The sequence below is a fragment of the Colius striatus genome, chromosome 1 (genome assembly GCF_028858725.1).
Source record: "Colius striatus isolate bColStr4 chromosome 1, bColStr4.1.hap1, whole genome shotgun sequence".
NCBI classification, from domain to species: Eukaryota; Metazoa; Chordata; class Aves; order Coliiformes; family Coliidae; genus Colius; species Colius striatus.
The window spans coordinates 125,388,098-125,439,468 of NC_084759.1; the positions used below are offsets into that span (position 1 = coordinate 125,388,098).

A 51,371-nucleotide genomic window follows, 5' to 3' on the forward strand; every position below is an offset into this window, starting at 1 on the left:
TACCAAGACAAACTGTATAGTTTATTTACACTTTAAGAAAATCCTCTTCCTAACAACATCTTGTGCCTTAGCCAGCCGCTACCTGGCAATTTGGACACAAAATAAAGGAATTTGACAGAGGAACATCCCACAAGTTAGCTGAGTCTGGGAGCAGCCTGACGAGGTACCAACAGCCGTACCAATCGGACAGCTGCTCCAAAGGTGTAGCCGAGCCCAGCACACAGTCCTCTCAGCAGCCCAGTGCCAACAGCTCACTTCTAATGCCCACATCCGTGCAGATGGTCCCTCCTGCAGCAAGCAGCCAAAGCTACTGACTTGAACTCAAATCCACACCCCCAAAAGACTTCAAAAAGGAAAAAAAGGAAGAGAGGGAACGTTGCTTGGATGGTTGAGGCCGAACAACGGGCTATTTGGCATGTTTATTGGCAGTTCTTCAGTCCTAATGCAAACAGAAGGCCCCGACTTTGCTCTCCCCTTCCACAGCTGAGGCACACAGGGATGGAAAATGTTCACTGTGGTTTACGCATATGGTGCTCTTTTTATCATGAGAAGCTACATATGTTTGACTTCCTCTTTTGGGGGCACAAAGTTATTTTTGAGTTACGCAGGAAAAAACCCCAAGTTGCATGGATTTTTCTCAAAAGGCTACTTAGGTCTCTGCCGCTTCCTCATCTTCCAGAGCATCTACATGTTTATATTGTTTCCAGGCCTTTAAATTACACTTTTTGAGAATTACTCCTAGTTGCTTCCCAGGCCCCACTTCATAGGTATAAGGAAACTCTGTTCCTTGCTTTCTTTCATATACAGAATGCATGGTCTGTTCCCACATAACAGGTGAAACCACCTGCTTCACTAACAGCTTCCGAATGTGCTTTGAGTGCATGTACTTTTTGCCGTCAACATTGGAATAGACACAGACCAGTGGTTTCTCAATCTCAATCGATTTTAGGACTTCAGCCAATGGCTCTACTGCTGGTTCCATAAGTCTGGTATGAAAAGCCCCACTGACTGGAAGCATTTTTGTACGTGTAAAATAATATTTTCGGGCATTCTCCTGCAAAAACTCCAAAGCCTATAAAAGAGAGAGAAAAGTGAGAGTCTTGCACAAAAAAGGTTTACTCAGTCACCCCATAAGAACTCCTTTACTAGGCTTATCATGACAAAGGGGAATATTCCTCTCCCTACCCGACACCTGAGCATGCAGCACTGGAAAAAAAAACCCAACCCAATCGGTACAAAACTTCCACGGAGAAGTGCAAAGTAAAACTGTTAAAAAAAGGAAGTGTTAAATCCAATCAAAGAGACAGTTATTCCGTAGCAGTACCTGTAAGTGTCCTGCAATGACTCTGCTGTCTGGAAACAAATAGTTTGAAATCTCGCAAACAGGATTTTCTATACCCAGCGATTCACAGTGTTTACGGGCTTCCAAGCAGGCAAATTTGTAATTTGCCTCTCGCCGACCGACAACCGATAGCATTCCGCTGGGGACGGCTTCTGACGCCTTTTGCATGGCTTCGGCGCGCACTTTCACCGCGTACAGCGCTAAGGGGAAAAACAGGAGACCGCTCGGTGAACGCCAGCCGCGGGAACACGCGGACACAGGCGCCCTGCAGCTGCGCGCAAGAAAGGGCGCCCGTCTACTCGCATGAAATGTCAATGCTTTTAATGCTGGATTACACACGTCAAAGTCAACAGTGAAAGTAGGAAGTAAAATTTATCCTCTAATTAAAGAAAAAAAAAAGCGCGGGAGGGAAACGGTGGTACGCGGCAATGCTTTGGGAAAAGGGGCAGGGGTGGGAGATCCTACTAGGGGGCTCGGCACGTTCCCCGTGCACCTTCGGCAAAGCCCAGGGCTCCAGCGAAGACCAGCGCCGCGAACTCCCCCACGCTGTACCCCGCCGCCGCCACGCAGCTCTCCACCACCTGCACGGAGACAGATGCGAGGCCAAACATCAGACGGCTCCCTCAGAAGTCCCCGGCGCGCCCCGTTCCCGTCAACCCCCCCCGAGCCGGGGCCATGCGGAAGCCGCCTCGCAGCCGCCCGGCGGGGCCGCGGCCCGAGGCGGGTCGAGGAGGCCGCGGCGTCCGGAGCCTGCTGCCCGCTCGGCCCCGCTCCCCGCCGCGGCGCGCTCCTCACTTTAGGCTGCTGGTGGTTGAGCTTCTCCACGGCGGCCAGGGAGGCGACGAACACGGCGGGCTGGCAGTGCCGGGTGCGGTCCAGCTCGTCCTGCGGCCCCTCCAGGCACAGGGAGAGCAGGTCGTAGCCCAGCACCTTCTCGGCCAGGCGGTACATGTCCCGCACGCCGGGGTACTGCAGCGACTCCCGGCCCATCCCCACGAACTGGCTGCCCTGCCCGGGGAAGAGCAGCACCGTGCCCTCCAGGGGGGACCGCCGCGGCCGCCTCGCCGCCGCCGCCGCCACGCCCGGCTCCTCGGCCTCCACCGAGCTCTGCAGTAGGTCGTTCAGGGTCGCTGCCCGGTCCCCGCCGCCAAGGTGGGAGCTGCCCCACCGCCGCGGTGCGCCGCGGAGGCCGCCGCGCCCGCTGCAGCCACCAAGCCGCCATGTCGCCGCGGCCCAGCTACCCATGGCCGCCGCCCGGCCGCCTACGCCTACGCCGCCGCGCCCCGCGTTGCCACGGGAACCGGGCGGGCCCCGCCGGGCGTCGGGACGGGGAAGAAGGGAGGGAGGGAGGGAGGAAGAGAAATCGGCCGCTCTCTGTGTCCGCCGCTTTAGGCCCAGCCTCAGCCACGCCGTGCTGTCGCCGCTCCTCCCCCCCGGCAGCGGAGGGAGGCTCCTCCCCGGGTCAGGAGGGGCCCAGGCGGGCCCGGGGGCGGGAGCAGCCGCCAGCTGTCAGAGGAGGCGCGACGGGCGGCAGCGCGGGAACAGAGGTAACGCCGGGGCTGCTGTGCGGCCCCCGCCCGCGCGACGGACAGGACGGGACGCGGCGGGACAGCCCGCGGGGACGACGCAGCTCCGCAGCAGGGCCCGGCACAGCCGCCGGAGGGGCCGCCGCGGCCGGCTCCCGGTCCGCAGCTCCTGCTGGCGCCGCCCGTCCTCGCCTTTCCCTGGGCAGCTCCCGCCTGGGCCCTGACGGCTCCCGGAGCGGTGCCGCCCCCGGGGGGCCGTCGGGCGGAGCGCGGGCTGGCGGGGCAGGTTGAGGAAGGCGTCCCGCGGAGAGCGCCAGGCAGCCGGGGACAGCCCATGTGGCCTGGCCAGCGGGTCGCTCTCGGGCAGGACGGGGAGCGGCGGCGGGCGCCGGCTGGACATCCTGCTGCGGGGCCGGGCCGGGCCGGTACCGCAGCTCACGGTCTGAGAGGATTTAGTCGGGCAAACACTGACTGGTTTTCCCGTGGTTCACAGCTGTCTGGCAGTTCTCGTCGAGGCAGGGTGACAGCGCAGCGGATACCACCCCCCTCCCCTCCCCGTTCCCCCGATCCCGTAGTGCCGCCGTCTGACACAACGCGCCCCTGCTCCGAGCGCTCCAGGGGAGGTTGTTTCAGGCTGCTCTTTAACTTAAAGGTGTTTTCTTTCAGTGTCACCGTCATTTGCTTTTAATTAGACGTTTCTTCGAAGGCGAAAGAAGGGGCTTGGTTGTGGGGTTTTTTTTTCCTTAATTGCCAAGTAATGCTGATAGATCATTACAAAAAGCTCCGATTTGAGCGTTCAGTGGCAGGATTATTAAAAAAAAAAAAAGAAAAGAAAAAAAAAAACAAACCAAAAAAAAGGTGAAAGTTGCCATAGCTGAGTTGCAGTTGTGCAACAGCAGGCTGTACATCACTTAAGGTTGTGAAACGGGGTGGAGTAGTGAGTCAGACTTCAGAGAAGCAGCTCAAAGAAAGAGGTTATATTGATATAACTTGGGAGAATGAAAATGGATCAGAATAGCAGGAAGTTCAGTTGACTTTTGTATTTAGGCCAGTTCAAAATTTTGCGTTAGGGTGGGCAGATTTCACTCACTTTTCTGATGTCTAGTCTATGCTGCTCTGTAAGAGGATTTCCTCCATTTTTGTCAACCTCCAGGTAAATCACCCGGGAAAGCCAGTGAGCTCAAATATATGGGCAGTAATATAGGCTATATATGATTATGTGCTGCTCCATAGCTGCCCCTCTATGCAACGCGAACTATAATGCCTCTTGTGCTAAGCAGAGAGGACACTGGGTGGCAAGTTCCCAGCTGGGCCCACTTGAGGTGGTGCATCAGAACTTTCAAGAGGCCACCACATCAGACTTCGCCCTATCAGACACCCTTCAAGCCCTGGGAAGAGTCAGACCTTCACATGTGACGCTTTCAGAGGGGAAGCCCCAGGGCAGAGCCCAGTTCCTGCCCACCCCTACAGCAGCCCCCTTAGTCAGGCTGTGCACCTTATCTCTACCTGTTGAGCTTTGGTTTGCTGTAAAGGGTGCAGAACACTTGTAAATGATTGCACTTCAGACACTGGTGGTGAAGTCCCACAAATGTCCCACTGTTACTAAATCATTCCTTGGATGATGTGGTTGCTAGTTTACCCTGGTTGAGGGAATACCTGGCAGGCTGAAGGGAGTCAGGCCTAGGCAGCACTTAAACTAGAAATACCCAAGAGAAACTCTAAATTTTAAACCCAGATATTTTTAACTGTGCCCCGTTCTGGGCTCCTCAAGAGCGACAGGGAACTTCTGGAGAGAGTCCAGCGCAGGGCCAGCAAGATGATCAGGGGACTGGAGCATCTCTCTTATGAGGAAAGACTGCGGGATCTGGGAGTGTTTGGCCTAGAGAAAACTAGAGGGGATCTCATTAACGCTTACAAGTACTTAAGGGGTGAGACAACAGTTTTTTCAGTTGTCTCCAGTGATAGGACTAGGGATAATGGATATAAACTGTTAATACAAAAAGTTCTACTTAAACACAAGGAAAAATTTTACTGTGAGATTGATGGAGTGTTGGAACAAACTGCCCAGAGAAGCTGTGGATCCTCCTTCTCTGGGGGTTTCCAAACCTGCCTGGACGTGTTCCTTTGTGACCTATAGAGGTGAACCTGCTTTGGCAGGGGTTTGAACTAGATGATTTCTAGAGGTCCCTTCCAATCCCTGCCATTCTGCGATTCTATATGGATGATGCTTTCTGAGGGGGTGGACAAAGAAGAAAAACTTACAGCAAGAAGTTGGGCAACCGTTCAGGAGAAAGTTAGTAAAAGGGGTGTTTGGTTTTTAAAGTGCACTGTGTGCAGAGAATTTTATGCAGACATACATAGGGAGAATTAGAAGAAATTGAGCAGTAAATGGCAAATTACCACCTGGGAAGATTACGTTTCAGTTCCTGGTATGTGGATCTTCAATAAATCATAGGTTTATTTCAATAACTTGTTTTCTGCCATTTTAAAAAAAGTGTAGCCTGGGCAGTGAGATTTGTTGTCTCTAACCCTGGTGAGCATACCTCATCTTACACCCTTAAAGATATACCACAATTTTTATCTTTAGCTATAAATATGTATGATGAACATACACTGTACACTCACTTGTTAGGTATTTATATTGTATTTATATAATATATATTGGTTTAAGTTTCTGTGTTACTTGGGATTAGGTAACAAAGATAAGACTGTTTTTTTTTGTGGCAGCCATATTCTGTGTCACAGACTGGGATATAACTTCGTTTTCAGCATTGTGGTTTCCCAAGAGTTAAAGCCACAACAGATATAAGTAGTTTAGTAAATGAGGTATGCACCTCTTAATTCCTCAAATGGCTATCATGGGAAGAAGCCATTTTCCCCAGGGAAAATTTTCATATTGCCTCCCAGACGTGGGTGGGACCTTATCTAACCTCCAAAAAATACACTGTAGAGAATGAGAGGGAGAGCGTGTCCTGGGGACCCTCCCTTCAGTAATATGGTACTCACAGCTTTGTCAATGTGGGGATGAGGAACCCGCCATGGGTGATTTAGCCCTCCTGAAAGATTGTCCTTCACGTTATTAATTCATTGGCTGCATTTAAGCACAACGTGACTGGGTAGCCAGCACCACGTAGCACAAGAAAGGGATTACTGAGAGATTTATCAGCACAGGGATAGAAGAAAATGCCATTAAAGTGCCTTTTTGTCTCCTTCCTGCTGCCTGAGCTCTGTCTGGGGGTGCCCAGGGAAGGAAACCCATTTGCCTTTCAGAGACCAGCTCAAAGCAAACAAGTCTTTTAGTTCATTTTTCATCAAGTTGAAGCAAACCAGCTCCTCTGTCTTGATGCATCTAGGCCCACCCATAGCACACTCCATCCCTTTTTTTTGAATGTGCAGTGGAATTTTTTTTTTTTTCCAGAAAGGACACAGAAAGCTTCTGTTTGTTTTTCTGCATATTACACCACCAGAGAGAAACAACCTGCAAAAAGATAGAAGCCTATTAGGCAGCAGGTATGGGGTTTTTCCCTCCCCTTTATTTTCTCTGTTACTTTATGTATGTGGAACTAGCTTTGGGCAAATCAGATGTTTTGGATACCTAGAAAAATTATTTTAACGTGTTTGTAAAACAAACCGGCCTGCCACAGTACTCTCACTGCAGTACTGAAGCTGCCTGAAGTCAGACTAGGGTTCAACAGAAAATGGGCAGGATGATGTAGAAAGTATTGCAGGGCAGAGATAAAAAGTGGAAACAGAAATAAACAAGTGTGTGGAGGAAGAAAAGACTTCCAACTGTGGTCATTCTTAGAGGCAGATATCTGCTGGGCGTGCTGCAGATATCATCCGCAGACATATGGGTTTCTGCAGGATGAAAATTAGGGTGCAAGAATATTGTGCAAGCAGATCTCACCCTGGAGCACACCTGGAGTAGGATTGGGAAAGTAGTAATTATTTCTAGGTTGTGTAATACAGACGCAGCCAGAGGGGCTGTGTTGGGGAGCCTTTGCTGTGTAAACCATCACCAGTAATTTCAGGATTATCAGCTATAGACTGAAAGGACTTCAGGGCTGATAATCCTTTATATACTCCATGATTACATTACTTTTCAGAGGTGTCCTGGGTGTTGTATAAAGGTTGCACAGATCTGGTGCAGCACAGCTAACCAAATGCACTGACTCTCCAGAGCATCCTCAGCTCGCTCTTGCTCCTGACCAAAAACCAATATCAGCATTTCCCAGCCACACTGGAGCTGCACAGATGACCAGCACTTGACAGTATACGTAGAGAAGTAATCCAAGTGTTCTCTCTATAGGCAAAGCAAGAGTGACAAAATTAATGAGGTCTTAGTAACTTTACATTTTTAGCTTAACCTCTAGGAATTACTTATCTGAAGACACCCAAAGAGAATGGTGCTTGGAGCTTGGAATTGTACACAACAATTCCTTCCTATCGCAGTGAGAGCAGAGCTGTCAGTAGTGGGGACAAGAGGTGTATGCTATAGCTGACAGCCTGCTCCCTCAGGAGAGGAACAATACAGCTCTGGGTGTGGGACAAACTGTTAACTCCTTTGCTCCATTTCAGATGCTCCCTGGTAAATAGCAAGTACAATCCCTTAGGCAGGAAGTATGACAGCAGTGGGCTACGCAGATTTTTCCTCCCTCCCTTCCTTGTTGTTCATCTTCCACCCAAGATCTAATTGATACAGACTGGCACATTGCTCTCCCACTTCTTCCCAACCTTACTTTGGTATTCTTCCCTGCTTAGTTTTTCTTTCACTTGTTCATTCTTTTGTTCTGCGTTTGACTGTTGTACCACTATCTGCTGCTTTTTTTGTGGGCAGTTCCTATTCATGGGCTTCCCATGACTCTCCCTTAAGCTGTGCCCACAGAACAGCAGCCTACACGCCCTTTTCTTGTTTACTCCTTACAGACTTCCAAACCCTACATGCTTTACCAGTCCCTCCATGCTCTCTGTTTTATCCTTCAGAGTTCTGCTTTGCTTCTGTCGCCACCAGGATTCTTTTGGAGCCTGTGCAGTCTGGCTTGTGGACCCCTGAGTACAAGGGCCAAAAACCCTAATGCAAGAGAGCTCTCTTGCTGGCCAAGCAAATACCTGTTCTCCAAACAGAAATCCACCATACCAGCAGAGTTGTGACAACCCCACATCATCCGTGCATCACTTCAAATAGTTTTGAGCACATCTGTTACAAGTGGGGTTTCCTCTCCTCCACTCCCTGCCTCCTCATCCCTGCAGTCATAACTATGGCAGTGAAAACGTTTAAACACAAGCTAAGACAACAGCCAAGTCAATAGAGCGCTGTTCTTTGACAAGCCTCTGAAATGATGGTTGCTCTAAAGCTTTATTTTCTCTCCTGAGGTTTATGCAGTTGCTCTTTCCCTAGTGCTGCCGTCCCTCTGACGATTCCTTCCTGCTGTTTCTGGCTCTTGCGTAACAGATGAGCAGGAGTTGGGCGTGTTTGCCCATTGTATATTTGAAAAAATAACACATTTCAGTTCTGCCCTTTTCTATCGTACTTCTAATCTGTTTACACTTTAGCCACCTAAACACAGCTCTTCTGTAGCATTTGGCTTTTGGCCAGAAAATCTGCAATGAAGCTTTTTCCTGCTTGCTTCTTTTCCCTGCTGCCTGTGCTCCAGCTGAAGAAGCGTGGCCTACCAGAGCAAGGCATTACTTGGTCTTAATTCTGTAGGCAAATTGAACCCAGTACACTTCGTGGGCAGCAAAGATTGCTGCAACTGGTTGAACACATCATGAAGAAGCCATGGGTGTGATCTACTGAGATCTCCTTCCCTGTTTAGCAAAACATTATTTAAATACTTCTCCTTGTCCTGCCTGATGTTTATTTTCCCAGGAAGCTTCTCAAGTGTCTGCCACTAATTCACATCGCTCTTCCTGGCCCTTGAGCATCTTCAGCATCCTTTTGAGGCTGAAAATGCAACACCACGTGCAATAATTCTGCTTGAGCAGAGAAAGCACACACTTTTTTGGCTCTCAAGTATGCCATTCAGTTGAGTGAAGGGATCTTTTGGTAATACAGAAATATACACTTGGTGCCTTTCCACCCCCCTGCCCATCCCAGTGGAGTTTGTGTAATATCAAACAGCTTTATGCCACTGGCATACTTCAGGGTGAGAATATTTACATAGGTAAAACTCAGTAATCTTGCTGCACAAAGCCAAGAGGGCAGTAAAGGCCTCAGCACCCATCCCCACCACATGTAAACAATAGGTTCCTTTATGGGGCAAGATCCACTCCTTTCAGCTGCAGGCTGTCTCAGTGAGAGGATGAGACTATGGTTCAGATCCCCCACATGTATGTATTTCTAAAATCAGCTGAAACTTGAGTATTTTTTGTGGTTTTGTTTACAAATTGCTCTGCTAATCACCGTGTTTGGGTTTGTTTCAGGATCAATGGAAGTACCATCCTGGGCCCCAGCAGTGGGTTTCACCCTCCTGCCCCATGCAGGAGGATATTTAGGAAGAAATATAACCAAAAGGGAAATTCCATCTTGGTATATATATTTACAGAAGCCATCCTGGTGTCCACCTAACTGGGTGTTTGCTCCTGTTTGGGGAACTCTCTACACATCTATGGGGTACGTTTTTCATGTCATATTAAGAGTTGCTTATTATGTAATGTTGGAGCAGAGGACTATTATTGTATCTCTGGCTGTATGTTTGTAAGAAAGAGTGTCGAGCTGTTAACAGGTAAAAACATGTTTTGTGAGTTGTGTGTGGGTTTGATAGACATTTTGCATGCACAACTATCCACATCAAAAACAGGAGTTTGAAAAGTTGCCATTAACATGCTCTCTGTATTCATTCTGAGAGGAATTGCTGCCAAGCTGCTAGTGATAGAGCAAGGCAGCACTGGGATTTCTTCTACATATGTCATTCAGTACTTTTAAGAAAATAAGAAGAAAGGTGGGGGGAGCAGGATTGGGATAGTTCTGTTCCAACAGGGCTCAATTAAAAGAAAACAAAACCAAAATAGACATGGCCTTTCAAATAAAACTTTCAGGCTGTTAAACTGTAAATGTTTGAAGCTATCTACTGCCTCCTTATTCAACTAGTTTAAGATACTTGACAGCACAACAATTACTGTCAAATGAACAAGGAATCACAAGGCCAAATACCATTCCCACAGAAACCCTAACCATTTAATAATATTGTATTTTGGCAGCTGTTACTTTTAAGAAGATGTAGCAAAAATATTTATGGAGGTAGGTTGTCTCAGGAGATTGTTTGGGCAGTTTTGATACTCTTCATAGGCTGCTCTAGAAGCTGTCCACCCAACATGATGTGCCTTTAAATTAACTCTGGTGAACTGTGCCATGAAAGAGAAGTGGCATTCTGCTCCTAGAGCCTCAACAGAGGTCAATGCAGCTCTGAGCATGAAGCGGTGCCTTCTGTCTCTTCTGTACTTAAATCCTTAAGAAATAGCTACATACCAAAATTATTTTTTCTTTTTCCTAGCTATCAAATACACGTTGTTACTAATCCAATAGTAATAGTTTTTAGGCTGCAGTATGCCTTTTACGGCTTACCTGTCCCATTTCTTCTATCATGACAATACATTTAAAGTGATTTCTAGTCTGTATGTAGCACTGGCTTAACTGTATAAAGTTTCAGAGAGACTATATCTTTTTCAGGTTAACATTGCATAGTGATCCTGCAGGTAATCCTAAAAATCACATCACCTGTTGCAAAATACAGCAACCATGCAATATGTGGAACTGTATCTGAATGCTAAATTATCTCTCACATTCTCTCATTTTGGTTTCATTTTCTTTCCAGAAAAGCTTTATAATTTTACAGCTTCATGTACTGTCATTCCTTTCCTGTCAATATCCTCTTTTCTTTCCCCTTAGGGAGCATACTTTTAAAAATTGCTCTCTATTCCTCTAGTTCCAGCAGTTAGCATTTTAATCAGAATGTTACTGTCATGGGTGTCAGGAGAGTGGAGCCAGGCTTTTCTCACTGATGTCCAATGATAGGACAAGGGGCAACAGGTAAAAGCTGGAACATAAGAATTCCAAACAAAACATAAGGAAAAAACTTCTTCACTGTGAGGGTGATGGAGCGCTGGAACGGGCTGCCCAGCTGGGCTGTGGAGTCTCCTTCTCTGGAGACATTCAAGACTCACCTGGAGAAGTTCCTGTGTGACCTACTCGACGTGGCCCTGCTCTGGCAGGGGAGTTGGACTGGATGATCTTCCGAGGTCCCTTCCAGTCCTTAACATTCTGTGATTGTCACGTGAATGAAAAAAATGCCTTTTATCAGAGACAAGAGCTGAGTGGCTTTCCCATGAAGAGTTTACTGCACAGTTTGTCACTCTATTTCTGGATTCCTCGTGATAAACCTCGATACCAAGTTAAATATTTTAAAAATCCAAATTGTGACAGCTTATGACTCACTTCGATAATACCACAGTCAGTATATTGAGGCAAGTGGTCCTGGGTTATGTACTGCACGTCTAGATCAGTGAAAAGATCATGTTTATTGTGAATAGCACTGGCTTAACTATATAGTCTCAGAGACACTAAAGCCCAAGTTACTACTGCGTAGTCATCCTGCAGGTAATCTTAAATACTACAGTCTTTAAAGGCCAGTACTATATGCAGGCCTTCTGTAATCCATCATGTGCACACAGTCCTTGAATTACCAAGACATCTCATTCCTTTAGAATTTCTTAAATATGTTAAAAGTAAGAAGTAACTAAAACCAAGATTTAATAAGCTTACCTGCCTGTCCCAACATTTAGTTTCCTAGCAGATTTGTATGTCATGGTCTTGATCGGATGTCAAACTTGGATGCGTGAACAGCTCTTAGTCCACACTGTGCCTCTGTAACAGATTTGGGTCCTGATGCCTTTTAAAAAGATAAACTACTAAGTTTTTAATACTTACCCCACTCATAGCTCCCTTTAACACTCTCTGCAATCAAAGTGTCAAGATATCAAAGCCCCATTGTTTAGTCCTTACGAAAGCAACAGCCAGGAAACAAGCTCGGGTCACTAACATGGTTAAACAGCAAAAAAAAAAAAAATCAAAATCCTTCTTGTATGACTTACAAACTCCTTGCAGCTACTCCTGTGGATGTCTGTCTGCTCCTAAAAAAATGCCTAAAAGTTGGCAAGAGCAAAAGCAGTAGTTCTAGGTGATGAATGCTGCCTTTTCTCATCAGAGTCCTTCAATGCAAAAATAAACCTTAAATTAGTAAGTCTCCCAAATCCTGAGAATTCCTGTTTAGCAACTGACATCCTGGGATCCCTCCAATGAACTGTTCTTCCGTGGCATTAAGAAGATCTGTTCAAAATATTAAAAACATTTTTGAAGATTTTTCAGTAGCCAGGATCTCACAAAAAGAAAGGTTGCTGGATACTCCTTGTGGTTAATTCTTCCCCTAGAAGTCCTAAAATCTTTGTTCTCTTCGTCTTTGTCTCATCCACTCCTCTCTTCTGAAATGTGCTCATGTGAAATGTGCTCTAACATCATCCATACCCATATTCGCCTGTGCTTTGAGATGCCATTCATTTTGTCCATTCCCGCCTCCATTCCTACTTCTATATTTCATCCATCTTAAAAGACACTGCTTATTTTTTAAATTTATTTTAAAGCACCATCACCCAGTACCAAAATTAACAGTTTCTTCATGATTTAGAGGCTGAGGGAGGGATCTGGACAGACTGGATCTGTGGGCATGAGGCTCAATATGCCGAGTGCCGTGTCCTGCACTTGAGCCACAACAACCCCCAGCAGCGTTACAGGCTTGGGGAGGAGTGGCTGGAAAGCTGCCAGGCAGAGTGTTGGTTGACAGCTGGCTGAACACGAGCCAGCAGTGTGCTCAGGTGGTCAATGGCACCCTGGTTTGTATCAGAAATAGTGTGACCAGCAGGGCCAAGAAAGTGACTATTGCCCTGTACTTGGTGCTGGTGAGGCCACACCTTAAATAGTGTTCAGTTCTGGCCCTTCACTGGGCTCCTGACTAGAAGGAGGACATGGAGGTGCTGAAGCGTGTCCAGACATGGGTAACAAAGCTGGTGAAGGGTCTAGAGAACAGGTTTTATGAGAAGCCGTTGAGGCAGCTGGGGCTGTTGAGTCTGGAGGAGGCTGAGGGGAGACCTTATCACTCCCTAGACTACCTGAAAGGAGGTTGTAGGGAGGTGGGAGTCAGTCTTTTCTCTCCAGTAATGAATGACAAGACAAAAGGAAAATGGGCTCAAGTTGCACCAAAGGAGGTTTAGATTGGAGATTAGGAAGAACTTTTCCCCCAAGACAGTTGTTACACACTGGCCTAGGCTGCCCAGGGAGGTGGTGGAGTCACCATGCCTGGAGATATTTAAGAGACGCATAGATTAGATGCTGAGGGACATGGGTTAGTGGTTGGACTTTATGACCTTAAAGGTCTTTTCCAGCTGAAATGATTCTGTGATTCTCTGACTTACCTTTTACACTTGCATCTCAAACTTGCTTCCATTTCAACATGTCATTCTCCATTAAGGTGGAAATGTAGCAGATCCTCTGCTTCTATACACCTGTGAGAACTTTGGCAGGACAGGGAATTTTCTTCTCTTCATATTGCTGCCCACAGCAGGTGATCAACCCTGTCCTGTCACTTACTCTGACAAGTAGTGCCTGGACATCTACTTTTCCAAACAAATCTGGGTCGCCCTGAAGTGACTTAATTTCATCAAGAATGGGTAGTTGTTAACAAAAATACCGGCTTACACTTTCTATTTGCTCTCTCCAGATATGGCTCCTATCTGGTGTGGAAGGAATTGGGAGGCTTCAATGAAAAGTCAGTGGTTCCCCTGGGTCTGTACGCAGGGCAGCTGGCATTAAACTGGGCATGGACTCCTGTGTTTTTTGGAGCTCACAAAATGGGATGGGTAAGTGAAAAAGTTAAGTTTGCTGCTCACAGGTTTCTGGTGTCACTTGCAAGGTGCTAACGTGAAAATTTTGCATCATAATCTTTTCTCTCTGACAATGAGCCTGGGGTCAGAATATGGCTTGCAGAAGTCATCTGAAATTCTCTTTAATGCAGGCTGGCAGCCACCTGAGAGAATTTACACATCTACACCATCCTTAAATGTTTAGTTTCCAAGATCTTTCTGCCACCCTTTGAAAAGAGCTTTGTGTGACTAGAAAATGTAAATGTTTATGCCTCACTGGAATTCCTAGATATCTCTGGCAAACAGCAGTGATTAAGAAGCTTATCATAACATTACTCAGGTAATCAGCACCTGTTTTAGGCACAAAGTAATTTTCTGCACCCTGGAGAGAAACAACTTGCCTCAAAATGAAATATCTGCCTGGGTCTCTAAATAGACATCCAATGCTGTAACAGCAGAAGACCTTGCAGTCTACAGTTGATTAATTAAACACTGCATCTCTTCAGGCAGCATCTGTGCCACAAAAAGACCCCCTAAATTTATTCAGCAAAGTGACTTGATCAAAGTCTCTCTGGTTTTGTATTTGATGGAACAGTTCCTCCTGCCAAAAACAAAAGGGTATGAGAAAGAGGGATTTTATTCTCCCTCTCCTGCTCTCAGCTGCAGTGCCCTTTCTTGTGACTAGTTGCATTGTTTTGAGTCAAACTGACTCATAATTCAGCAAAAATCTTTTTTTTTTTCTGTCTGAGAAGGAATTAGAGCTAGGTGGACAGAGCCAGACAAAGATGACCTAGGCAAGAAAACGTAACAAGTAAAACCAACACTAACCCCCTTCTTGTGTTTCAGGGGTTGGTGACTCTTGTGCTTACAACTGGTATGGCAACAGCTACAACTGCTTCCTGGTTCAACATCAACAAGACAGCAGCTTATTTGATGATTCCTTATTTAGCTTGGCTAACCATGGCTTCTACACTGAATTACCGTATCTGGAAGGACAATGGCAATAAGAAACAACCTGAATAAGGAGTTTTCAGCCAAAAGAGTTCTTTTTTCCCCCCACAAGAGTTTTCTACATAGAGACATGACAGTTTTATGTTTTAGCTGAAGTACTTATGCCATTAGTTTATACTAATTACAGGTTGACAAAGCAATATTTGTTTAAAACAAGTACACCGTTACCAGGCAAGTCATAAAGGAGTGCCCACCTAACTGGGTTTTACAGCAAACTAAAAAGGTAGTGCTGACTGAGAAGTAGGAGCTTTGTATATCACAGCATTATAGTTTATATTATAACAGCATTTTAACTATTGCCAGGAATAAGCACAAACTCCCAACTTCATTATGTTCCAAGGAAGAAATCCAGCCAGACACTACCACAGCTTACAGAAAGCTGCTCCCAACAGTGACAGGCCTGACTGCAGTGTGACTAAACAGTGACAGGCATGATTTTGGCCTGAATTTTTCATGTTTACCACTCGACATGGTGCCTTTAGTGCTATGAAGTGTTCCACTACAGCTGCCAGATATTTATCTTCTGGTCTTTATTACTCTGGAAGTGTTTTTAAGATGAGCTCTTTCTTGCCTTTTGTGCCTTACCACTTTGAATCGTTGTGCAATCCAGTGTCAGCTAAATGCATTAAACTACATGGAAATTTGACAACCTTGTTCTTCTTTGTTTTAAATGGTTTTGAGAAGAAAAATACTAAAGGCAGCAGGATGCTATACCATCAGAGATAGCCCCTTCATCTCTTCTCACCCCTGCAATGGGCAAGGCGAACCAGGGAATTCAGAGCACCGGGGCAGAAACTGAGTGGAGCCAAATATTAAGCAATCCCCTGCACACACCTCTGAGGCACCACGAGCAGCACTGGCCAAGCAGCGCTGATGTACTCCACTAACCCTTGGCAGTGGAGCTGTCAGCCAGGCCACAGGAGGGCTGTGGCCCAGCAGGGCAGCCTGCTGCAATCAGTCTCCTGCCTGTACCTTCTCACTGCAGCTGCTTGCATACAAATGTTTCTCCTCTTCAGAGTTAAGAGTAGCTCACAGTAAGATCTGGGATGCTTAATGCAACCACTTCCTGCAAGATAAAACCATCTCATTCACATAAGAGCACAACAGACTATTTCTGCCCACAAATCGTGGTCTCGCTGCCAAAATCTTAGTACTTTTTAAAAAAAAAGCCATCACTTTTCCCTTTGTGATGAGGGCAAACCTTCCCCTTTACTCCAGATCCAAAGGCACTTTGTTAAATGTTTTCAGGTACTCCACAGGCAGAAAGGGCCTTTTGCTCTCCCATGAGTGACAAATACATCTGCTGAGCAGCACTGCATGTCCCCTTAGGTCCAGTCTCAAGCACTCATTACTATATTCTATATCCTAGACAAACTTTTTCCCCTGCAACCCAAACAGCCACACATCTGTGTTAAGCACTTCACCATGTTTTTTTAATCACATTTAAGTAAGGAGTCCAAAACAGTTTTGGCTTACGAGCAAGAGACAGACAGGGCTGCCACACCACTCCTGGCTGTGTGATACAGCTTGTCCTCTGCCCCACCTGTGCAGTGACTGAATTTCCAGAAGACACAGAGGGTTTATCTTCTCCAGCCTGTGTTCCAATCAGCAGGAAGTAGTAGGTTTCTGCAGACCAGCCTGAAAAGAGCCTAAAATATCCCTCTCCCATTCCCATCACGAGAGGTAACATGTTGCTTATTTGCAAAGCTTGAAGCAAGGCTCAAAACGTTTGCAGAGTTTTATAACTGTACCTCACTCAAGCAGATCCCAATTGCTGCAACTGGTTTTTAAAAAAAAAAAAAATACCCATGTGCTCTGTATTTCATGATGGGCAGCAGAATTTTTGCAGCTTGTACATACAAACAAAACAAGTACAGCCTAAAACTGCTACATTTCAGCCAGTTAACTCTGTTGTCAGAATGGGGGAAGAGATTAAGAATGATTAATTGCAAACTGACACCCCACTCTCAGATACCTCTTAGGCGCTAAACTATGAACTCCAAAGATTGCTTGGGCTTCTAGCAGAGTCACCCAGGTCACTTTCATTTCTTCAGGCTTCTTCTCAGGGCTCTTCTTTCCTGTGCTGCTGTAGACATTGCATCCTTCTCACTTCCTGCCTGAGCCCTTGACAAAAAAAATCTAATTTCTTTAAGGGGCAGACTCAAGATGACAGCCAGCAGTAGACTTCCAAAATGTTGTGGGGGTTTTTTGCCTTTTCTAAAGTAAGGAAAATGAGAAGAGCGGTGAAATCTTTCATCTCATCACCCTAGTAGTTCATTGCACTGAAATACCGTATTCCCATTAGAACATTTTAGCTCTTTGAATAACAAGGGTTAGCTAGGAAAGAGATATACAAACTCCCACATGATTTAGTAAATTCTAGTTTTAATATTGACGGGAGGAACATGTGTAAGGTTTCCCTGCAAGCAAGCAAACAGGCTACCTGAAAAACAAGTCAATTGCTCCAGTTACTGTCCTATTTTGAGGTCTCCCATATTCAATAAACAAGATATTTGGTCAAAGTCATTTCTAGAACTAAGCAAGACAAAGAAAATGCAGACAAAATTATCAATATAGTATATGCTATATGCATGTATTTTCTGATGGGAACTCTTTTTTTCCCCCCCCCAGGTTATCAGTATAGGAAAATAGTTGCACCAGCAGCTCATAGAACTGAAATACAAATCTTGCTGTTACACATATCTGAGTAGGAAATTAGTAAGAGTCAAGCCTCCTGTGGCTAGACAATGCGCGTCACATGGCAGCTGTCTGCTTCATCCAGAAATAGAGTGCTGAAGACATCATTAAAAAAGGTAGGGTGGTATTTGCAGGCTCTGTCACAGTCAGGATTAAAGTTCACCTCCAGGATCTGAGGCTGCATAATTCTTTTCCCTGTAAAGAGGAACACAGACATTGCCTCTTAATACAAGCTCTATAGAAATTCTGAATCACTAACGTCTCTTTAAGCCAGAGATTCTAGGAAATGACTGGAAAACCCATTTTTATGACTTCAGTGGGCAAATCAATAGCGTGTTCTCATTTCTGAGCATTTGGGATTTTTTGGAGGGAGAGAGGTCCGTTCTACCATCATTAACCAGAGGACAATTATCTAAGAGATTCTGCAATTGCTGTGCTAATCTAAGGCCTCATTTAGAATAAGAATTTGCAGCATTTCAGTAGGCTCTCCCCAATACAGATGTCTTGCTTGACAGTCTGAAACATCTTCCAGAAACCTCTGCTTCTCCTTTCGTGTTTCAGTACAAACCTTCCTTTCTTAAAGCTCCTAGGTATCTACTTTTATAACTCTAGCAGTCCTGTTCCTTTATGCTCCAGCCACTGCCACTTGCCAGTTCATCTCACTCCTAGAAGGAAGTTGGGAAGTTTGATTCTTTCTTAAAACTTCATCAGTACAGCTGGAAATCAAATGCATTCTGTGCAAAGAGAAACGGAGGATTTTACTTCCCGTTTGGTGTGGAGCTCCAACTTTGTTCCACAGGTAACCATACTTTGCCCTGGACAGGAGCAGCTAGACTGTGTGTCCAGAGCCCATCTCCTGCATCACAGCCACGGCTCATGCCCAAAAGGCTCAGGACTTGTGCAGCTCCTGTTCACTCAGGGCTGTAACATGAGTTGGTCCTTTTACTACAATAGTTTTCCTCAAGCTAGTAACGTTAACAAGTTGCTTTGTGTGTCTCATTCAAGACAAATCCGAGACAAGTGAAAGGGCATGTGATGTGTACACAGCAGACTCCAATTCAAATCCTTGCTCCACCGGATCTGAGCAAAGGTTCAGTTCTACATCTCCATCTCCCGTTTCTCAATTGTTTCCCTCCATGGAAGCAATTCAACATCTATGGAATTGGTCACCACAGCAGTGGGCAAAGGGCACCTACTCAACATAAACCATCTAATCATTCCTATGGCAAATCTGGGCATAAGCAATTAATTTCTCCCTCATCTCAGGGACCACAAGGACACGAGAAAAGGTACACTCAGTTCTGCTGACAGTCCTTTTTGTGTTGGTGCCTCTGCTGATTTTCTGCCCAAGAAACTCATATCTGGGTCGAGCATGCTTACATGAAATTTTTTATCTTCTTGGGGAGACAATAAAAGAATTTGCCCTGTTTGGCAAATTTTGCTACCAGTCCTCCTCAAATGGCTGGAAGAAAGGCTCCAGGTTGTCAGCCATGCTGTGGCACAAACATCAAGCAGCTTCACATATGTGTTCTTACAGAGACTTGGCAATGAGTGACAGTCCTGAGGACATATGTGGTCCCTTCCTTGCTTTAATAACTGGGCATTGAAGACACTGGTTTAAGCCTAGAAGCCAGTGACAGTAAGATGTCTCTTTAAGGCTTTCATGGTGAGACAGGTATTTCACCAGTTCGTCATTCTGTCACCATAAATGGGAAAGAAAACTTGCTGCTGCTGTCAGAGTGAACAGACTGCTGTAGAGTAGGGGTTTTCTGTGCGTGTGTGGTGGTATGGTTGGTTGTTTTAAATAGAGAATGGCAGTAGCAGGGGCAGCAGGGCACCAGCTAAGCACGGTTAATAGCTCCCCCATCCTTCCTGTCAAACAGAATGGCAGTTGCTAACCTCACAGATCTGCAACTCCAGATAAGCTTTGATATCAGTTGGAGGCACAGAGCCCAAAGCTCTCACTTGCCTAAAGAACAGTAAAGAGTTCAGACAGAAGAAAGAATTTCTGAAAAGGTTCACAAATATAAAGAATTCAACATTCAAAGAAGTGAGCTTCTCACCATCTCTGCTGGTGTCCCATTTCAGCATCAAGTCAATGGCATATATTGCTCTTGATGATGGGTAGTCGCAAATGCCGAGAGGTGCGGGTTTAGCTGAAGCGACTTGGAACAATTCAGCAAATGCCTTAAAAATATTTGCCTAGGAACAGAAAAAGGTCTCTGAATGAGAAGGGAGGTTCCATAAAAGCAGTAAATGCATTTTTAGTTACTTAATTCACACAGCTTTTTAAATAATTTGTGTAAGTTACACTAGCCAACAGATGAAAACCCACACAGTATCAGCTTCAAAATGTGCATTTCAACCTAAAGACACCACAGCAGAAGCCCCAGGCACCCAGCAGTATCCACAGGCTTTCCCATGGACCACATCAGCAGCATGGAAATCTGGAAACAGGGCATTTAATATTGAACTAACCTCCTTCTCAGTTGTTATATATAGTATTGTACTTCTGAGGAGAGGAAAAAGAAAACCTGGGAGAGTTCTGTGAACACCAGCAGTACAACTGTCAAGTTCTGACTTTTCCCTGCCTAATAAGTTGTATTCTAGCTTCATTTTGTCCTGCAACGATAAGTCTTCCACCTGCCTACAGCTCTTTAAAAAGGCTGGTGGGGACATAGAGATTTTAAGAATATTCACACTAGATGTCCGTTTGTCAAAATACCAAGGTAGTAAGCAAAAGAAAACAGAAAAAACCCCTCAGATAGGTGGGAATTTTAGCACCGAGTTTATGACTGCAATGAACCATTAATTCCTTCTGCAAATGGAAAGATGGTGCAATGCTTCCTATTCTGCACACAGTACAACTGTGGGTAACCTACAGTACATATTTTGACATCTCTTTTCACCCCTTGTAGTCACTTCCAGATTACTTCAAACCTAATACTGCAAAACCTGTCACAGTCTTGAATAGCTTTGATTGGATATGAGGTTCTAGTAAAAACTGATGTAAATTAATTTATGGAAATCAACCCTGAGTTGGGTAATTTATTCACTTTTGAAAGCATCCACACATTTAAATGCTCAGCTATGGTTCATTCTGCATATTCTAGCTCCTGATGAGAAGAGTGAAACCATTCTGTCTTGTCCATGTTTCTGAACCATCTCTTCACAAGCGTCTCTTTCAGGCATGAATTACAGGCAACAACAACAATAGAATCAATGAGAAGACTCTTATTTGCCTTCCTGCATGTTTTATGTAAATATAGCATTTGGCGCTTTCTATTTGCAGATAGAAGACACCCTAGTATTTAGGGAACCATCTGTTTCCTTGGGAAAAATCATCAACGCAATGACCAGGGATAGGGCTCTGGCCAGCTCACTGACATGGAGAAGCTGGGTCAGCAGCTGCAAATTCTGCATCACAGTTTCAGAGGCAGGATTTGATGTAGAATCATAGAATTGTTTCAGCTGGAAGAGACCTTTAGGATAGAGTCCAGCCTTTGTACCAGCCCTATCAACCACTAAACAAGGGCTGTAACAAACAAGGGCTCTACCTTACTAGCTCAGAGGAAGAAGGGTCTTTAAGAAAAAAAGAGGGGAAAGCAGCCTAATTTGTTTTTTTAAATATGCCACCGTATACAAGTGCAGCCTCTGCACCATCCAATATTGTAGCTAACCCTTCAAGCACAGTATGCCTGGGACTGACAGGGCCAGTGCTTATTTGGAGCAGCCACTTGGGCAGAGCTGGGCACATCCTTATCTTGTGGGTGAGCACTATCTGGTGCACTGCATAGCAAGCTAACCTGAAAGTGTACAGAGAGACCTTTAGGTCTCTTAACAGCTCTGCTAAAAACAGCCAAACCAAAACCTGTGATGCCACTCCACTGAGATTACTGTATAATTTCCCATTTATTTTAGTTTCCTACTTGTTCTGGCACCAACTTATCTTGTGAAGCTTCTTAGAACAAAGGAAGCAAGAGTCTTAATACCACAGTGGTTGGACTTTTTCAGCATGAGAGTTAATATTCTGCTGAAAAGTAGTGAAGGCAAGCTTTGAGAACTTTTCCAGTTGTGAGCAACATCTAGTGATCAGCAGACTTCATATAGAATCATAGAATGGTAAGGGTTGGAAGGGACCTTTAATATCCTGGACTTCCTCGCCTTTTTACACAAAATACTAAATCTTCACAACCACAGCCTTAGGTTATTGGCAATCTTCTGCAAACAAGATGGAACTTGCAAGAAGAGAATATCCTGGACCCAGGATCCTGAGGGTAATCAGGACTGGCTTTATTACTGGGTCCAATGTAAAAAAATTCCCATAGTGTTAATCATGAAATAAAATTTTCAAATGCTGATAACAAAATGTTTGAGAGCGTATTACACTGAGTTAAGAAATGCATCTAAAGTAAAGGTTAACATTTGATGTTCTTTGTGGAACTGATACACATGAAGCTGTCTTACAAGGAAAAATATTGGAACAGCCCTACACTTTTGGAAAAGCTAGTCTGCTGAGCAAAAAAAGATCCATGAACATTCACATAAGAAAGATGAATTACTGACTTACTTGTACCGTTGTCCAAGGATATTCAGGATATTGTTTTTCAAACAGAGGAATAAATTCTTCACAGTGTACCTAAAACAGTTTAGCAACAAAGAGTGTTTTGGTTGGGAATGACTGTGAAATCAAGTGACAAGAGACTTATCAAGTATTTTTTGCCATTCATACAAACTTTGGTAGAGAACTAGGAAACTAGATGCTTCCTGAATCCCTTCCTTGTTACGGTATTTATTGTTATAAATGCAATGATTAGCTGCCATTTTAATCATTCTTTTACCGGTCTCTATTAATGTGGGTTACATCCAGGATGTAGGTTTGCATTACCTTACATAGTCACAGATGATGAGAGGGGAAGAGGGAAAAGTATCTAGGAAGGTATTTGTTTAAGATTTGGGTACTCTCAAGACCCTAACTGCTTGTTTAGGTGCATGTGAAACAGGTTCTGCAGCAACAGACAGAAGATTTTTTGAACAACATAAAAGTGAGGGAGTGTTTGAGCTGTTTGCTTACCTGTTTTAATGTTACACCAGGAGCGTAATTCATGACAGTGAAATGCTTCTCATAGTCATCCAAGTCATCAAGTGAAAACGCCCTACAGAATAAAACAGTTCCTTAGTTTCCAAGGCATCAGATTGAATTCCAAGCCCTTCCATGCTGATGAGAAGGCAATTACCGGTTTGAAAAGCGCAGCCAGAACACATCATAGACGTACAGCCTCAGGGGGTTTACTGCCCGCAGCAGCACCACATAACGGATGTCAAATTTAACCATCCCCACGTCTTCTCGGTGAAACAACACTGGATTCTCAATGTATTTGCACACTACCTACAACAAAGCAAAAAGAACCACACCCCACACACACAGTAAATATAATGGAACTGAAAGGAAAGCAAAGGGCACTGGATCTTGCCGATTTAAGGTGTCCTTGCATGCATTTCAGATTTTCTTTAGGAATGAGTACCAAAAGACAATGTTGTTAAACAAGTAAGTACTTGTATCAAACTTAGACATCGGGGTGGGGAAAGTGGGAGGCCAGAACGTATTCATTTTTAAAACAAAAAAAAAAACCCAAAACCCCACACAATTAATTTTATTTACAGTTTATTTGTTGTTTGATCTAGAAATATGGAGCAATTCTTTGTGCGTTTCTGCATTCCAGAAAATCCACGTAGTCTGCACACCAAAAGACATAAAGCTGAAGTGACACTCTCAGGTCTGACTGCATATTGCAGGCTCCCTATAAAAAGCTCCATGGTTCATTTGTTGTAGGCAGAGATGGTACTCTGTCACTGAGCAGAGCTGTAGATCAGCAACAATGACCAACCAGGGGCAGATGCAATAACATTCCAAAATTGATGGCTAACACTAACTATGGCTAATGTGTGTTCACCTGCCAGTCTGGGGATTAGCCTTAAAGCAGCACCCCACTGGAGCATTCCTCACTGGCAGGGCAAGTTTTATTTTTTAAACAAGAAAACACCAGGCTCTGAGTTCATTGCTGCAACAAACGGAACTGACCAGTTTGACTCTGAATCAACTCTGAACTGATCGAAACTGTATGCTGTTAGGCCAGCATCCGAATTCTGATGAGAATAGCTTCCTTCTTTGTATTTTCAGACCTGTGTTGGTTTCTTTTTTTTCAGCTCTCCCCTTTACACCACATTCAACCCCATGCTTTCTCACCTTCGGGCTGCTTTCCCTGTGCCTGATAATATTGTTGAGGTTGTTGGTGATGTGGGTATCCAGGCTTCTGGCCAAGTTCCATGGTTTGCATATCCAGTGATTGTCTTCTCCTCTGACAGGGAGAGAGAGAGAGAGAAGCCAACATTATCTAAGTGCACACCTTGTTCATCTGTTCAAACATAAACTTGAGCTGATCTGTGTACTCCCCTGAACAAACATTTTACAAAGCTGTGGGCTACAGTGCAAGAACTAAGAACTTTTGACTGACAGCTAGGAGCAGTAGGCCTGAGGCATAAGGCAGAGAAAAGGTAGCATTAGCTTTCACTGATCCTTTCAGTTAGGGCCTAGTGTGCTCACACTGTTTATTTCCTTCTGCCTCCGAGTTCTTCAAAGGAGAAAAGCAATCCATGAACAGGACAGTATCATCATAAACATGCACAGGTCACAGTGTGGAAATCATTCTGCCAGGAGTCTGAGAGCATTCTGGCAGGAGATTGTGCAGTTTTGAGGTGTTCTTAGGGAACCAACTTGAAATCATTCAACTTCAGCGACAAAACTGATCTCTTTGGGAACAAATCACACAGGGTCTCAACAGTTCACATCGTAAGGAAATGAAACCACACCACCATCTTCTAACTTTCTAGTACTTAGTCACATCAAGAGGCAAAATTATTTGAAAGATACTTGAGGAAAACAGGCAACATGCTGTTCTTTCAGTGCTTCTTTCAGAGCCAGTGCAGTGATGCTCGATGTCTTCCTTTCCTCAATCTGTTAGAGCATCTGAGAAACTTCTTGAGCTCCGTGACTGAACAGTATAAACTGAGCTGCAGTTAGCAGTGTTCACTTAAAAAGGGTCTGTTTTGTTTAACTGAAAGTTTCTGTCCCCTTCCTTCTATTCCTTACATACACATTGTGTACCACCACATATTAATGGTTGATATTAAAAGGAATTAAACCACCACACAGTAGGGATACTTGGAAGAAGCACTTTCTCCCAGTCATGACACTCAGTAACAGAATACATGGAGCAAAGAATGGCCAAACAAAATGTCTGACAGGTGGCACCATAAGCAAGCAAAGCAGCAGCCTTTCAACCCCGAATACTGCCGGGCAGGCCTAAGAGGTTATTTCACTATAAGCACCTAATGCCCTCTTTCTTTCTTACATAAACAAAACTTGAGTTGCCATCCACCCCAAGGCAGCTGCAGAAGCAAAAAGAATGTGGATTTTAAACCCCAAAGACTCACAACAGCTTTAGGCTAGCACATTAGAACTCAACTTTACTTTCACAACCTTACAGAATCCAAGTATTCAACATTTTCCCCCCTCTGGCTTAAGAGCAAAAAATAACTGCTACTGATCCCCTGGAAAACACACCAATATTTGTTGCACACACATTTTGATCCTTTGTATGTCTGTTAAATACAAGAGATAAGATCTTGATTAGACAAAAGCAACAGCCTTCAAACCTGTATTCAACTCATGGCAAAGTTTCTGTGTTTCAGAATGCATTAACTATTCTTAAGGAAAATATCTACAAAGCTCGCACTTTCCAGGTCAAAGTCACCCGAATGTCAATGCAGCAAGAGCAAACTCACGGTGGTGTAACAGCTGCCAAGCCCAAAATACAGACTACTGGTCTTTTAGGAAAGTGGGATCAAGAAAGAAGCACATGTAAAGCAGCAGAAACGTAAGCCACCTTCTGTCACGTTGCTGGAAGTAGCTGATGAACTGAGGGAGTTCTTTCTGGAGGTTAAAAGTACGAGGCAACCATCTTGGCCCATCTGGTCCTCCGGCTCTTCTAGAAATGGATGCCAGGCAGTCTTTGACAGTCAGGAGGTTCTCACATGGGAACTGATTGAGCATCACCTCAGGCCTTTCCTCACTTAGCTTCCTAAAAACAGAGATGTTAGGTGAAGGAGAAAGGCTAGAGAAGCCTTTGGGAACACAGGTTTTTATAGCAAAAAAAATAATTTGTATTATCAGAGGAACAATTGCAACCTATAATCTTTGAAGTGTGAGAAGTTGTAGAGGATGTCTGCTTCTCCCTCGTCGTCTGTGAACACAAACCGAGGATGTGTCAGGTTGTTGAGGACTTGCTGAATGTCTGTGAAAACCCTGGAAGAAGAAAAAGGCATATGAAGAAAAACATCAGTTTGTTTTCTGACACTGATCAACTCGTGCTTGAACGGAAAAATGTTTTAAGCTTAGCTTTCTACAGGAGTTATGCTTTACCAATACATGCTGTGATGTGACCTCTTCTTAACCCACTGAAACATTTTAAATTGAAGTGAGACAGATTTAAAAATAATTCTATTTTGAGACAAGTCTCAAAGATAGTGTCACTCCTACATCTTCATAAAAATAGCAATTCAGAAGATAATGACAGTCTGCCAGAGAAGCACTAACGTGAATTCAGTGTTCTACATGGAAGGTCCTTGAGCACGAGAGACCTCATACCTTGTTGCTGGAAGAGCTCTAAAAAAAACCAAGCAAAACAAAACCACCTGCTGCCATCTAGGAGAGACAAATTCTTAGGAAATCTTGTCAGTGTAACTCAGCAGCTTCAGAAGACTCTTTTCATTTCTTCAGAACTTCACAGAGTTATTTCCGATCAAAACGTATGAAAGTATATTAAGTATGTGCAGGAAGTACACACAGCTTTTATTTTTAATACAAATCCCCTCTCAAGCCCATAGGAAAAAACCCCAAATCCACCAAAATCCAAGCCAAATCTGATATGTATTACTGAACAAAAAATGAGGCAAGATGTTCCATATCTTAGGAAATTCCCCTCTCAAAACCAGTGACTTGGCTGTCTAAAATGCTAAAAACCAGCAGACAGCAACATAGGTTAGTGTGGTGATTTTTCAGTTTAAAGCATGGTCACTTAATTCAGAATTCAGCATGATGACTCAAAAACAAGACTGACACAGAAAACAGTTCTCATGTTTCTCATTGAAACAGACTTAGCAACCACTATTTTTTTCCATGAGAAACTGACATAACTCTTCCTCCTCTCCAGACATACTCCTAACAATTGTATAGCTTTCCTCTGCTCCTCTGGTACTAACCAATTGGATGATATATTCCCCTGAGAAAGACTTGTCTGAAATAATGAACTGTAAAAGTTGCCCAGTCACAAGGGGAAGTACATCATTTAAAAATAAAGTATACGAGATGTTTTGCATAGCTCCATGTGTCACATACTACAATGGTTGTACCATTTATGCTGGAGCCCTAGACTAAAAGAGACAACTTCATTATAGGTGAAGGGAGTGAGCCTGGCATCCCTGTCAAATGAAGTTGCCAATCTTTCTCTGCTGTTGCAACAGAGCAAATTTAGAATCTTTGTATGGCTCCATTAGCACTTCTTTCTGAAATATGTGGCTGTCCCTTGAAAGTCTGCACACTAGAGGAGAGTAAAATACTAAATCTGGATGTACTCGATCCAGTACAAGTTTTGCCAAGAGCAACTTTTAGTCCTTGCTGAAGCATCCAATATCCCTAACACAAATATGCAAGCAAGAACACAGGCAACACAAGAAATAAGAGAACTGAAGTTGCTACGGTTGTTACAGAGCCAGATCAGTCTCTTACAAACATGCCCTACAACTCAAGTTATTGTCCCACAAAAACACTGGTCCTGTGTATCTGGATCCAAATCTTGCTAATAAGTCTTAGTAGCAAGGAGATTATCAGATCTAAACAATGGACCTGAGCTGTTTGTTAAATCTATTCAATAAATGCAGTAACAGGTTTGCTCCAACCCCCCTTCTTGTGATTGAACCCCTTTAACATGGTACAAAAACATTTTCACAGAATGGTAGGGGTTTAGAGATCTTTAGAGATCACCTAGTCCAAACTCCTGCTAAAGCAAGTCCACCTAGGTCAGGTCACACAGGAACATACCAGTGCTCTGTCACCCTCACAGTGAAATAGTTTTTCCTTAAATTTAAACGGAAAAAGTGTTCCAGCTTTTTTCATTACCACTTGTCCCGTCACTGGATACAACCGAAAAAAGTGATGCCCCAACCTCCTGACATCCACCATTTAGATATTTGCAAATACTAATGAGATCCCCTCTCAGTTTTCTCCAAATTAAACAGCCCCAGGTCCCACAGCCTTTCCTGGTAAGAAAGATACTCCAGTCCTCTGATCATCTTGGTGTCCCGGTGCTGGACTCTCTCCGGAAGTTCTCTGTCCCTCTTGAGCTCAGGAGCCCAGAACTGGACACAGAACTCCTGATGAGGCCTCAAGAGGGCAGAGTAGAGAGGGAAGAGAACCTCCCTTGACCTGCTGGCCACACTCTTCTTGATGCATCCCAGGATGCCATTGGCCTTCTTGGCCACAAGGGCACATTGCTGGCTCATGGTTAGTTTATTGCCAACCAAGACTCCCAGGTCTCTCTCTGCAGAGCTGCGCTCCAGCAGGTCAATCCCCAGCCTGTACTGGTGCATGGGGTTGTCCCTCCCCTCCGCACTTGCCCTTGTTGAACCTTGTGAGGTTCCTGAGGTTCCTCTCCACCAACACACCGCACAAATTTTTGTGTTAGAGTGTTGGAATGCAGCACCCTGCTTCCCCTCCAGGCTACGTGGGAGGTATTTGATTTCCATCTCAGGAAAAAGGGTAACACAGCCAAGTACAGTGTTTGTTACACTCATTCTGAAAAGCAACACAGTTGGGTAAAACTTATCTAATACTATGTATTTGGAATACTGCCATGGTTAGGGTTGGGCTAAGGCTGTAAATCATTTGCTTAGTTATCTGCAAAAACAGTCCAGTTCCAGATGCTTTCTGCAGGGCAGAAGTGAAACCTTGCGTGCTAGCTGGAGCTATGAAGAATCACAAACAGGACTCTTTTGCATGCAAAGTACCAGAGACCTTAAATGCACTTACAGGTAAGTTCGAAAAAAAGGTGTTTAATGAAATTTGTGGCAGTAACTCAGTAGGGGATCTTTGGGAATGGAAAGAGTAATGCTTCCACCCCCTCCAGCTGCAGCTACAGCAAATACCTTTGAAATCTCTGGTTTATTAGCTGATGGAATAATTGTCATGAGAACCAATCAGGGTAACAAGGAGGCTGAACACCCAAGGTATTAAAATGGATTAATCTGTGCTTAAGGCCAAACAAAACCATAGTGACAAACTCCCTCATTTGAGTCATAAAAAAGCAAGGTATGGAAAATGCTGTTGTGGTTACAGGCATTTAGCCTTGCACAGCATGGAAGAACACCTGGAAAGCCTGGCAATATCTGATAACTTCAATAAATCTTACTTCACATAATTTCCTAGACACCATTTAATCAGAGGTTCCTTGCCCTCTCTTTTTATTTCGTGTTTCCAAATACATCATCTAGTAATAAACTCCCACTGCTGGCTGCGCACCAGCTACTTTTCTCAGCTGAAGAGCACATTGTTCTTTACACAAATTGGGGATTCAGCTGAAAGGTGAGCCACCTTCTCTTGCACATCCAAAAAAAATCCTGAGTGTTAATTCACTTAAGCACTCTACGTAAGCTTTACACCACACGGAAATACATGTAGTGGCCTGCATTCAGTCATTCTGAACAGCAGGCTTAAAGAAAGAATCTGGTACTCTTCCTCCTCCCATCTGTTAAGTAATAAAAACAACAACAAAACCTCTTTGTAAAAAACAAACACTTCTCCTTCAAAAATTTCCCACTGAGCCGCCTGTATAGACACACAGAAGACAATGGTATCTTCTGTAGTATATAGTTATCAAAGACTATTAGAAAGACTTTCTTTTTTCTCCCCCCAGTAGCTTACAGCTATACACAAGATTTCACAGAGGTGCTACTCCCATTAACAATAAAAAGCTTGCTTTGTTAATCTTGAAGTCTTGCTAAGAAATTCATGTCAGAGCACTCTGGATTATGTTTCCTGGGAGTTACTTATAGAACACAAAAATGTAGCACCAAAGAAACAGGGGATCTTTACTAAATACAGAAGGACAACAAAATAACTGATGGAGGTTAAGGTTAGAAGGAATCCACTCCACTTGTTCCAGGTTTTTAAGGTACTCCATTTATAAGCAATCCTCTTACCATAAAAGTCTCCAGACGGTCAAAGGCTCTGGAAGGGAGCCGATATAATTTTGGGAATGAAGGTTTCATAGAAACATTGTATCAAGTTCACATATTTCACCGCCAACACTTATCACTGAGTTTAGTGGTCAAATCCCCTTACGTACTTTAATATATTCAGTATTAATGCATACATTTGAACAAATCAGACCTCTGCACTGAGTAACACAGCCCATAAAGGCAGGCTCCTAACAACTACTGGTTGATTCCTCTGTTGTTATTTAAAGAGCATGTAGGACCTTCTATGGTATTCCCTTGTTTTTAGAGAAATAAGTTGATAGACATTCTGGTGTCTATTCTGATAATACACATATACATATATATATAAAAATAGAGACAGTTAAGAAATGCACCAAGTCTCATTCTAGGCTTGACAGATGACAGAACTTCTACATTGCAACCTTGTAGGGATCAGCCAACCTATTTTCATTCCTCTATCAATGACACATTGAACTAGTGAAGCCAGCTAACCATAACTTCCCAGCCATTTAATTATTTTTGCTTGCCATACATAAATCCTAGTAGGAGTGCTACAAATTCTTGTATTAAAGAAGACATTATTCCATAAAACTGTGCAAATAAGATTAAGCTTGTTAGATGTTACTTAATTGACTCAAAGCATTTAAAGCTAAGAAGCAGTTAGCTATAAGAATCAACTCCCAAAGCATAGAGCTGACAAGACTGATCAAAACAAAGAGTTGTCGTCTCATAATAGCTCTTTGGGCATCTTTAAAAAATGACTGTTGTAAATGAAAACAAACATGAAAGAGAAGATCAAGAGGAAAAACAGATGATCAAGCCCAACACAGACTAGGAGGGCTTTTCACATGAATTTTGCCTTTGAAACAATTCCTTCTTCTACCCACTGTTTTTGTTTTCGAGACAGCAATCAGCACAGCTGAATAGAAAAATCTCCCTGGGGCAACAGTTACTATTAATGCCACAAGAATTAATTGAACCTATAATTTTGCTATATCAAACTACATGTACTTGCTTCCCTACTTTTCAGGATTCAAATTAAACCTTTATTTCATCTTCCCATTCTGTCTTAGCTCTACTTGGAAACAAAATTATTAAGAATTTGTCCCAGGTTCTAACCTTTGCTACCTTGTGCATTTAATTTCTTCTGAATTCCCTAAGCCACTGGCAATACACAACGCAGAACATACCAACAGGCTACACACATCTATCCAGCTACCATGTTTCCATCTTTCTGCTTGTCTGTGCTGTCAGCCTTCAAACCATTAAAGCTTTGAAAGAAGTCAAAAGCACTGGAAGACTGTAGCTCCCACTAGGTCATCTGGACTCTGAGATGCTACCCAGCTCTTTGAAGAACTTTAGTAAATGAAATTCAGAACACAAGAAGGACCTTCTGACCTCCTGTGGAGACAAAGCTTCACTCCTTTCTCCTCTCCAGATAGGAGCTAGATAAAGGAGAGGAAAACGTTTAGGAGTACATGTACAGAGTGTTGATGACATTCATTAGAAGGAGGAGGATTTGGCATGCGTTTCCTCTGTCCTTCCCTCCCTGATGTGAATGCCATTCACCTGAAACGTGAGATGAAAAATGAAGGGGCAGCACCAAAAAGTCAGTCAACATTTCCCAACATCCACTGTTTCTTTCCACCTCTATTGGAATGCATCTACCTTTGACTCCCTTATCTGAAACAGGCAAGTACACTGAATGAGAAAAAAAAAGCGCTTTTGCTTATCGTCATGGTCTTGTAAACCAGAGATTTCAACTGTGTAATGAAGTCTGAACTATCACTGAGCAGGTTAACAAATGCCTATCAGCTGAAAGCTACTTTGATTTTCAATAGTTCTTCAAGTAAAGTTGATGTAGTAAATAACAAATCCCCTCAACACAAGGGGTGTGAGTGTACCTGGCAAATATGTTTTAGCCTAACCTTATCCCTGAAGTAAAATGTTGAAAGCAAAAAGTCAGATCCCAGCGTCAAACTACAAACATCCTGGAGTGCAACTTGCAGCACATGCCAAGTAATACGTTTTTTTCTGGAACAAAACTAGTAATAAGGCAGTCTAGCCACACATTGCCACTGTTTTTGTTCACAGAAGTCCCTTATTTTTGTAATGTTCTTTCATCTTTCTCCTGGAATAGTTTCCCATGATGCACTCCATTTCTACAGTAAGGCACATATCCAGTTAAAAGTATCCAGGGTTTTGACAAGATTTCTGTTGGGCAATTTTATCTGTTACATCTACAGAGAAGCACATGTGTCCCTACATGGACATACATGCTATAATGCAGAAGCCTTTAGCCTTTCTTACATACTTAAGTTATACTTCTTAGTGAAAACACTGTTAGAACATTATTCTTTCACCCAGAAGCTGGAACTCATTTAAAAAAAAAGAACAACAAAAAACATTCTTAGAAATTGTGAAAATCCATTACTCTGAAGAACCCAACAAGAACTAGGAAGTTAGAATCTTAAGTACCTACATATAAACATACTTTCAACTTGCCTCTTTTTTTCAAAGCTGGAAAAGGCTGTTTTGCCTCAGTACACTGCAATTACAGAATCTGAATGGCAGAGGTTGGAAGGGACTTCTAAAGATCATCTAGTTGAACCCCCCTGCTAAAGCAGATCTGCCTAGACCGGGTCACATAGGAACAACTATTATACTTAATCTTGGTAAGAAAAAATTTTGTTTGCAGATACATACTTGAAAACTTTTTCTTTGTCATAAACCGGTGAGTTTATCGTTATAGGCAGTTTTTCCTTGTTTTCTGCTAAAATAGCCTAAAAACCAAAAACCACAAAAAGTTAATATTAGGCAGAATAAATGACCAGTCTTAGGTCAAACACCACAATATTCAGCAGATATGAACAGCAGCTTAGACCAAACTGAATTTTAAAGCGTGCATAATCGGTTTTATAAGAGAAGTACCTGAAAAACATCATCTTTAAAGAGAAGCAACAGCTAGAATACTCGGTACAATCCAATGTTCATCCGAGTGTTTTATTAGCAGGGAAAGGCTATTAGTAAAAAGGAAAGAAGAAACATGGCTTCAAGAGCAGGACTTATCAACACCCTGAGAAATTCCCATTTCAAACGTTAAACAAAATACCAAATCACAGATGATCATATGAAGTAAAAAGAAGTTACTGTATTTACAACAAAACAAAAGATTGACCATTCAGTTACAATGTTTTATTACAGATTAAAAAAAAAAATACAGGAGGCTGGAACCTAGTTTTACTCCTGTAAAAACAAGCAAAAGGCTTTTTGCAGTCTTCAACTGCAAACATGCCTGAAAAATTTCACTCCATCTTTTACAACACCTCTGACTGTCAAAAGAAAACATACATTGGGATCATTGCTGATACCCTTCCAAAGGAAGCAGTCCACAGAAATGCTGGGATGAGAGAAGTACATCCTGAGAAACCTAAGTAGCTGCTGTTCTGCAACTGCTCCCTAAGTTCCAGCTGCTGCAGGCTGTCCTAAGTTGTAGTGGTTAATTGTCTGCCCAGCCACAGACACACCTCTTTACCTTTAAGGATGTAACAGTGGATACAATCACACATAACTGAAAAGCGTACACAAAACCACAGTCCTAATCAAAGACCTTAGACATCACTTTCCAAAATAAATTGGACAGTACAAGTACAAAAGTACTTTTAAGAAGAGATGGCTACAAATCTCAGAACAGTACCAGAGGATTCATTATTGTATCTTTTGCAACTTGAACACAGGGAGCTGTTACAGAACAGCAACTACTCTAGTCCCCCCCAAAAGACACTTCTTCCATCCCAGATACTTCATTATAAGCTGTCTCCCTTGACACTGGATTCTGCAATCATTGCCCAGTTATTACCCATAGTACCATTTAAATTACATTTAAGGTCTGTGTTGGAGACCAGAATTGGATAACAAACCAAAAACCAGTTAAGATTTAAGCCACAAAGTTGCTTTAACAACTCAGTGATTCTTTTAAATTAAACAAACCTGAGGGCTTCACTATTCTAAGGAAAATTAGAATAAGAAATAAAACATCCCTAGCTATCGTAAAAACCAACTTAACAACAAATGATTACTTGCACATAGTAGTAAAGCAGTTGCAGAAATTGTACAGTGATAGCAGCAACCAATTTTGAAATGGTATGACTTGCATAAACATTCAGAAACATTTTCACACAATTGTACTTCCCTGAAGAACTGTTGGCTCGTATATTAGTGCTGTAAATAGACCTCTGAAGTCTGTACTTTCTTTTTTTGCACACTCAGCTCTGCTTATGTGAGAACAGAAGATGGTGTTAGAAGCATGGAATCTCTTTCTAGCCATCTCTCTTTTGCTGTTCAAAGATGTGCTATGCTCTAAGCTCCTCTTCACTAGTCTGTTACCAGTTAAGACTTTAATCTACATTTTAGAGTCGGTTGGTTCAATATTTTACTGCCATCTCATCTCAATAGCGGAGTGGCAGAGATACAGTAAAAAAAAAAATAAGATGCTTCGAGATGGTTTTAAGGTGGGGTAGTAAAGGTTTGCCCATTTGCCACACACAGTTCTTCAACATAAGCCAATTATCCCAAAGTAGAGCTAAAACACATGCAAAAAACTGCCTTATCTGACACCCAGACACTTTTGACATGAACACCTGTAAGACATGAACTATGGGTGCATTGTTGGTCCTCATCTATAAGTGCAAAGTACATCTATCCCTCTTCCAAGAATGCAAAATCCTAAGCAATCTGACTTAGGTTACAAGCCTAGGTATTTTGAAGGTATACATTTATTTGGCAGAAGCTGGTTAGCTTGATTTCTGGCTTAACAAGCTGAATCCAACACTTTCTGCCTATCCTCCATCATAACATACATACTCTTTGGGGTATAGATTTATCTTTAGAAGCTGCACTTTGAATTCTGTTTGTGGCCAGTACAGTAGTCTTATATAGGCATCAGATTCCTTGATTTTTCTTAAAGAACCTCATACAAACTTGGTTCATGAAAAGGAGACTCCAAGCAATGTTACTTTCATGTCCTTAAAAATATCATAAAGCTTCAATGGAAAGGAGAGCTCAAAACAAAACAGACAAGTACTTCAGAACAGTGCCATCAAATGAAAGCTGTTTCTGTTCCAATATCTAATGGTTCGAAATCATGACATTAAATGAGTAGCCAGGTTGAAAAATATAACCGTCTCTAAACTACCAAACTAAATCTTTCTGTAATTCCAGGCTGATCACAAGTGCTACAATAATAAATCCAATCAATAAGCTTATTAGGCCACATATCAAGTATCTAACTGGAAGATAACTACCTCATGTGAAGTATCTTGCAGGATGCTTGTGAAAAAGTTACACAATACCACAGTAATGTATTAGAATTCACTTGTGTTGCTTCAGTTTTTAAACAGTTAAGATATTAAGCAGAAGACATTTCTTGCCTCAGCATGCTTTCTCTGAAGTGATTTGGGGTTTTTATTTAATAACTATACTCTCAATCAACCTTCAAACCTAAAAAGAAACAAAATCAGAAGTCTTGCAATGTTTTTTAGACAGCTGCTTCTTTAAAGAAAAAAGATGAACTATGAGATTAACTTGTTCAAATCATACCTGGTAATGCTCATCTGATGGCTCTGGCGTAAAACTGTTGACATCCAACACTTCAGTAGGCACCCACGGTAACAAAACACACTTCCTGATCAAGCGGTCTGTTTCCCCATAAGCGTAATCACGAGTCACTTCGTCTGCAGCAGAACAAGAAGGACCTTTAGGAACTACCTTTCATTTTCCACTGAAAATCTTCCCCGTGGCACATCACACAACAACTGAACAGGTAATAACACCACAACTCTTGGTATTTAAATGTAAAATTATATATAAAGAACTACAAAAAACCAAAGGTATTATTTAAGATGAAAAAATTAGCCTGAAACCACTTGACTTATGTTAGTTTAATCAGGCAGCTGGATACATCTCCACATGATGGGAGCATAAGCTGGTTCCCAGTCGACATTATGGAAGTAAGTCGCTGGCATGGCATTTCCCAATTCCTAGTACCTGCCTTTCTGACTCAAATCTACAAACACAGACTTTTAAGGACTTTTTTTTTAAAAAAAACCCCAACTCTGAGATGACAGAATCAGTAGTTTCACTAAGACAGCGATGCAAGATTTAAGTTCCCTGTCAACAGAAATTCAGCAACGTTTTTGGACTGACAAAGGCCACCCCCCTCATAAATTATGGAAAAACCAGGCAGAACATTTTAAAATTCAGTAGCATGACAAGTAGGTAGTCATCTTGGTCTTAAAATATTTGTTCTGCTGTGAAGTGCTCAATGATTTGTAAGAACACGCCTGTCTTCTATTGTGAGCATAAAAAATAACTAGACATATGCTTACCACCAGTTTCAAGGTCTCTCAAAGGCCAGAGAACAGTGTAAGCAATTTGTTGAGGCATATAAAACAGAGGCGCTGTTGCAAAACTAGGCTGATCTGAATGCTGAATGCGTGATCCAAATTCATCCATAATGTACCAGACAGGAACCTTCTCCTCTGCAGTCTGTACGATTAAAGAGAGTGAGACATCCTGCACACATCAATTCCTAGAAAAGTGTTACAAAACACAAGGCACTGGCAGCACCCCCTACACCATCTTTTTTTTTTTTTTCGACTCTAGCCAAGATTGTGAGTAGGTGCTAAGCACAGAGCAACGCTCTCATCTCTGCAACCCTGAGACTACACCAGCCTAGCCATCCAGCCACTGCTGAGAACAGCCAGGTTCCCATCTCAACTGCACAATCCCATCCTCTTTCTTATAACTACTGCTATTGCCTCCCAGACTCGCTTCCCCTGTACCAAACCAGCCAGTTCAGGGAGCTAAACCAGCAGAAAGCTGCTTGGTAGGATTAGTTTTCCTTCAGTTTCTATCAGAATCAGTTTGTTAAAAGGAGTTTGAAGTTTACAGCTTAAAAATGAAGGAGAGCTGAACTGCCTGCTCCAACAACAGCTGAGAGTGCAAGTGCTGAGACTGCATCACCAAAGCAGCCTTTCCTGCAACACACCGTGATAAAATCATGAATGAACACACTTTTGAGTTGCTTGATAGCACTACTGTTGCCTTTTTACAAGGCAGAAACAGAGCAGATATTACACAAGATATTCAGCCTAGTGACAGAAAAGGGAACAGATGACAAGTTCAGCTACAGGCTGGATTAACTCTCTTCCAGGAAATCACTTTACAAGTGGGAACACAGACAATTCCACCTGATCCACAAGCCATTTGTTATAACAAAATGGGAAACAAAGACATAGGGTAGAAAGACTAAGAGATACTGTTTGATCTCTATTTAAGGAATTATATCCTTTATTTAAGGAAAGAGAGAAAGCAGAACAATCTCCAACCTCTGGACTAATAGGTGCAGGTTGGTCATGCTCAAACTGCTCAGGGTTAGCCCTGCCCATTCGGCATAGGACTCAGCCCAAAGAATTCCCCTTTCTCATCTTCAATCCAAAAGACGTACATTGCGGACCCTACAAAATGGTTTTTAACTGAAGCCTGAGGGCTGCATTCCCTCAGAAGCTGCGGGTATGCACTTGAAGATGTTTGAAGGCATCAGACATGCTGGTACAATGCTGAACGACTATGTAGGGCAGGGGGACCAAATGTGGTGTGGTCTTATCCACACTACCTAAAAGTAGCAGACCTTGGAGTAAGCTATGTATAGAAACACTTAGGTTCCATTTGAAGCCAGTTGGGTGTCACCTGAGGGCAAGCTAACATTTACACAGTGTGGACAATCAGTTGCCAAATACAAACCAGGAAGTTATTTGGCAGTGTAGATATAGCCCAGGTATGTAAAGCGCTCTATACAGGCAATGAAAATGGGAAGCATAGTTGAGACACACAATTTTCTGTGAGACAGTTGATTTATTACAGATTCTCTCCTTCACTATGAGAAAGTTTGGAGTGGAAGACTCCCATGTAACAGTTCCCTTCTCTTGCAGCAGACTCTCCCTCTCTATAAAAATCTCCTCAAAGTTCTCATCAGAAAGCTGGTATCAAGATAATGTGCATTTTAGCCCTACACAGCACTTACTCTCCTTCCAAGTAGAAGTTTATTCTGAAATGCCTGTAAAGGACCTTTTTTTAATTGGAAATGTTTCTTTCTTAATAGCCACATACTTGAACATGTTCATTTAGGATTGCTTAGAACTTTTTAACATCTTAATGAAGCTTTAGACTTACCCCTTGAGAAAGCTGGTAGGTCTGATTGTATTTCCACATTTCCTGCAACACTTGCTCAATACTGCCCTCATCTGGGATCTCCCCGTGAAAGTCGATTCCCATGAGATTCGTCATTCTGTGCAGTAAGCCAGGCACCTGAAGCAGCTGCTGGCGGGCGTGTTCAACACGGTAAGTCCAGGCATGGTCGATAAGGAAAATGCTTCAAGAGAGTTTTGGTAACATTACAACAGTGTATTTTCACACGTACATAGTCAAAACGTTCTATGAATAAAAGCTCTGTTTTTCCCTTGTAGGTGCTTTGACAACCAAGTCTTCTCTTACTTGCAAAGTCACTCCCAGAGTACATGTCGTCATTTTACAGGTTAGAAACAACCTCCCAGCAGTAACTTAAGACTCTGGTTTTGTTCTAGAAAGCTTATTGTGCATTAGCATTTCCATGAAAATGAGTGGCAAACAGAACACGGCACTAGTTCCCTTTAAAGGCTGGGAACACAAGTTTCTTCCCTTTTGATCGTTGTGAACACTGCATCAACCTGATACTCTTGCCTGAAGAAGGAAAACAACATAGTATTTTGAAAAAAATATTCAACGACCTTGTTAGCTATGACTTCTGTGACATCTACCATTGACTTTAAACTAGGTGGAGAAGTCTGATCAAAAGCCTGTATTTGCTACCAAAAAAAAAAAAGTGATTAAGTTTTCAGTGTTTTTGATTATTTTTGTCCTTTAGTTTTGGGGTGTTTCCCTCCCCCAGGTCTTTTCAGAAAAAAACCCAGCATTTTAAAAGAATTACGTGTCTAGCTCAAAATAAAATCACACACAACTGCCTGGGCTTCCTTTCATAAGTTTAATCCCTACTGTAAAAATCATGTGGCCTAAACAAACACACAAGTTATTCAAACAGAAGGTTCTCCATTTTGTTTGTATCCTCTCACTGAACCAAGTCAGAAAAAAACTCTGACCTCTGCTTGCTAAAAAACCCTAAAACAAACTATCCCCACAACACCCTCCCCCAACCAAAAATGACTCCACCACCAATTTCAGAAAGTTAAAGCCATGTCTTCTGTCACGTACAGTGAGTATCCTTGAACAATTATTGTATCTCAGATTCCACATACAGAAGAAACCTCATAATTTTAAAATTAAAGACTCCAGAGAATGCTAAGGACGAGCTCTTTGGAAGTGTTAGCAACAGGGACGTTAGTGTTCTGCTCCCACATTCACGCATCTAAAGACTGCAGGGAAGCCCAAGACTATCATAGGAGGTGTTTTGAACTTTATAATTTAAATGTGTTTGTACATTTAGAAAAGCAATGACAGGCTCAAGGAGGCATGTACATGCAGATACCTATGCTCTGTGTTATTTTTACTTATCAAGGCTAGATTGAGATTTTTAGACTCTGTGTATGTTTACTTAAGACTGAAAAAGTAAGAAAAGTTCTGGCAAAAGAAATCAGCAGGACTACACTCATATCTCCAGCAGAGATGACTTAATCTCATTGCTATTATATGACAAACAGCCTGTTCTACATTGGAAACTGGTAAGAACACAAAAAACTGTCTTGTAACATTAAGCTGTTTCTTACATCACTTTCTTCTAGTTCTGTAGCTGCATACTAGTCTCATATTGTCAATATTTCATATTGCCAGATCAGCTGATTCTGAAGCAAGCCAACAGTAACTTGATATTTCGATTATGTACATGCATAGTATGCAATCACACAATCGCACTCCTGAACTACATTTTAGCCAACTGGAGGAAATTTAATAGTCCATGGAACATTACTTTGAAGCTGCTTAGTATCTCCTTAGTCTGATATTTGTGAAGGTCACAATTATTCTCTCAGGGTGGTTTTTTGGGTTTTTTTCCCCAAGGGCACACAGTCTCTCAAACAAAATTTTTTGTCTGTTTTATTTCTGCAGAATTAATTTCAAGGTTACCTTTTCCCTATTTTTTTTTCACTCAGTTTACTAAACCCAGCTTCTAAGCATCTTCCTACATGATGTAAAAAGGAACATTAAGATACTTGTACACCTAGTACCCTTTGCAAGATGCGTCTCATGGCACGCACCTTTCCTCAAACAGTCAGCTATGTCTTATAGTAAGAGGATTTCTGAAGAGGATCAAACAAGTTTTAAAGCAAACTGTCCATACCAATTTAGGATTTAAGACTACTCAAAGACTGAATACTAATTCTACTCACCTATTGGGATTGGAGGCTTGAAGCCCATTCTCATTTGTTATGATAACTTTGAAACAGGGTTCATTTCCAGGATTTGGTTTCTTTTTTAACTCTTCTTCCATTTCTTCATCACCTTCTTCTTCTTCATCCACCTCTTCTACTTGCATTATCCCAAAATAGTCACCAGCATCAAATACCTAAGACAGAAAGTGAACAAAATATTGAGCAGTTGGTCAAGGCAGTATCCTGGTATGCATAATGCAATGCTGAAGGGCATGTGTAGAAATTTTGGCCTGCAATCTGATAAAAACTGTCATTTTTAACTTAACAGAGTAATTAACGACAATATTTATTCTTTCACAAGGTAACACAGCTATTTGTTTCAGAAGTTTCTTTAGTTAATATTAGCAAAAAGCTTTGCTGGTTTCTTTGGTACCAATAGGTCTATGGATGATTATCTATTAGTTTAACTCCGTATAAACAATTTTAGAAGCTGAAAACAGAGTATCTCTGCTCAACTTTACTAAAACAAACAATTTAAGATGTGAAAAATCAAGTGTTACCCAGGCTCCACAACCATACTGACGTACATTAAGGTCCCTGAAGAAAAAGAGCTTTTACCAACCGAGTTATGAACCAGTTAAGAAATCTCAGGATGCTTCTACCTCTCTTCTCTCCCTACAAAAGTAACGGCCCATGCTCACTCACCTGTCAATGAGTTGGGAGATTCCTTTATACTGCTGCAAGTTGAGGTCTATACACTTACCTATACTAATGTGCTGAAAGGGGATTGGTTACATCCTTGCTTACTCTGGCCATAACACCTAGAACCTACATAAATTAGGCTGGTCACTACACAAGTTTCCACTTTGCCCAAAACCTTGCCAGATGGTGGGTGTCTTTTGCAGAATATCAAGACTCTGTTGACAATTTCTATGACTTCAAAGTGAACATGCCCTTTTAAGAAGAAAAAAAAACCATGTAAAGCCTCAGAAGACTTTTCAAATCCTTTCAGAGGGAGTAATTTTGCTAAGTCACTCACACACTACATAATGAAACAGGCAGGAGCATACCAATCATTTGCTGCAATCTAATCTCACTAGAAAGTAGCAAGGAAGAAGACCTAGAAGTGTGACCTCTAGAGCTACTGGTTTCACATGCCAAGCTCAGGTACTAGCCTCTGACACCACATTATTAGAAGTCCTTACTTCTAATCATTGACAGCTTGTTAGCTGTAAAATCCCAGTGGCAGCAACAAGCCTTTATTTGTCTAAGTGAGCCTTCCTTCAGGGTAACTATTTCTGTGAAGTCCCAAGAGGAGGGAGAGTAAATTGTCTCCACATCTGTAGAGCGAGGCCACCTAGACAAAGCAGACAGCTACCAAAGGAAAAAGGCAGAAGGGAAATAACACCTACTTCAGATCTTAAGCCACAGCATGATATCAGACCCAAGTGGAGAAATGCCTGAAATTCCCTTCTAAGGAGCAAGGGATAGTATTTTCCATTGGGCTATGGGGTGTAAAAAGAAAGTGCCAACAGTATGGTGGCTAACTCCATGTGTATATTTTCTTAGGGTAAAGAAAATTACTTTACAAAACCACTTCACTGGAGATTAAAAATATACCTATTTAAAAAAAAAAATCAGAAAGTGACTTAGTACCTTGCACTTCAGCAGGTACCAAAATAGCCAGCAGCTCTAATTTATTTCTAGTTTGTTAGTTTTGCTAGAAGAGAATAACATTTTTCAATATAAAATAATATCACAACCTCGTGCTGTTACACAGTAGCCACTGGTTTTTTTAAGTCTCTGTTTAGTTGTCTCTAAAATTCATAGTCATTCATGTAACCTCATCCAGGTTCCCACAAAAAGGAAAAGCCTTTTCTTGTGTGGCCATCAGTAGTGCTCACATTTTCTTCTCAGCAGGATAGCTCCCAGCTGGATCAGCTCCCTGATCTGGCTCATCACATAAATGCTAATCCCAGTCTATGGCAGGCACTAAAGTGCACTTGGGCACACACAGGTTCCACGCCTCCCTGAAGTGACACATCATTGCTCGATCAAGAGCTGTCCTCATCAAGCTCATTAGCTAGCAGAAGAAACTGCAGTGAAGTGACTAGCAGTCATTAGAAAATTCAAACCACAAGTGTGATTCACTGGAGTTCACTTGGCACCTGCTCCAGTGTGGCACCATGTATGCTTTCCATACTTGACATTTCTCTTAAGGAATTTCTAAGAGGTGAGCCAGCTGCCAACTACTTGCCACAGCTCCACCCATTTACCAAACACTCATGATGAACTTCAACATCAAGTTCTACAACAAAGCACAGCTGTTGGCTTTGTCTTTTATTGTAAATGCAAGATTTAAAAATGAACTGACTCCAAACCCCTCCCCTAAGCTACAGTTTCAAGCTCTCCCTCCAACAGGGCATCAGCTGCATGAGACTGTAGCAGTTGCACTTAAAAAATCTCCACTTAAAATACCTTTCCAGCAGAGTTTTGGTTAATAAAAAATTTTCTCCTAGAGAATTATAACCTTGAGAAAGTGAATTAGGCATCTTCCTTATCTGAAGCAATTCACTCGACAGAGCAGCAGCTCAAGACTACCTTAATCAGTGGCTTTTTGTGAAATTTTTTGTTGTTTTAAATATTCTTAATTGATAATGCAAACAGTTCAGTAGTGAACTGACTGGTTTGGCAGAAGTGCCTCGTCAGTAAAATGGACATGCAGCCTGTTGAGCAGGGGGATGATACTGCTGTCCTCACTGCCTCCCTTTGAGAAGATCTGTCACACTGTGAACCTGGTAATGCAGCAGCTCCATTAAAGGCATCTTAAGCTAAAAACAGGTGGATAAGATCATGCCACTGGTTTTAAAAATATCACCTTTTGTTTGAAGCAGAATAGGGAGAACTCACATGAAGTACTCCACCAGAGTAAATAATACTCTCTAGGAGATAACAAAGGGGTAGAGATACATTTTGGTGGCACAGCTATTTGCAAGCAAAACATGCTTGGGCAAAATCACTGTCTCTTTACATCCAAGTGCAGCTACAGCCTAACAAACCTAATGAATGAGAGAATGCAATTAACAAAGCAGGTATGTGTCCCCACAACTGCCATGCAAAGGCATCTTCAGCATTTTAGTCATATTGCAAACTGCTTTGAAGGCCACAGGTAGCCTCTGAACAACAGCCTGCCCTCCCTTGCTCTGGAAGACAGTCCAGCAGTATTGATCATGCTGCATTCATGATCAGTAATTAATTCAAAGCCTTTATTTCTAACTGGAATGAAACTCTAAGCAATCCTTTGCCAGCGACATCTCAGGGCCACAAAAATCTTGCTGCAGTACCCAGAAGCCCGTCACATAACTTAGCCTATGAATGGGGAAAACAAAAAAAGAAAGAATAAAATTAGATGCAAGTTTTGTTTTTCTCAGGCTTAGAAGCAGGCTATTCATGGTTTCTCCAGTAACATAAGAAACAACCACTATTATTGGAAATAGAATTTCAAGGTGTATAGTAAATGATTTCAAACACATGTGTTGTTTTACAAGTTCCTGCCAGAAATGCAAAAAGTCTGTCTCCCAACAGGCCCTGAATGCTACATGCAAAATAAATAAACAAAAGCAGGTTTTTTGATCTCTCAGATATACTGTGTTTTGAATGAGCAAGCCAACTTAATTGACAGTTACATAATGCTCTCAGAGGGAAACCTGCTCCAGCAGATCTCAAGGTAAATGAAAAAAAACAAAACATCTCAAACCCCTCCACTTCCCACAAAAGCAGTAGTGTTCACAGAGGAGGGAAGGTGTATTCAACTATGTATGTTGAAGCACGTGTGTGTGCTGGCAAACAGCTGCCTGGATTGGTTGGGTTCTAGTGGTACTGATGTAAGAGATTTCTATCTGGATGCTAGATGCAAACCTTCCAAGTTCTATGCTAGGAAGTTTTAATCTTTGCAACAGGTTAGGACAAATGAAAAATTCCTTCCATCTTCACATATGAAACAAGGAACTCACTGTGTGCTCCCCAGACTCCCGAAACATTTTAATCCTTTCCCTTCACCTCTGTTTTATTTACTGCTGCTCCTCCAGCCATTCCACACGACCCCATTCTAAGTAAGGTTCTGTAGCTCTGTCTCTACATCCTCAAGAGCTCACCTCAGTTGACTGCACTCCTCACTGTGATTTTCCCAGTCTTCTCCATATCCTTCTGTCCTCCGTCTGGATAAAACCCAGAAGCTGCAATGCTAGAGACAAGCACCAGCAGCAGCCTCAATTATCTTCCTAAGCACACTGAAATCATTAAATCTCTCCACAGGCATTGGAACACTTAAGTACAAGAGAGCACGCTCAGCCACTATTGCAAGCAAAATGAAAGAGAAGCAGCAGCCTGCCGCCTTAGGGCATATGCTTTCTTCATCCTGCCTTTTGCCATCCTAGCCTCCGTAAAAAGATCAGGACCATGAGTTTCCTCTCACTCTGTTGTCTTACCTTCTAAATTTCATCCCCCTTCCCCAACAAAGTTGGTAACATGCGAGGATTTCAGCCAGAGGACACAAACCTTAAACGTATGTCATGTTGCCGGACAATTCCAGTTTGTCAGTTACCTCCTCCTGCTTTCTAATGATGGCATCTCACAATGCAACAGCTTGACATTTCAGGTTTCCTTACCAGTTTTACAATGCTTTCTGTTTCATATGTCCTTCCTCATACCTTCCTATTTAAGCAGAGCAGTAGATACTCTTGCCACTTGTATGTATGCTTGCTCAGAGGAGATATAACAGGAAATTTGTGACTGAGCATATGTTTATGCAGATTTATTTTCTCTGCAATACAGATGTATTCCTGTTTTCAGGAATACCAGACACACAACAGTTAGAAAGCAGCACGAACATATTCAGACCCTTCCTGACCTTATGTGCTATAAACACTGAGACTTCTTGTCCCAAAGTTGGGATGGGGAAAACAAGTTCATATAATTAGGAATTAGTTTACTTGTACATAGGTGTTACATTACAGCCCTCTCGCCTGTTTAATCTTCTCATCCACCTCTCTCCTGGTTTCGGCTGGGATAGAGTTAATTTTCTCCTTAGTAGCTGATACAGCTCTGTGGTTTGAGTTTATGCTGAAAAGACAGTTGGTTACACAGAAATGTTTTTGGTTATTTCCCAGCGGTGGTTGCACAGTGTCAAAGCCTTTTCTGCTTCTCCTCCTGCTCTGCCAGTAAGTGAGCCAGGAGTTCACAAGAAGCTGGGAGGGAGCACGGCCAGGACAGGTGACCCCAGCCAGCCGCAGGGCTATTCCACACCATAGAATGTCATGGTCAGTACATGGACTGAGGGGAGCTGGCAGGGAAGGGGGCAGATTGCTGCTTGGGCATCAGGCAGTGGCTGGTGACCAATTGCACTGAGCATCAATTGGTTTCATTGTTTTATTCCCCCTTGGGTTTTCTTCTTCCCTATTGTGCTTCATTACTACTATTATTATATTACTACTGTCATTATATTTTATTTAATTCTAGTTAATAAGCTGTTCCCATTTCAACCCACTAGTTTTACTTTTTTTTTAATTTCCAGTCCTCCCCCCCACCTCCCCAATTCTCCTCCTCATCCCATTGAGGGGGGCTGTGGGATGGAGGGAGCAGCTGTGTCATGCTTAGTTGCTGGCTGGGGTTAAACCACACTTCACTGCTCATCATGCCCTCCTGCACCTCACCACTAGCTAGGTCCCTTCTCTTCCCATACCCTGAGGTTCCCATCAGATCTCTTTCTCTACCCAGGAATAAAAGTTCACCTCATTCTCATTTCCTTCTCCCGGTAGACTCCTCCAGACTCCCTGGAGCACTCTCAAGTCTCCAAATAACTGGTTTCAGCTTGTGCTTGTTTCCTGCTTCAGTTCCTTGTTCCTTCACTCCAACAAATCCAAGACAGCTTTCTTTCCTCACCCCCGAGGCTGACTGTGTATGTACAAAATTAAAAAAATATCTAAATTCAACTTATGTCTTTATAAGCTCTTTGTCTAAAATGACTCCTTTTCTCAACTTTATTTCCCTTCCCTTTCACATCACAAAGCTCCTGGGAGGAAGCAAATGGTTGCTAAAAACATGGGTGAAAAGGGATTCTCCACCCTGGAGTGTTCCAGTGCCCTATATTCCCAAGTCCAGAGCCAGGTCCAGAGACTCCCGGTGTCAGCTTCAATTGAAACATATCCAGCTCCTGCAAAAGGATGATCTGCATGCTGCTTGGCTAAAGCTACAACAGGGAACTCAAGAAGGTATAACAAAGAGTGATGTTCATCACCTCTATTCAGTGGATCTCTAATTACCAGGATCCCTAGGCGCTTCTAAGCTTTATGCTGACAACAATAAGAAGAAACCGGACACACATAATACACCTCATCTCTTTCACAGCCCCAAGCTGCGGCTTCGGCAACGCAACCGGCACGACGATTCTCCGTCGAGCAACCTCCTGGCTCTCTTCTACACCTTGTCTGGCAAAGGACGACCCGCTCCCTTCACCACCGCGGCAGGGGCAAGTGTGTGCTTCATACCCAACTGCGGAAGGGAGGAGAGGGGATCTTACGCCCCACTACTCTTCGCTGAGGGAAGCCCCTTCGGCAGGAAACACCTCGCAGCTCCAGCCTCGCGCGGTGTTTCCCGCCGAAGGGGTTTCCCTCGACCCTGTTCCCCCTGGCAACGGCCCGCGGCCACTCACCTCGCCACGCAGCTTGCGGCACAGGCTCTCCCAATAGCGGGCCGGCACTCCCGACGCACGGAGCGCGGCCCCGTGCAAGGCCACGAAGGCCGCCAGAGCCTCCTCACCGTCTTCCGACATGGCGAGAGACCTCCGCTACCCGCTGCCGCTGCCCGCCCCGGCGCAGACCGGAACACGCTGAGCAGAGGCGGCCTCGGCGAGGGAGGGAGGGAAAGAAGGAGGGAGCTGCAGGCGTGGTGTCAGCAAGGGCGGGCTTCACCGCCCTGAGGGGCGGTGCCGGCCGCCGGCTCTCCTCAGGGGAGTCAACCATAAGGGAAAAGCAGTGTGTTGGGGTTTTAGCGTGTCGAGCTGCTGTAGGTTCCGCTTATGTCCTTCTTCTGCCCCTACGGTTTAATAAAGTCTCAGCATTCGTGGTGTGATGCTGGCCGCGAGTTTTTTTGCTTTAGTTTCCCAGTGTTTGGTGATGTAGGAACGTTTGGGGAAGAACTCAGCCGTAGGCTCTGAAGTGGGGTGTGAGGCATGGTGGGCTCACTGCCCGTCACAACCGCAGGAAGTGCCCTCTTTAAGTTGTGTATGCTGTCAAACTAATTCATTAATTTCAAGCCTTTTTTTTTCCTGCCCTCACGAGACTGCATCTGGAATATTGTGTCCAGTTCTGGGCCCCTCAGTTCAAGAAGGACAGGGAGCTGCTGGAGGAAGTTCAGCGCAGGGCCACAAAGATGATGGAGTGGAACATCCCTTGTGATGAAAGGCTAAGGGAGCTAGGGCTCTTTAGCTTGGAGGACACTAAGGGAATGATCTCATTAATGTTTACAAATATGTAAAGGAGAAGTGTAAGGAGGATTGAGCCAGGTTCTTCTTGATGTCCAATGATAGGACAAGGGGTAATGGGTAAAAGCTAGAGCATAAGAGGTTCTAAAGAAACAAGGAAAAACTTCTTCCCTGTAAGGGTGAGGGAGCACTGGCACAGGCTGCCCAGATGGGTTATTGAGTCTCCTTCTCTGGAGAGATTTAAAACTCATCTGGACAAGTTCCTGTGTGATCTACTCTAGCTGGCCCTGCTCTGGCAGAGGGTTGGACTGGATGATCTTTCGAGGTCCCTTCCAACCCTTAACATTCTGTGATTTAAAAAAAAAAAAAAAGTTTTTTTGACAAGTCAATTTGGACATCCAGGCCTCTCTTAAATAGCTGTCAGGGTAAGAGGGTAGTGTGTGTTCTTGGCAAGTGCCTGTAGCAGGGAAGTGGCTGCCCAGTTGGTTAGAAGATATTTCTAAGAAAATCCATTCCTCTCAGATTTTTTTCCCTAGAACAGCCTAAACCCGTTTAAAATGAGGCTCCCTAAATGTCACTAGTAGCTTTAGGCTCAACTCAGACATGATTATAAAGCTGCAAGAGTGAAGTGAGGCATCTGACACTGGCTGCTGCTTGGAGCGCAGGTCAGGGCTTTTCTGTGCCTGCTGGGATGGCTTCCTGAGAGCTGCTGCTGCTACTGGGAGCACTTGCATTGCTTCCTCTGTGGATTGTCTGCTCCAAAGAATGTGCAAACTGCTTTTCCTGCCAGCTTGTCCTCAAATCAAGCCAGAATCTCACTTCAGTGCTGCTCCTGCTGGCAGCATGGCACTATGCTGGAAGGGGGGTTTCCTACAGCCATGGAAATAAAAGGCAGGTTCTAGAAATGGGAACTTAGGGTCAGTAGCTGGTAAAAAAAGCTTCCAATTCATGGAATGCAGTTAGTGGAGCATGTATGTGAATGCCATGTTGAAAATATACATCTTTGCTCACTGTCCTATCTTGTGTTGCTGGACTGATGTCCTAGATAACTACGCAGAGCAGCAATCCCTCTCTCTGCATAATCACAGTTATCAGGAGGTGGGTCTGTATATTAAAGATCTGCAATAACTTGGCTAGGCACAGAGTGAGTAGAGATCAAAAACAATGCCTTTGTGCTGTTAACTATACATCACCATTCTTCAGATGTCAACCTACCACAATCCTCAAGTTGGATATCTGAATAGTAAATGCAGGCAAATCTTCCTCTTTGCCTCAGACTGTGTCTGCCCCACCATGTGCTGTGTTCCCACACTTCCCCAGTATAAAGGCTTCACCAAGATGTCACTAAGGAGACCTATTTTATTACACAGAATAATGTTAAAATATAGTTGTATTTCTCACATTCCTTCACTAGGGTCCAACCATGCTGCTCTGAGTTTGGAAGTGTTTTTGATAATATTGTGATCTGGGAAAAGAGGATGGCTAAGGTACTGATCTTGTGCTAGTATTATAGCATGTGGAGATTAGATAATTTACCAGTCCTGAAAAGGTTCCCAATGCCACCCTTCCCTCATCTCTGCTGTTGCCACAGACCCAATATAGGATAGCATGTTACATATGCACACAACACGGTAGGGTTCTACACAGCCTATATCAAGTATAGCAAGTTACACAACTTGTTTTTTTACATAGATTTTGTTCACTACAAAATGTTTTCTCAAGCTGGGAGTGTTTAGTACTGCTAATTCAAACTACTTGTTCATTTACTTCTTTTTTTTTTTTTTTTGCTAGATGAATTATAAAAATGAGAAAGTTCCCAGAAAACAGACAATACTAATTTTATAGTTAAGTAAAACTTTTTAATTACCTAAAACAAAAGTCAATCTCTTCTTTCCCTAGACAGACCAAGTAAGAGAAGTGGGACGTATTTTCACTTCTTTGTTCAGTAGAGCCACAATGACCATGCCCTGTCCAGGGGCAAGGAGATCATGATCCTGCTTGAACATGAGATTTACTTAATTCTTGTTCTTGCCAAGAGCAGGCAGATGCTTTCTCACTGCTTGTTTGCACTTCTACCTCACTTTGGGTAGGAGTTCTGGCTGCTGGCCAGCTGTCTGTGGTTCCAGGCTGTTTGGGTGGGTTTGCAGGTCTGGGGATGGGCTATATCACTGCTGATAAATTCCAAGTACTAATAGAACATGGTCAAAATCACTAGTTAAAACTCTGGAGACAGAACCAACTCTATTGGTCAGGCTATTCCCTGACTTTGTGCAACAGTTACTTAATGTGGTCTTACTCCACTGCTGTCTTTGTCAACCTACCCCACTTTTTTGCTGGTTTTCCATAACAGGAGTAATTCCTAGAGCAATGAGAAGAGCTCAGAAGAGCTCTCCTGTCATCACTTCAGCTGCCAGCTGCAGCGAAGCTTTCAGGAGCAGTTGTTCCTACTTTGGTGTAGCTCATCTGTAATGCCAGAGCCATAGCCCAGAGATACCACTGTCAGCCTCTCCTTACGAGAGCAGGTATTTGTGGATAATCTTTGTAAATAAAAATTTGCCAGAGTATATTATTCTGATTGCTTTCTTAGGAAGTGACTAATTTACAATGCCTGAATGATACAGTCCTTGCTCGGGTAAACTGCTTGTTAAATGTAATGGGTTACTTTACATAGGTATTTGCAGTGAATGCAACAAATTCTCAGCAAGGCTGAGCTTATTAGCACTACCCTACCTAAAGATGATTTTACCTTCTGGCACTATATGTAGGGGGACAACTGGTGCAGCCATTGTGCCTCTCTGTCACAGCAGTCTCGATGACTTATCCTCCTTAGCTCATTTAGCTCCTGCCCTGTAGCAGGAATTTATCATGAGTTTAGCGTATGTGAAGCAGCTTTTCCCCCCACAAACACAACTAGGGTTTTACAAAGAGGAAAATAAAAGTCTATGCTCAATCTGCCTTCACTTACCTGCAGGGTCTCACAGAGTGCTGCTCATCAGGCCATTGCGTCTGGTGAGCTTGTTGGGAACACACGGAAAGATTCGAAATGCAAACGGGCACCTCTGTGATTCTCACCAGGCAACATCTATTTCACTAAACTAGAACCTTGAACTCGTGTGCATTGTCTTGACTGCTGAATTTTCCATGGCTTTTGCCCTTGTAGGCAAGTTCCTTCATTATCAGTACTTGACTTCCAGTGACCTTTAGGAACTTTTGAGTTTTGACAACTTTTTGCTGTCTTTGATAGGAGCTGACTTTCCCTACTACTTCTTTAAAGGTCTGAAGCTATAATGACAGCTGAGTGCTGTCTCACATGGCACCTCTGTAGTCTGATAGTCTGATAGTGCACACTGCCATACGATAAATGCTTTCTCTTAACAAGACCAGCTGCTTACATGGGAGTCCGGAGTACCACGTACCATGCTGGTATATGAGGTCCGTGCCTGTTCTACAAGTAGGTGTCTGCTGTAGTGTTAACAATGCTTCGCAGGCTGTGCTCATCCCCTAACAACCACTGCAGGCAGGCAAACCCATTATGAGGTCTTACTGACTGAATTAGTAACATCACAGGATCATAGAATCATTTAGGTTGGAAAAAACTCTTAACATTGTCCAATCTGTGCTTTTTGTCAGGTCTGGTGCAGTGTGTACCCTTA

The 51,371-nt window shown here is 43.0% G+C and overlaps 3 protein-coding genes across 5 annotated transcripts; 1 reads left to right on the plus strand and 2 right to left on the minus strand.

Moving 5' to 3' along the window:
* Nucleotides 1–388: 388 nt before the first annotated feature.
* On the minus strand, nt 389–2,975 carry MCAT (malonyl-CoA-acyl carrier protein transacylase). The gene is made up of 4 exons (XM_062006737.1): nt 2,138–2,975; nt 1,836–1,923; nt 1,325–1,542; nt 389–1,072 (listed from the first exon to the last, which is right to left on the minus strand). Exons 1-4 carry the CDS (start codon nt 2,585–2,587, stop codon nt 650–652), a joined length of 1,179 nt encoding a protein of 392 aa, XP_061862721.1. The 5' UTR covers nt 2,588–2,975; the 3' UTR covers nt 389–649.
* On the plus strand, nt 2,371–15,439 carry TSPO (translocator protein). 3 transcript variants are annotated; one of them, XM_062006761.1, is made up of 5 exons: nt 2,371–2,454; nt 6,287–6,378; nt 9,292–9,481; nt 13,638–13,776; nt 14,626–15,439. In XM_062006761.1, the coding sequence occupies exons 3-5, from the start codon at nt 9,297–9,299 to the stop codon at nt 14,800–14,802; spliced, it is 501 nt and encodes a 166-aa protein (XP_061862745.1). In that variant the 5' UTR covers nt 2,371–2,454; nt 6,287–6,378; nt 9,292–9,296; the 3' UTR covers nt 14,803–15,439. The 3 variants fall into 3 exon arrangements, with proteins under 3 accessions (XP_061862745.1, XP_061862731.1, XP_061862737.1); XM_062006753.1 differs by lacking the exon at nt 2,371–2,454 and adding an exon at nt 2,810–2,889; XM_062006747.1 differs by lacking the exons at nt 2,371–2,454; nt 6,287–6,378 and adding an exon at nt 2,699–2,889.
* Nucleotides 15,440–17,155: 1,716 nt separating this feature from the next.
* Nucleotides 17,156–47,135, minus strand: TTLL12 (tubulin tyrosine ligase like 12). The gene is made up of 14 exons (XM_062006725.1): nt 46,948–47,135; nt 40,257–40,432; nt 38,053–38,251; nt 36,207–36,366; nt 35,419–35,552; nt 32,527–32,603; nt 25,736–25,852; nt 25,434–25,628; nt 23,735–23,846; nt 22,725–22,876; nt 22,562–22,643; nt 22,058–22,126; nt 19,551–19,689; nt 17,156–17,682 (listed from the first exon to the last, which is right to left on the minus strand). The coding sequence occupies exons 1-14, from the start codon at nt 47,065–47,067 to the stop codon at nt 17,531–17,533; spliced, it is 1,884 nt and encodes a 627-aa protein (XP_061862709.1). The 5' UTR covers nt 47,068–47,135; the 3' UTR covers nt 17,156–17,530.
* Nucleotides 47,136–51,371: the final 4,236 nt, after the last annotated feature.

What these genes read in the sequence shown, in the direction of transcription:
- TTLL12 (XM_062006725.1), bottom strand. Translation starts at nt 47,067, where the DNA reads ATGTCGGAAGACGGTGAGGAGGCTCTGGCGGCCTTCGTGGCCTTGCAC. An exon ending in CCTACCAGCTTTCTCAAGGG is followed by an intron (nt 36,367 to 38,052) that starts GTAAGTCTAAAG and finishes TTAATCGTACAG; the next exon opens with ACTGCAGAGGAGAAGGTTCC. An exon ending in CTGGTGTAACATTAAAACAG is followed by an intron (nt 22,127 to 22,561) that starts GTAAGCAAACAG and finishes AAACTGTTTTAG; the next exon opens with GTACACTGTGAAGAATTTAT.
- TSPO (XM_062006761.1), top strand. Translation starts at nt 9,297, where the DNA reads ATGGAAGTACCATCCTGGGCCCCAGCAGTGGGTTTCACCCTCCTGCCC. An exon ending in ACTCTCTACACATCTATGGG is followed by an intron (nt 9,482 to 13,637) that starts GTACGTTTTTCA and finishes TGCTCTCTCCAG; the next exon opens with ATATGGCTCCTATCTGGTGT. An exon ending in GAGCTCACAAAATGGGATGG is followed by an intron (nt 13,777 to 14,625) that starts GTAAGTGAAAAA and finishes CTTGTGTTTCAG; the next exon opens with GGGTTGGTGACTCTTGTGCT.
- MCAT (XM_062006737.1), bottom strand. Translation starts at nt 2,587, where the DNA reads ATGGGTAGCTGGGCCGCGGCGACATGGCGGCTTGGTGGCTGCAGCGGG. An exon ending in TCAACCACCAGCAGCCTAAA is followed by an intron (nt 1,924 to 2,137) that starts GTGAGGAGCGCG and finishes GTCTCCGTGCAG; the next exon opens with GTGGTGGAGAGCTGCGTGGC. An exon ending in TCATTGCAGGACACTTACAG is followed by an intron (nt 1,073 to 1,324) that starts GTACTGCTACGG and finishes TCTCTTTTATAG; the next exon opens with GCTTTGGAGTTTTTGCAGGA.